The 72089-nt window shown below is 41.8% G+C and overlaps 1 protein-coding gene across 1 annotated transcript; it reads left to right on the top strand.

Annotated features, from left to right (window-relative positions):
* Nucleotides 1–35749: 35749 nt before the first annotated feature.
* On the top strand, nt 35750–53429 carry TXNRD3 (thioredoxin reductase 3). The gene is made up of 16 exons (XM_066326661.1): nt 35750–36178; nt 41659–41719; nt 43301–43410; nt 43591–43704; nt 45542–45614; nt 46449–46568; nt 46973–47115; nt 48487–48602; nt 48696–48921; nt 49144–49236; nt 49682–49758; nt 50308–50464; nt 50661–50768; nt 51650–51745; nt 51952–52086; nt 52218–53429. The coding sequence occupies exons 1-16, from the start codon at nt 36053–36055 to the stop codon at nt 52278–52280; spliced, it is 1818 nt and encodes a 605-aa protein (XP_066182758.1). The 5' UTR covers nt 35750–36052; the 3' UTR covers nt 52281–53429.
* The last annotated feature ends 18660 nt before the right edge of the window (nt 53430–72089 follow it).

Genomic DNA, 72089 nt, shown 5'->3' with positions numbered 1-72089 from the left:
TGACCTACCTTCAGCAGCCATGAAGGGGATGAGGTTTTTCCTTTAGATCTGCAGACCAAATAAAAGGAGAGACTTGCAGTTTTCTTTCACTAAAGGGTTCTCATGTCTGACATTATTACAGTGACCACTGGCAGCCCTGGGCTGGATGAGGGGCTGCCAGTGGGGACATAGGTTTAAACAGCAGGCTGAGATGTCAGAATAAGGAAAGCTGTCCCATCCCAAACTTTGGACTCTGGGGCTCAGGCAAGTCTCACACACCCCATGGAGGAAATGAGGTGGAGACCACAGCTCAGAGCTGGCAGTCAGAAAGTCAGCCAGATTGTCCCAAGTCGCTGAACATCTCTATTGCTCACTCTCTCCATCCATAAAACAGGATTGTAACACTTGTCTCAGATGGGTGTGTGAGGATCTGTGGCTGCAGTAAACTTTGAAGCTGTTGGCTGGAATACACCATACCAACACTCACTGTTGTTACCAGGGAATAATTCTTTGCCTATGACCCAAACAAACTGAAAGGGATTTTAGAAGGTGGCTCTGTGCCATAGGAATTACAGTGATGCTGGCTCTGGATAAGTAAATGGTTTGAACAAGTCTATCCTCTACCAAAGGCTGGAACACAGAAAAAGCCCATTTGATTGTGTTTTAGTAGTGGGATGATTCTCAATTTTTTTTTTTTTTCATATGCTTTTGGCTCTGGGAGCAGGGAAAAAAAAAGCATTAGAAGTACTCAAAACACTGGAAAAGCAAAGAGAACAGCTAACATTAATCTGACCCTCAATAGAACAGTGCAAACGAAGGCCGCTTTCATCAGATTTGTACTATGTTCATGGGAGAACTGGGAGCAATTCTAGAAATAAAATCCAAAATATGGGATCTGTTGCAGATTGCATCTGCTGAAATACCTGCAGGAGTCAGCAACTCCTCCTGCAGACTGGAGTTTGTGGAAACAACTAAAACTTTCCAACAAGTAAAACTTTCCTGGCTTTGACTATGTTTAGGTCAAAATTTGGGGAATTACTGGAGTTTCCCCAGGCTAATAGCAAAAAGTCAAGGGATGTAAAACTTATACGAAACACAAATGCAAATAGGGTCATACTCTAACACAGATGTGTCTGATACTAGAAGAGAATCCAAGCCCAGCAAAACCACTGAATCTTTCCCTTCCCTTTACAATTCCTGTTTTGATTCAAGTCTCTCATGAGGCTAAAAGAGGAGAAATTTAAAATTAGGTGAGAGATCTGAACTTCCATTAGAGACACTGAGATTGCTGTAGTTGTTACCAGAATAAAGTCCTGAGCTGCAATCATTGCTTCCTCTGAGAAGAGCTGGGCCCCTGTGCTCCAGTAAGGATTCACTGCCCCAGGATGGCCATGGTATAAGGTTTAATCAGGTTAGCTGGGTTTTCTCTCTTGATTTCACAGCCTCCATTCAGCCCACCAGATTATAAACTTTCAACATGTAATTGAACCTGACTCAAGGAGCCAATTGTGTTACAGTGAGCTCTAAAAGGGGGAATGGCAAGGGCTAAAGTTTTCATTCAACGAATGCAATTTCTATGCACAGAAATCAATTCAATTGACATCAGTTGAGCTTTAATGCTGAATTAAAGAGCTGCCAGGTTTCCCCCATGGGGCTTTTACAGTCCGGGTTTTATGAATTCATTAAAATGCACACACAAACTTTTAGGGAAATAGCATTACACTGTAATAAGAGCTACAAATCGACCATATTCCTCTGAGAGAGAAGTCTAATTTGAGTTGCCTAGTTGGCAAAATTGTTTTCCTTCACTTTGCATTTATTAACAGAGGGTGTCATATTTTCCCTTGTTTCCATTTTGGTTTCTAGCTGTTTGCTTAGCAGGGCAAAGCATCATGTTTAGAAATATCAAGGGGAGATTAAGTCTTTCAAGAGCAGGTGCCCACTTGGAAAGGTGCAACTGAGGCAAACCATGCTTCAGGACAGCCAGGAGGGTTGGGCTGGAAATCTGAATGACTCAGCAGACACTTCTAGATTGATGGTGTCTGCCAAGGGAAGTTGGAGCCCTCAGTCTAGGATGGAGATCAGCAGGTTGTCCTCAAAGACATCTGTGCTGAAGGGGAAACCAGCTTCAACGAGAGATGAAAATCGATCTTGGGCCAGTGGAGGAATGAGAGACTCAGACATTTTAGAAGAATGTCTGGAGTTTCAGTGACCAGATAAAGTTCACTGAAATGAATCTCACCAAAAAGAAGTAGCTTTGCAGCAGCCCACAGCTCCCAGTTTTTCTGCATTAACTGCAGACACAATTAAACTCACAAATTTCACCTTCCTCTGATTTACTGACAATGGCTGGGAAGCTGCAGGGGCAGCCACAGAAATCATGCCCATGGAAAAGTCCTCTGAACAGGTCAGCATCACTGGGCTGCCTCTGTCTCCGTGTTGTTGCCCTTCTCCTGTGGCACATGCTGCAGCACTTGCTGATAATGAGCATTCACAGGGTTTCCTTAAGTACATCTCTAATTGGATTGATGACCCCGGTGATTGGAGGTCTTGACCTATCCATAAAACAAGTGGGACTTAGAAAGCACAATTTCCTCATCCTGCTGTTTTCCTAGCATGACTTGGCTCCAGCTTTTGATGGATGAAGGAGTCTCTAGGGCTAATTCAGCTCCTGCAGGGAAGGCACAGTTGATGTCATTTGGGATGGCGAATTTTGCAATAGGGACACACATGCCTGTGGAAGAAGACTCTAGAGACAAATCTGACAGGAAGCCAACCCTCTGTCGAGTGGTAATAGATAACAGCCACTGCCAACTCTCATTTCCAGGCTAACTTAGTGATGTGGAATGACTCCATATGCTCCAAAATAGATCTGATCTCCGACTCTCATGGGTCAGGAGTATCTAGAGATGCAAAGGAAAGGGGCACAGAGCCACCAAGGACAGGACTCTTTGCTCCCAAGTCTGAAGATATCACAGTGTTGGATACACACGTGGGACTCCCTCCAAGCAAACAAAACTAAATGGCACCTCTGGCCCTATCTCTGTGACAAATCATCCAGAGCAGCTGAAGGAGGCATGACACAGACCAGATTCATACAAAGTCAGTGCATCTGCTGGTTTCCTCTGCTCCATCCCCGAGATGCCAAAGTGGCCAAGAGATCACAGTTGTTACAGCTGTGGGATGTGCAGTGTACAAAGGAATTATCTGTGTTACTTCTTTGGTGTTTTGCACAGACTAAGCTTCTTGTCTGTGCATTCATGAAGGATTGTGAAGAGGAACCTACAAAAAGATTAATTCAAAGGTTGTATCTTTGAATATCTTTGAATTGATGGACAGCTATTACTTTTAAAGAGCAGACACCTTCCTTTTCTTCAAATCTATCGGGTTCTTTTCCCCCAACAGCGATTTGCATAAAACCAGGAAAAGGAATTCACTGCAGATTTGCTGATGAGCCAGCTAAGATACTAGAGGGGGAGGGAGAGGAGTCCTCTCCACCTCCTTTTTTTCTTTTCAGTGGATCATGCTGAGTCTTTCCAGACAAAAAGAAGGCTCTTTACACATAAAGAACTCACAGGAGAAAAGGGGGAACAAGAGGTAACTAGGCCAAGCAGTCTTACAATCAGCCCTGGTGATCTGCATACCAAGAAGAAAGTTTCCTTTACCCATATCCCCAAACACTGAATATCCAGGTGGAAAGTTCCACCCAAGCTGTCTGGAGACCCATCAACAGCAGGACTGAGACCCTCCTTTTTAACCTGTAAATTGACACAAATGGGCAAATTACAGACCCAGCAGGAGGGATTATGCCTGAGGCAGACAAGATGCAATTCATGCAGCAAAAACATCCAGAAAGGGAAAGCTCAATGCCTCCATTCCTTGCCCAATCCTTTTTCCCAGGTCAAGAAGCAAAGCTAGTTGGAAACCGTTGTTGCCTCAGCAGGACACAAATCCTGCTGCTGGCCAAGTCCTGCAGGCAGTGGCAGAAGCCACGTGCTGAATCAGCTTTCCTGAGGCCACCTGGTTCACATGCCCCAAGCTGCCAACTCCAAATGGAAGGCTTCCTAGCCTGGAAAATCTTAGACACTTGTCAGTGCGATTGTATATGCAGAAAATGTCTGTGACAGATAGACTGCTAGATAGATCTTAATAAGAATTGTTCTTAAAACCAAATGTTCCAAGAACCTGATCCAAAAGAGAAAAATCCTGTGAGTCTAAGAAAAATAAATCCTATTAAAAGAAATTTGGAAACAAACCCTAAACACAGTTGGAAATAGGCCAACTTTAATAGTGTAGGTTATTGCAAATCTCTATTTATTTTATCCCCCTCTCCTTCATACTCCCACAGATGCCTCTCTAGACCTGCACTGGACCGTGATAATTCATTCCCTGGGAGACTTTCTCTGGAAAGAGAAGGAACGGGCAGATCGGAAACTTCGTCTGCATCCCGGCTATCAAAAGAGCTGCGCGGACGGACGGAGATTCCCGACGAGCAGCACCAAGGTTTCTAGGTTTTTGTTCGGGAATGTAGCTGGGAGCCTTTCGCACGGCCTTTCCCCCGCCGTGGATGCTTCACTCGTGGGGTGCGAGTGACACCCTGTGGTCAGCGCTCCCGGCTCCTCCGGGCCCGCCGGAGCATCCCTCTCCTCCCGGCAGCCACAGAGCCATTCTTCCAGCCGGGAGCAGCGACAGGAGCCACCGTTTGACTTAAAGGGCAAATGGCTCTCTGAGCATCCCGGAGCTTCAGCCAAATCTGAGGCTTGGAGTGGAATCAGAGGTTTTCTGGCCCCATGCGGCTCACTGCTCTTAACCTGCTGCTCTCCCGCCCGTGGGTGTGTTTGCCCGGCACTGCAGAGCCCAGCAGTGAATGTGATGCCGGGATCATCCCACGGCTCTGGCTGGTGGGCTCGGTAGTGTTTGGGGTAATAGTTGGACATGAGAACCTTAGAGGTATTTTGCAACCTAAATGATCCTGTGATTCTAAGGATATCTTCGCCCACGAGATTGCCAATCGTGCTCAGTTTGGGCAAAAGCTGGAGAATCACCTAAGCAAATGCAAAATGCAGCAGAGAATCACTTTGCAGAGAATCACTCATCTTGAATCCAGATCCAGACTCTCAGAGCTGTTCGGGCACACGTACTGAAAGCAGCATGATGGAGATGCAGGACAATAAATTGCTCCCAGGCTCACCAATAGCCAGACTGGACACATTCAAGGTTTAAGTAGAGGTTTGCTTAGCTCAGACCCAAGTCTCACCTCTGCAAATGTTTCTTTTCATGGATAACTGCGTATTTTGATTGTTATGGTTTTTAATTTTTTACATGGCATGAAGAAATGAAGACATCTTGTTCCCAACAGATATATGGAATCACTCAATCCACCACTGCATAATTATGAGGGCGCAGAACATTCTGGTTTGCTGTTGAGAGAAGAAGGGAAAAGTATCTCTCACAGGAGGAATAAGAACCCCACACTGCAATCACATAGTTGCTGTATTACTTGTCTGGATCAAGTATTATTTTGTTCAAAATGTCAAATTCTGGATGTCTGTGTTTCGCAATCCAGATAGTAGTTAGCTTAAAAATCATCCTTCTGTCACTGAATTTCCAAATTACATGAGAAAAAAAGTGAGTGAAAGGAACTCTGTCATTAGGTTTGGCAACTCCTTCCAATTCAGAAACAGACCAACAGTTTTCATGTGAATTCACTGCCCCCAGAACAATTAGGTGCTTATGATTTTAGGTTTTCCTGCAGTAAGAGGGAGAAATGATTAATCTCTTTATTAGGGATGCATGGGAGGAGAGAGTTCAGTAAACATTTGATCTACTGAATCTCCAAACTTTGGGGTTCCTGCCCCTCCTGACTCTTTTACAGCATTCCTCTCAATTGGATAATTTTAGATCTTTGCATACCTGCTAATATCGTCTGCAAAAGAAGGTGGGGGGAAAGTAGATTGCAAATTTGTATGCATTTGCATACATTTGCATAAATTTCAGCACATTTCCTCAGAGGTAGATGCCCTCCTGCTAGGAAGTGATTGTCCACCAAACTCTAATGTGAAAGTGCTACTACCTTCCTGTGTTCATCCATGACCAGAGGCAAGATGGGAGAGTCACAAATACTTCTGGGTTAAATATTCCATTTCCACAGCTCAACATCTCAGAGATTGAGCAGATCAGCCTAGAACACAGATTATGAAATAATTTCATATCTCTTTACTCTTATCTGTCCCAAAACACATACCAAAGGCAAAGCCCTGCTGCAGGTTGTCCCACAAAAGCACTCACAATTTTGCCTCTACAGGATGTCTGTCCACAAACCCATCTGAAATTTATGGGGTGTTCACCAAACTACTGCAACTCTACTCCTCCTTCCACAGGTATGAAAACATGGAGAAAAAAGCTGCCGGGTTTGTAGGCTCCAGCAACCACATATAGGAACAGCCAGTCAAGAAATCCCAGAGGCTTTGGTTCTGCCAGGTATTTTTCATTACAATAGCCCAATTCAATCATTCTCCATCTTGAGAGAGATTATGATGAACTGTTTCCATGGTTCAATCTGTAGTTCAGTGGTGGTCCTGGAGGTTGGTGCATCAAGCTCCCAGGAATCAGAAGACTTGGCCTTCACTGGAAACTGAAATGCCCAGCCCACCCGCATCACCATCTTCTAACCCTTCACGTTGTGCAAATCATCTTCCTAATGCAAAGAGCTTTAGTAATCAGGATTGTTAAATATACAGTACAAAGAAATGTGCAGTTCATTATTTTTTCAATGAAAACATATTAAATTATGCTTTTTGATATCTCTTTTTGAAAAGTGGATTATCAAATTTTCATGTGCTTGGATGTGTGTGCAGACTCTGTCCATACATAGCAAATGTGCTTAAAATACTAACATTTCCTTGCAATAGCTTGATTGATGAGATTTTGCTTTAAAAAGAGGAGGAGATGGAAATCAGATAAAAGAAGCTGGCTTGGGGGATTTTAATAGGAATACTTGTAAATCATGATTCACCCAACTATCAAATGATCCAGGAAACGACTGAGCCTCTTCTGAGCAATCAAGAAATAAAATTGGTTGCTGTGGACCCTCACCCACTGCAAAGTGCAGTAATTTGCTGCTGCTTGAATGGAACCACTGCTTTACAGCAGGTGACCTTCTGTCCCCAAAATGCAGAAATAAAGGAAAACCCTTGTGCTTTGTCCCAGGTGGTGTGGTCACTCCTCCAGCAGCTCTGTCCCTGAGAGCACCAGGTCTCAGACTGAACATACACTGAGTTTTCACAAGTAATGAGCAGAGGAGATGGGACATCCACACAGGATGTTATTCTTCATAGAGAATCACTGTCCTTAGATAAAAACATACCACATCTGTCAGGTTTCTGTCTATTTGTAGAAAGGACCAGGTTCAGCCTTGGATATGAGAGGTCTCCTTTCTTAGAGTTGCCCTGGCTGCTAAAGAGATGGTGCATTTTGAAGGAACTGAAGCTCCAGTAATTCCCCTCAATGCTGCAGCCTCAGATCCATCATCCTTTAGCTTTTAACAGCCAGAGGGAGACAGGAATAACTGTGCTTCAGAACAGGGGCTGGAACATTAGTCAAGCCAACCCAAATATAAATCCAGCACCATCAGGTCTTTCCCTGCAGCTATGTACTGTCTTCCATGTGATTTTTAGGAAACATTTTCCAATCTACTTTCTGATGACACCATCCTCAAGTAGCACCCAGGACATTATCCCAGTATTAACACACACACACAAAATCCCTCTTCCTGCGGTCAAATATTTCCTTCCACCCTGAGAGCTACCAGGTTGTGGGCACATCTGTTGGCTTGTTTATACTTTAATGTCATCTGAATAATAAGAGCATCTGGAAAAAGAAAACAAAACACAGGAAACCCTCTAGTGGGGTTGGTGCTGCTGTGTGTACCTATGGTAACTACTGTGAGCATTAAGATGAAGCACTTCAATAATAAAAAAAATCTAGAGGATAGATTAAAGTACCACAGCACTTTGTAATAGTATTTGTAATGCAGATAAAGCATTTGTATTCTAATTTTCAGCACCACCAACAAAATAAGTAAGTGTGCTTGGATTGCATTTTTCTTTCAAAAATGGTTCGAAAATTATTCATATTGAAGGAAAACAACTTAAACTGGATTTAGAAACACAATGCAAGTGGGAAAGTTGCTCGCTGTTGTCAGCATGACAAGAGCAACCTGTTCCTTTGATAAATGGTGCTTGAAGAAAGATACAAAGCTCATCTGCTTTGTGTTTTAAGTTTAATTAAGTAGAGAATTAATGTTTGCAAAATGCTTTGAGATCCTTCATCAGACAGAGCGCATACAAGTGCAAAGTGCTTTCAGCATGAAACACATTTCCAGGAGTCATACTAACCTATTTGTGTCTTTCTGAAAGCCTGATCTGCAGCCTGAAGTGGTCAGGGATAAGATCCCTGCTGACTTCAAGGTGTAGCAGATCAAGCCTGCAGGATATGAGTCTTGATTTAGTAGGTAAGTCCCCCAGAAGAGAGCTGGAATACTTCCACACTTAGAGTCAGGATCGGATTTAAGTAGCTTGCTTTAGAGAGTATATTTTTATATGCATGCTATTCACTGAGTCCTAGAGCTCAGGGCCAGGGAAGGCCATTAGCACAGCTCAGACAACCTCCTGTTTATTTCAGGCCATTACATTTTACCCCATGTCCCTGTGCGAGTGCAACAACCTGTGTCTGCTGGAACAGATCTTCCAGAAAGTGCTTCCAGGCTCTCTTTAAGGCCAGGTGGATGTAAGGAATCTACCACTTTCTTTGGACTAGTGCCTAATCAACCTCACTGCTTAAAATGCGAACCTTATTTCCTTATGTCTCCTTTGAATTTATCTGGCTTCAAGTCCTGGCCATTAGTTCCTGGCTCTACCTTTCTGCCCTGGACAGAAGAGTCCTATAGCAGACAGAAATTTGCTGCAGAAACATTTGCTAAGTTAGCATTACAAAGGCTACCTTAATTAGAGAGGAAGATCATTGCTCAGGATAAGAAAGGAATTGAAAAAATTAACATTAGTTTACAGGATGGATGCAGAGATATCTGTGCTCCAAAGATGCCATAGCCTAAAAGGACAAAAGCAGTCAAACGAGGGAAAAGTAAGGAAAATGGCTGCCATTGGAAAAGCATCTTCTTAGCTCTGTTTCATTGCCCGTCACTTGAATTAAGAAGACTTGGAGGTATTACCAAAAATTACTGAAAAAACCAAACTCCTTAACAGCATCCTTAACAGAGGTATACAATAACCTCCTTTTCTTGACAGTTACAGCCTGTGTCTTGGCAACACTTGGTTCCCAGGAGGAGCAGCAGAACAAGGACTGATTCGCCGAAGCAAATCTGGAACTCAGCAGGGCTGAAATCCCACCATATTTCTATGACAGCATGTAAGTTCTGGGACATGTGTGTAGCTCTGGGCCCAGCTTCACAATATTGCTTGTGCTACAGGAACACATATTCAGAGTACACAGGAACTGCATTTGGCCCATCACTCTGGCAGGCAGACGAAGCACCGTGATGGGAACCTGCTGCAAGTTAGAAGCTGGATACCAGCTCAAACCTTTAAACCAAACACATTCGGAAAGCCATATGCCACCAGCCCAGGCAGTGAGGAGAAACCTTCTGTTTGCTCAGAGCCCAGTGCAACTCCCATGTGTGGCAACAGAGATGGAGCTGAATGGGGGCCCCTGGACAGCACCTCTTCTGCAGCCACTCGGTGCATTTCCTGGGGCCTTCACCCACCTTCCCTGGCTGGCTCTGGCACTGGCACTGCAGGAGAGGTACAATTCAGTGTCCTGGAACATGTCCTTCATCCAGTGGGTCCTTGTCTCGGCAGAAGCGTGAACAGTGGTGAGAAATAAAGGATGGACCTTGGTGGGGGACTTCAGCTGGGTTTTATTAATTCCATGGGACTTTGTTCCACCCAGGAGTCAGCCTGCCAAAGCCAACTGAACTCGCTGGTTTTCACCTTAAATATGGGGGTGGGGAGTGGGGAGGGTACAGCTTGGAACCAATCCAGAATGGGAAGGAAATGACCCTGAACCTAAATGACAACCCATAGAACAAATCAAGGAACAAAGGGGAGAGGAGAACCAGGACCCTGCCAATCCCTCGATGTTCCCACTAGAACCTTCCAGGCTTCTGGGCGAGGCTGTGGAGTGATGGACAAGACCCTTAATTGTGAGTGACATCTGACAATCACTGGGGTAGACCAAAAGGGGTTTAACATGGGGGTACAGGGAGAAACCGTTGTGAAACAGTATAAAACAAGGAGCAAATACAGAAAACAGGTAAACTCCCCAAACACACCACTATACTCTTCTTTCTTACTTTGGTATTATCTTTAGGCTCTCCTTATAAAACCCCCAGTGCATGCAGGCGAAGAATTTGTGAATAGACAGGGGACATTCACCCCTGCATAAACACAAGTCCGGATACCTGACTGCTCCATGTCTCCCTGCCAGCACTTTTGAGCTGCAGCAAGTGAATATCATTAGCAGCATGCCCCAGCATAAGAGCTTCCTTTGCTTTACTGTTGGCTTGGTAACAGCTGCTGTTGCTGTTTGAGGTGGCAGGAGGGCAAAAAAGTGCTTATTGCTTCAGAGCTCTTCAGGAAAACCTTGTAGCCTCCTTGGCAGGATTTAGCAGAGGCCAGGCACTCTCTGGAGCAATGGCCAGTGATGCTCTCAGGTAGTGCTCCTTGCTATTGTAGCGGTGTCCCCATTTCCTCCACACAAGGCCAGGGCAGGGGCAGAGCTCAGGGCTGGGCTGAGGTACCTGGAGCAGCAAAGGAGCAGCTGGGAGCAGCCACTGGACACAGTCCTGATATATTCCCTGTAAGTAACAGGACAATGTTGTGTAGCTCTGCCCCATCCTGACCCAGGAACACTGAAGGTTCAGGTAGTTCCTGAAGCAGAGACTCATGGCTTTTTCATATTCAGTGAGGCAGGTGATAGGAGACCCATCCAAAATGCCACTTGCCTCTTTCTCTCAGTGCATCAGCCAAGACAGACATCTGGAAGGAAAACTGGGGTCTGTGTTCAGATTTCACCAACAGCTCTGTGTAATGCAGCATGTAATGCAATTACCACCCACCTTTAATATGCTTTAATACAGCAGGCTGTGTGAAATCCATGCCTAGGTCCCATTTTTAGTACAGTTTGGGTTTCTCCTCAATGACAAGCAAATATGGATGCAAGAGCTGCCACTGAACATCACCTGTCTGTCCGTGGTGGCAGGAGATGAAGCTGTGGCTTCATCCTCAGCATAGAGCCTCGAACTTCAGCCTTGCAAAACCACATTAGATTCAGGTGACAAAAATGCTTTGGAGAGAGAGGAAGAGGTTTTTTTCTGGGTGATTTTTTGTTTTGCCCTTATTCTTTTGCTTCCATCTGATTACTACCAGGATATTGCCAAGTTTTCCAGACCACTATTTTTAATTCTCTCTCCCCTGCAACTCTCTGACTCCCTTGACCTGCTACCATAATGGGCTTGCAGGGAAAAGCAATTGTGGGAACTCTGGGCCTTTCTGCTTTGTGAAGGACAGGACTATCTCTGCGCTGCCATTCATCCCATCAGCCAGAGCCCAGGGAAAGCACAATTTGCTGCAAGCCGATAGCAGCACGCTGACACTTAGCAGGATGGGAACGTGCTCCAGCCTGACAAAGAACAGTCACACATCGCATTAAAGGAGAAAAGGGGACAGAGAGGGGAGAGGGAAAGAGGTAGAGAAGGGGAGAAAAATAAAAAAAAAGAAGGAATTGTTAGCTATTCAGAAAATGCCCTGCAATTTGGGTGTCAGTACTAAAATGTTAGGTCAGATGTTTTGATTGAATGTCAGTAGGAATTGTATGCTGGAGAGTCATGCTTCCCATTTTACTGACAGAGTAAACTAATGGGAGAATATTCCAAAGTGACTGATTTTTGTGCCAAGACTCTTTTACTGATATCTCAAAGTAGCACAGGAAATGCCACTGCATGAATAAAGACATTTTTCTCAAGTTATTTAAATAAATATATATATTTTAAAAATTGAAAGTAAACTCAAACTCAGCTGGAAGAACAGCTGAGTCCCTGCAGCCCACCAGCCAGAGCTGGCAAGTCCATAAAATAAGCAAATTATTTTTTATTCTTTTTCTTTTTTTTTTTTTTTTTAAGCTCTCCCAGTGAGATCAACTTGATGATCTTCCCTCTACAGCCCATGTCTCTTTGGAAGAACAGTGCTGTTAATTTGCTCTCTCATAAGACTGGATGTAATACACTTCCATAACCTTTTAACATTATGCTGCTTGCATGGCATACCTGTGTCTTACTTATTGCTCATCAAATTATGCAGGGAACTCAGAGCCCTGCTTAGATGTCTTAAATATATCTGCATCAAAAATATGATTCTGTAATCCAGGGAGCACAAAATCATTATCACAGCCTCATCTGCATATTAGGATTCATTCTCCCAGCACTGAAATAGCCAAGCATAAAAGAGATGGAGAATTTTCCTCAGGTGGTGCCTCATAAATCATTAGTTTCCTATTTACAGATTTTTTTTCCTTTGGATTTCCATCTATTTATTTATTTATCGCTTTCCAGAATACAGAGTAATTAATATTATCTTCTCTGCAGGGAGGAAAAAAGTAGGAAAGGAAAAAAGAATTTATGTTGCCTGAGCACATTTTCCAAGTCCTCTCCATTTGAGCTGGTGAGGATAGGCATGTTGTGGAGCAGAAAGAGAGTGGTTTAGGTTTTGGCCAAGAATTTCTGAGTACTGGACATAGCTCCTACCTCTGCTCCGTATGACCTGAGCAACCGTGAATAAATTCATCAAACCATCCACACAGCTCAAATGCCTCTGATTTTCAGTGGGACACACTCCTCAGTTTGGGTACTGGCTCCTAAATGCAGATGGCTGGTTTAGAAATCATTGTCTTCTATCTCACTGCGCTTTCCCCTCTAACCTTGAGACTGTGTAAGTGTGCTCTGGGCTTGGTGCTGTTCAGGGCACTGAGTGTGGGTAAGGTGCTGCAGAGGACAGGCTCTCCATGAGGACCAGCAGGCTTCACTGTATTCATAAAAGCAGGAGACATCACATCCTCAAGTGTTTCATAGCTGGAAACAAAAATAAATATTTCCCCAACTTGCTGGTGGTTTCCAGTGGCTCTGCTTATTGGCGTCCAGTGTGAAAAGTTAAGGTGACCTGATTTAGGGACAGTAGATTTTCAGCACTTTTGGTAAAGCTGAATGCCAAAAAATTTTCTACTGGTGATTGAAATTGTAAGCCAAAGCTTTTTACTTGCAAATCTCCAGTTCAGTTCTGGCTCAGGCAAGCAGGCACTGGGAGTTGTTCCTGTCTGACAGTTGCATCAGTGGCATCTGGAAAATGAGCTGCTAAGTTTCAGCTTAATTCCTAGTGAATACATTACTAAAAACCCATTCAGTGCATACATCCTGGTACCTACCAACCTCAATTGCCTATGAATCATCAGGGATGCGTTTGTACAAACGATGCTACCACAAACAAATGGTAGTGATTGCATCATTCTTGCCTCAGCACAGAAATCAGACACTAAATCATAAAACCCATTTTGTTTCCTGAGGCCAAGAGCACAGAAGGAGAGGAAACAGGCCCAGATTTTGGAGTCCAGAGCTAGATAGGTTTATCAATCCTATGAGCTTCACCTGAAATACTGCTGAGAAAAGCTTTGTGGACTCACAGAGGCAATGGCCTCAAGGGAAGGCAAGGAGAGCAAATTAATTATAATGTTGAAGTTAAACCAGAACAAAAGCAAGTGGAGGCAGAGCCAGCTGTGAGTCCTCTCTAAAGCAGACATTTTCTAGCAATTAATAGGGACTGTACCCTGATAAAGGTTACCTTGTCACTGCTAACACTATGTGATTTCCCCCCTATACCCATATCTATATTGTTTGTCAGGAATGAACTTTAATAAGATTATGCTGTCAGAACTCATCATCAGAGTGACCACACACATGGTACAGTAGATGCAGTGCAAAGATCTGCTTTGATTTTCTCCTCTGAGGTGCCAAACTAGTTTCAAATATGCATTAAAGCCACTGGCACCAAGACAAGTCACGCAACACCACGGCAGGACTCCCCTCAGGAGCCTTCACTCAGAACATGAAGGAGAGGTGCAAAGACAGGCTGGTAAGAGGTGAGATGCACAGATTCTGGTCCCAGCTCTGCTAACAGCTTTTGATTACTGTCAGGCCGGCTGGGTCATGATTTTTCCAGTAGTGCAGTTTTGTGTGTGAAAATGCCCACATAACTGGATCCTCAGCTTGGCCAGAAATTGTAGTGGTGGAGCATAGTGAGGTGGGGGATCCCTGTCAAACCTACACCTGCAGTGGGGTGAGCACCCCAGCTAAAAATTACACCTTACATTTGGAGTCATAAATGATTATGCGAATGGATGAATCTTGTACCTTTTATCCCCCTGAGTCTTCATGTCCTTTTCCATCTCCCTCTCCCTACACACATTTAGAGAATGGACAGGATTCTCAGCTACTTCACCAGATTACCTTTGAAAATGAATTAATGCTTGTAAAGAGCTCTGTGATTCTTGGATGGAAGGTGCCATAGGCACAGAGATTATAATTAAACTGCTAAACAGTGCAGCTGGATTTACTCACAGAGCTGCCAACAACTGTGTGCTGTGCTTTCAAGCAGAGCAAAACACACTTCCAACCAAAGGGACAGACATGACCCATATTTGTGCCCTCAAGGCTGTTTGGTAAAAGAGCAACTAGCAAACTTCATTAAGTTTAGAAGGCTGCTTAAGGAAACAGAAAACTACTTAGTAGTTTTTTGGGGCCATGAGAGCACTGAAAGCCACCTTCCATGACCCATCACAAAAATATTGGGTGGAGGTGAATATTGTTGTTTTATTCAGCACAGGAGACTGAACTGAATTCTCAGTGTGCTCTGTGATGGAAGAGAGCAGTGAGGCCATTTTAGCTTGTATCAGACGCTGGGTAGGCTGGCTCTCTTCTACCTTCCAGATATGATTTTTCATGAGGTCTCCTCCAGAAGGCTGGGTGAGAGGTGCCACTTGCAAGTCTTCAGAATTGCACCCTGACTCTCAGCCACCCAAAGTAATTTTGGCTGCTATGGGAAGGTGCAGTCACAAATGTTTGCAGCCTTGATCTACCATCCCCAAATAATAATACAAGGATGAGGTCAAGTGGCCACCAAAGGATTAAGCAAATCATCTTCCTGACGTTCTTTATACAGTTAGTTACCCATGATGTTGAGCACATTATTATGATCTGAATTAATCAGAGGTAAAGCCTGAAAGTGTGACCACTTTAACTCAAGGGAAGTTCATTACAGCCCAGCCTGCAACTGCCCAAGATGAAGAGAGTAATGTGAACAGCCACAGTGACAGTCATGGCATCGGCATGGCAAGCCTGCTCTGATGCTCACTCCTTCTCCTCTACTCTAACCATACTCCTAAGAAGTGCTCCCAGTTTTTCCTCCAGGTGTTCTTAGCTCCTACAGGGAGGAGAGGACCACTGTTGGTGCTCAGCACTTACTAGCACTGAGGCTTTAGATAAGTCAGGGATATAGATACAATAGGAGCCCCCAAAGCATTCAGGCATTGCAGTAGTAATACAGGATGGAGGAAGTGATAATATCTGTCAGACTCGTGTTTATTAACCATTTTATAATCACAACACATGCAATTACAGTTTGAAAAGACACTGCCTATGTGAACAACATCTGGAAGTGTACTGGGGTCTTCAGAATGAGTACAGTTTCGTTTCCATTATTTGCTTCTACTGAGAATAGCAGTAAACCGTAGTTAATAAGGGGAAGCCAGCTTTTATGGGCTAGGAAGACAGTAAATATATGCAAAATGGTTTGTTGAATCTAGCAGTGGGGTGCCATAAGAGGCTTCATAAAGCAGGGATAGAGTTTAGCATCATTCTTTTAGGGCTGGGAGTGATGCAGAATAAATCTCTCTTGAGTCTTCTTACTGACAGCCCCAGTTCAGATGGTGTATACACAGACAGTGCTTCTTTCTCTGCAGAGTTTCTGTTAATCACTGTTAATGCCAGTCATCAGATCACTAATCATTTGAAACAAGAAGCTGCAGATATTAAGACAGAGATTTGGAACAAGATAAATAGCACAGATCTCTCCAGGGGCAGGAAGAAGGTCTGAGCCCACTGATGCTGACTGGTACAGCGTGAAGGCTGTTTGCCTTCTTAATCTTTATTAGGATAGGAGCTACCCTACCCTGGCACAGACAAGGAGGCAGGAGGCTTGAGAAACCTTCCATGGCCTCATGGACCCAGGGGTGGATGTGGCCAGACTCTGACATCTGTCTGCAGAGGATGGGAAGAGAACAATAAACCTCCCCCATGGCCATGCCCTACCAGACCCAAAGTCCACGTGTTTTGCAGAAGTTTGGCTATTGAGGTGCAAATGCCCATAGCCACACATGGAATCAGCAGCCTCATAGGAAACCAGGATTTCCTAACTCCCACATCACTCTTCTGGCCCAACCTGATTCTTTCTGTTCACTACACAAACCCGAGAGCTTAAGCAACACCATTTTCTCTTGCCGCTGGGGAGAGTTTAAGAGCAGGTGCACGGGCAGAAACTGTGGTTCTTCTGATGGCAACTTGTGTCTCAGTTTATCATTGTGGTCCTGGAAACATGTCCTGAGTTGTCTGAAACAATTCATTTTTCTGCTCAGAGCAAAGGCAGTGAAAAGGTTATGCTACTGCGGTGCAAATTTTCCTTGTAAATCAGATTCCAAAGTCAGTGCCTGGCAGCCACCTCCTCTGACACTGTTAAAATCCTGAACCAAGGGCATGTCCCTGCAGATGTCAACATGTGGATTTACATGGCAGTTTGGGATGTGGGCCTCTGACTGAATTTGCGTGTACTACCAACGTCTGCTTCATCTCATCTGACGGTGGCATTTGGTGTCCTTGGCGTGAAGTGTTTTGTGGTACAGGCTCTGCCATTTAACACAGGCTCACCTCAGAGGGGTTAGAAGTAGGGAGACAGCAGCACAAATGCAGGACCCAGGGCCTCTCAAAGGCAGGACTTGACAAGGTAACAAGCAACAAAACTGGATGTGCAGGGGAGGAGGAGGGGAGGAGGCAGAATAGACTCATGGCTTGATCTTGCTTAGAGCTGATTTCAACAACCTCCATGGGAATCAGGACTATTCCATACTTCACAGTGGGAGTGCAGGTAATTGTGAGATTGAACCTTACAGGAGACCATGACTTGCCAAAGGGGAAGTCAAATAACATCAAAGCAATTCTTCAGGAATTACTGAATGAAATTCTATGGCTCAAAGAGGACCTTAGGCTAGATTAACTACAATTGGTAGATCTAAAATCTGCTCACAAGTAATGTCCATTTCTATTTTGTTCTTGCTCCCAAGATTTTGTCTTGAAATCCAGATCTGACTGAAGCAAAATGGGGAACAAAACAATGAGAAGGAGCAGTGGCACATGATGTCTTTAGAAGAAAGTCTGTCCAGAGACAGGCAGTGTGAATACCTTTGGAGCAGATGGGTGAGGGCAGAGTTCTGCTTGCCTTCAGTGAATAAATGGAAACAGAGCCAAGCAGGCTGGTGAGACGTCCCCACAAAGCCTGGATGTAAACAAGCCTAGAGATACCTGTATAAACAGATTCTGTATTGCTAAATTCCTTAGCACAGCCCAGAGACCCAACACAACCACCAGTGGGGCTGGTCCAGATCCATCTCTGCTGTACACCACAGAACAGACCAACATCACAGCCATTATCTCACCAACCACAGAACAACTGTGGCCCCCCCAGGACTCCCCATCAGATTATATCCCAAGCAGAAGGCAGTTGTGAAATCCTGCAGCTCTGCAAACACTCATTTAATGAGTGATGAAGGACAAGGTGTGCACATCAGCATTCCTTGGGCAAAAGCACAGTTCAGATCTTGCCTTCAAGACCACTTTTCAGCATAGCCCTGAACCTTTCAAGTCCTATCTGAGCTGAGGAATCTCCACTGTTATTCTGAGGATCTCTTTGGGGCTGTGCTGGTAAATGCTTCATTGGATTGGCAGTGATTCAATGAATTGTTTAATCTTTCTCAATCAATTCACAGAGAAAGGATAGAGAGAGTAATTTTTTTTTAATCTCCTTTTTCTCTTAGCTTCTTTAAGAGTGAATTCCCTCCTCTCTCCCCTCTTCCAGCACTCAGCTGCACTCACTCACCCTGGACCTCAACACCAGCATCCCTTGGTACAGACTGGGTGCTGTATCACTGCTGGCGGATAATATCTCTGAACAAAAATATCTGGGAGATGGTGACCCTTTCTAGAGAAAACAAGTGATTTGCTTTCATTTTGGGTAAAGTGCAAGCCAATGAGCTGCTATGTTAACTTTAGGAGCTCGAGTTCCTCCATATCTTCCCCAACTGCCTACCAAAAAAAACTTGCAAAGCATTTGTGCAATATCAAGGTTGCTTCTCCAGATGGCTACAGCAGTCCTGCATGTTTCTTTTTAAAAATTCCCAACTGTTGCTGTCCATTTCCTAACACCATGCTGCAGAACATGGTGTAAACCTCAGCTCCTCTGAAAATAAAAGTTTTGCTCTGTGTTGGGGGCAGTTTGTACAAACACTTGCAGAGTCCTAATGAAGTTAATCTCCACAGCTGGTATGTCTGCACCTTACCGGGAACATTCTCCTCCATTAAATCCCTATGCAGGCAAATAAGAAATCCTGCATTTCTCAATTTCAAAAGCAGAAGGTGAAGCAAGCCTCAAAGCCTTTTTCAGGAGCCTCATGAAGTGCTCGGACTTCCAGGAGGGGCAGAGTACCAGGCAACTCTGATGTAATATCAAGGGCTGGGAATCCCACAATTCTGCTGAAGCATGGTTTGTATTAGACCTACAGAGAGGTCTCTTCAGCCTGTCAGCACAATGGAGAAGCCAAGTTTGTACTCCAAGGCAGTGTAGAAATCTTCCATTTGCCAAAATTCAGTAGTATTGGATCCAGAGTTCAGGTTTAGCTTTATTCCAGAATACATGCACAAATGTAACATCAGTAGGTAAATAAAACAGCCTGATGAGAAAATACTCGTAATAATTTACCCTTCTAGGAGAGTAAAGAAATTTTCTTCACTCTGAGCTATTAGGAATTTGGCTTAATGCAACTACTAATTAAGCTAGTGTTTTTTCTCTGAATCATCAGCTACATTGTAATTTCTACCAGACAAAAGGGTCCCATGGTTCATCTGGTGAGGCCAGAGAAAGGATATTGAAAAAATATTGTTATTATTTTATGACAACCTCTATCCTCCATGCTGTTTCACCCCTTCTGAGTAGTTTCCCTGATTCTCCCCTGCATTCCTAAGTTTGGAAGTTATGGCATGGGTCCGGTCTTAAAGCTGTTTTCTAAATAGAAAAGATATATAAGTAAAATAAAACATCCAAAAATGAAGACCTCTTTTTACTAGAAGTATGAGATCCATCATTATAGATGTTATTCTCTTCTACTTACACTATATATGTCCTCCTAATAGTCTCCCTCAGGTGAACTAACAATGATTCCTTAAGTCCCCTCCTGGAGACATACAGGATATTTATGATGAATGAGCTTCCAAGAGCTCAGATATTTAATTTGCAGCTACCATGGTTAGTGATGATTAAGATCCCTTTGTTTTTACAGTGTTTCTTAAATAAAGTGCAAACACATCCTGTCCAACTCCATTAAAGAGTGAGACACATGGGAATGCTAGTGGAATTGCTAAGAAAGGTACTGAAACTGGCCAGGCACAGAGTAAATACACATGATCACAGAGATATACACCTATGCATGTGTTTGTGCATGTACAAACAATGCAGCCTTACCCAGATATAGATGTTTAGGCAGTTATTTGTACTCCTGTCTGGCCTTGACTGCAAGTTGTCTTAATGTCTGGGGATTTCCACTAAAATACCAGTTTGATTTCCCACCAGAAAACAAGGGAAAATTTAATCAACCTGTCTGGGTACTCAATGAATATAATTCCCTATTCACAACTGATGAATCAAACAGATAGGCCTAAGCAAACAGTACCTGCTGGGAAGTCACACGAGAGCAGGAAGAGGAACTGAATAATTGGCAAGAAGAAAGCCCAGCTCACAAATAGTCCCCTCCCAGCATAACACCCTCTGATGGACCAGCTAGGTTTGTTCCTCCTGTGATTGCACCACACAGAACTTCACTGAGTTATATGGGGGCTTTAGGGAAGATTATTGCACTGCAGCTTGAGGCAAAAGAAAATTTCACATTCATACATGGGAATCCAGATGCTCACCTCCTCAGATACTCCTTTTAGCTCCTTTCCCCCACTTCTATTCCTCTAGGATCCTATAACAATGCCTATCAGAAGGTTATTCAAAGCTCTGTTTTTCCTCACTCTTTGGCTCACCACTTCTGTTCTCGGTCTGCAAGCTGCAGATCACATGAAGATTCCCCAGGCTTTTCATAACACAATTCTATATTCTGTATTTCCTTGACTGTATAATATAGCTGACTTTAGCAGAAATTGCCCCAAAATGTTGCAAACCATGAAATGTGAATTTTCCCTGTGAAGTGACCATCTATTCAATCTCCTCACTTCTCATCAGATATCAAGGCAATACTTTTATCCTTCTTGTTTTCTGCTCCTCAGGTGCTCTCCAGATGCAGCTCATGTTTTCTCCTAAGCTTCAGTCCACCAGGCAAAAATCCATATACATTACACACATCTATACATCTATACGCAACTGTAAGAATTAGCAAATAGCTAAATAAACACACAGAAAAACCTGTTACACTCTACAACTGCTTCATGAATTTATAACATATGGCGGCAAAGCACAATAAAAACTGTAAACTACAAAGAGGGTTACACAGTCCCATTCATTTATCATGTTACAATGAGTAATTTGTGCACCAGGCAGGATAGAGAAAACCCACACTGCTGGAGTGTGCATATGTATTTCTGAGGCTCACACTAGAGAGCCTTTTATAAAACACACACATGATTTGAATTCCAAAGCAAAAGCACTGAGAGGCAGTGCATGGGCTAATATTGTCATAATGGTGTATTCAGAGCTTGGGAAGAATGGGCACTAGCTGACCTCCTTTACTGATAAGAGTATTCCCCAATACTCTACATTTCTGCACAGTTCAGAGTCGGTACATTTAGAAGTTGAGCTCCAGCCTATAGCTATAAAATTTCTCCTTGCTGTTGTTACAGAAAAGGCAAGATGATGCTCAAATAAAAAAATCATGGCTGGGTGCTCCTTCTGCTGATTCTGATCAAGTTCCACTCTTTTTTGCCTCCCTTCACATGTCTGGTAGGGGTTATGTTGAACCACATTCCCAGCTGGGCCCATGTACTCATGGTCCAAGCTGTGTTTTATACTCAAACCCACATATTCTGTACTGACAAAACAAGAGTGGTGAAGTTAAGTGCTGCATTTCCCTAGAGGGCTTCTGACCACTGCAGTGTCCCACAATAAATCCCCTAGATTTTCCAGATAGCACAGAGCCCCGTAATTCACATCTACCTGCTCCTGATCTGACATTTCATATTTCTCATTTCCAGCTGGCAAAGAGCTTTTATGAAACACATAACACATGCCACATGCTCTGTCCTGGAAATGGATTTGTTTTCCCAGTGGGGCCAGCAAATGATGTAGGCTGTGTCCCAGTTGTCATGTCCCAGTGCAAATGGTTAAGATCTTCTTTTTATCTCAGCAAATGCCCCATGGAAGCTTGAGCTGGGTTTGGGCCCTTGGGTCATTGCTAAGCAGTTTCTCTTTCATCCTTTTTAGCACCAGCAGACACAGCTTGAAACATGTATACAAGATGCAGCTTTACAGCATCCCTTATTCACCGGTACCTTGGAGACTCCGGTTCATTGAAAGTAATAAAACCAGATCATCAAAAAGAATTCTTTTGAACAGGCTTTGGGCTCTGCTGTGCTACTTGGTTACGGATATTCATCTTCCTGGAAACTGTGCTGTTTGATACAGCACCGGCAGGAAAGCCTCAGCTGCCTCCCTGGTGCATTAACCCCTCGAGTGTTGAAATCACAGTCCTTGAATAGCAAAATAGTTATCACTTATAATTGCTTGAGGGAAGAAGCAGATTTTATTCTCCCAGATGCACCAAGGGTGCACAGTGGGGTCAGAGGGTTTCCCGAGCCTCATCCTGCTCCAGTGATGCAATGGGCTGTGCATAAAAAGGAAGAGGGAGCAAAAAGAAGCAGCTTTTGCTGGTTACGGCTACAGGCAGGCTGTAAGATGACTCCTGTAGCAAAGGGTGCCTTAGCACTTAATCCAAACTGAAAACAGAGATGTGCTGAAAACACAGGCATTCTGATACTTGGGGCTTTAACTTTCTGTTAACCTTACATATCTTGTGATCCTGTGTGTCTTACAGAGCCCTGACGTCAAGGCTTTAACCCAAACTCCTTTGATTTGGCAGGGGGAGCACTGTCACTGTTGTCACAGTTGCCAGAATTCTGGTGCTTTTGATTGCATCCAAACCCTCTCTTCTTTCATTTTTCTCAGCTAGAAAGAAGAGAAGGTCAACACAGGCACCGTGAGCATAGATGTACAGCCCCCAAATTTAATTTCTCTAAGTGTGGAAAGAGCAAGGATGGTGCCGCTGTGCTAATTCTGTCCGAGTGATGGGCAGACTAAACTGCAGATTATTTGCATCTGTGCTTGCAGCTCCAGGAGGACCAAAGTCTGAACTGCTGCCTGGTCCCTCTTGGGCTCTGTGTTCTTCTGCCCTGAGACCTATTTGTTGAGCTCCATCTTCACCTTGGGGCAGCAAACCCAGCTTGTTTGCAAAATTCCTACAGTAGAACATATGCTGGGTTCCAAGACTGTCCCTTGAACTGCAGCTTGTCAGCTGCTGGGGAAGAGCTGCAGAAGAGACCACTCTATCCATTTTGCCTCTTTCTTATTTTCTTTTTCCATACTCCACCAATATCCTCCATTACTGGTCATCCTCCATTACTCCAGGAATATGGGTTAGATGGTTATTTGATACCCCTTGTGCTCTGGCTGTCATATTGCACTGGTGAAACTCCAGTACTGAAGATGAATGGAAAGAGCTTCACTTTCCTAACTTCCTCCTTATGTCATACTATTTCCCTTGTGAGCCCTCATGTCAGGAAAACATACGGTTCCTTTTTGTTAGTGGTTTCCAAATAGATGCAAAAAAAGAGAACGTTTAAATGCCCCCTTTGAGCCTCCCTCTCATGGCCCTGCCTGAAGCTGAGCCACGTCTGCTCTGCTGCACTCTTGGCACCAGAGAGACTGTTTGAGGCTTCAGATCTAGATCACACACCAGAGGTTGCCATCAGAGCATCCTTTTTTTCCCAGAACAGGCTCTGCCAGGGACAGTGTTGGAAGGAAAATGGCTGAAGTTTCAGATCAGCTGAGAATAAATCAATGCAGGATCCTCAGGAGGTCTTTTTTACACAATCGCTTTGTACTGGAAGAGCAAGTGGAGGAGCAGGAGACTAGTAACTGGAATTGATCACACCTGATTACTTATTAAAGTTTGTAAGGAAAGATGTTGGAGAAAGAACAGCAGGAGCACCTTTTATGACTAGTCTTAGAAGAGGTTGGAGGAAAGGGTGAGGAAAATAGCTTAAAATGGACAATGTTCTATTACATTATGACCCCATATTTTTTTTCTCTAGATTTCATCACTAGTTCATGTATCCTGGGGCAAAGGTGAAACCAAACACTTGTGAGGGATCTGAGACCAGTCAGGATGCAGACAATAATGCATGCACAACTACTACATGAAAAAATATTATAAAGAGGCCTCAACTGAACTGCATGTATTAGCTGTTTCTGCACTTCTCTGTAGAGACACATGCCTGTGAGGATCTACAGCTCCCTCTCTGCATGTACGAGCATGTGTTTGCACATATACATAAATCTGACATTGGAAGATAAAGATCTTTTTCCATGTGGCAGGGGCAGTGCATGTCATGCATGTCTGAACACAGCCCCCCCAGAAGTGCTGGGTTTTTTGCAGAGAGCCTAAAGCAAGTAGGTCCTAAGCAGGACAGCTCCTAAGCTACTGCAGTGTTAGTTAAGAAAGCAACATCTCTTCATAAAACTTAAAATAAGCCCTACATCAAAAACAGTACAAAACAACTCTAAACCCTCAGGCTACTGCAGGATTACACTGTTGTGAAATACATTATCCAGCCTTTAAAGTCATCTTTGACTATTTGCCTGGGGTCATCCAGACAGCCCAGACTCTTCAGCTACTTAATACCAAAAAACAGTTGAGCTTGCAGATGTTCCCAGGAAGGCAGTACGTCAAGGTCCAAGCTCTTCCTGCAGGGAGAGACCAATGGGATTATATTTGAATTTTTTGTTTTCTATAATAATGGCTCAGCAGAGAAATAGCCCCCAACACAACCTGCTGTTGGAGGGAGATCTACTGTTTTGGGGGGCAGGAATAAAAAAACAAAGAGTTACTGGACTCCTGTGAGTGAGTCATAGCATCAGAGGCCTGGAAGCAGATAGGCTACTCCTTAGCAATAAAGAACCGAGACACAGTAATTTCCAAAAGATGGATTTGCAGGAAGAGTTTTCTATTTTATCCACAGCAGGCACACCAACTTCAGCTTCCAGCTGCTGTTTCTGGTTAGCCAGTCAAGCTTCTAATTGGATCTCCTGTTGGACATTATCTGTGGGACACACCAGGGTGGGAGCAGGGGGCCAGGCTGCTGCCTTTGCCAACACAGCCAAGCCCTGGCAGCACCCTGCAGTGAAATCCAGGCACACAAGGACTACGTGCAAAAATTCAGCCAATGCACCACAGAGTCCCTAGTCCACAAGGAGTTGCTTATCCCTCCATCCCAGGGCAGCAACACACCCAGCCAGCCTTGCATGACCCTCCCATATTGGCCAGTCCATTCTGGTTTTACACATGGGCACTCTGGACTGTCCATCCTCAGTCCAACCTCATTTGTGCTTCTAAACAAGGCCAGGAGAGAGCTGGGATCTCCAGGGAAGATGAAGTGGTGTGAATTAGCTTGTCAGAAGCTTAATCAAAAGACAAGCCAAACCAATGCTGTCGGCACAGCTAAATCCAGCTTCACTTCAAGAGGCAGCTGGACACTTTAATTGCAAGAAGGTAAGTGTCCTGGGCAGCTCTGCAACACTTCTTTGCTTGACATTAGGAATTCTCAGACAGGAAGTCCATGTGTTGTGGACCTCAAACTCATGGGATGAAGGTGTGTTGAGCTGTCCCCAGCATCCAGACGGGATCTTCCAGGAAGCAAGAGGAAGTGTGAGATGAGGAAAGGGTGTTTTTTCTGTGGAAAAAAATGAGAAGTGTAGTGGATTTTACTGTTCACTCCAATGACTGAGATGGCACTTTTTTATTCCTGCTGACTCTAAAGCACATTTGGCCACTCCTTTCCTTGCTTACCAGTTGCTGCAATGGTGCATTTTGAAATTCTTACTGGGGAAAACTGGCATAACTTTTATTTTCTACATAAGAACAGTAAACACTAAAAGAAGTTCAAAATGAAATTTCCATTAAAGCTAAGGCCACCTCAGGATCAGACACGTGGTTCCGCTCCTGTGTAACAGGCCAGTGCCAGAATGTCTCATCCAGTCAGTCCTGACAGGAGTTTCCCAGCAATCTCTCCTTGGCCTGGCATCACTACTAACCTGAAGACAGATTTCTGTAGTGTAGAAAATAAGGAGTGCAACTGCTTCTTAAGAAGTGATGAAGTCCCTGGCCATGTACAACAAGTCACTGCTGTTCCTTACAGGGTACATCTGTGAAAGTGCTTGCACTCAATTTATCCTTCTGTTGCTGGAGATTTACAGGGAAAAAAAAGCACAGTCTGTGCTTACCAAGGTGCAGTGGGGGTTGTCCTGTGAACTGTGTGCTCCTAGAGTTGCAGACACTTGTGTCCCCATGCCTGTGCCTGTGTGTGCAGCTGGTCACTACAGAGCCCCTGTGTCATGACCTTGGGTTCAGTCTAACCAATGAGGCAGCTAATCAGTTTGTGTTAATGTAAACAGAGGCAGTGGCAGTCAGAAAAGACATCAGAAATCAAACCTGAGGAATTAGGGGGAAAAAATTCATTAATTACCTCTTTGCAATGACAAATGCTTTCCACTCATTCTTTTCAAATGACATTTTACCTGCTATTAGTTTACTGTAAGTATCTCTGGTGCTGCCTTCCCTCACCGCAGCTGATTCCCTCAAGAACAAAATTAAATCTAAGCTACTAAAGTTGGACCTTTCTAAAGTAAAAAGAATCTTTAAAAATGGATTTTTTAAAGGTCATTTTGAACTTTATCTGAGCACACATGGACACGCAGGCCATTCAGCTAAATAATGCCACCTGACCACCTCCTGTCACCATTACTAGAATAAGAATATCATTTATGTGATGGAGAGAGTGGAAGGCTTTCTGCTCATTCCTTTTATTCCTCTTCTAATTTTTGGAGGTGTTAATGCTGTTCATTTTTATAGCTGCTTCTTCACTTTCCACTTTCTTTAATAACCCATATGAAAGTCATAAACTTACACTGAAGTAAGACATCCTGATTTTGACCCAAAGCAAGATACACTGCACTTTCTGCTCTCATGGTATCAAGCTGCATTCTCTATGGCTCCATCTGCTCCTCACCCTTAGCATGTCCTGCCACACTGGACGGTGTCAGAGTAGTCCATCCTTCTCCCTGATATCCTTCCCTCTTCCAGAAATCCAGCTATACAAATTAAATAAATATAACCCATTACTATGTTTCTAAACACGTGCTTAACTTCAAGCACCAGAACAATCATGAGCTTCTTTTGTGAATTTATGCTTCACTGTGCCACTTTGGTCTGTGGCACCAAAGCCCTGTTCCAGAGAGAGCTCAGGGATGTACAGTGTTTATCCCAGCAGCGTCCCTATCTGCCAGAGAAACCTTCACTACTGACCTAAGGATCCAGAAATAATTAGCTTCACATTATCTTCAACATTATCTTGACAGCAAAGGCTGGCACAGAGAGGTGGCTTTGCACTGCCAGGCTCCAGTCTGAACAAACACAGACTCTTTAAAGCATGCATTTCATTTCCAGACGTGTTAGATCCACCTCCCTACTGTCAGCTGAAGGTAAGGGGGGTTGGGCACAGCTTGCTGTGTGATGAGCCCTGCGGCAGTGCTCTGAAAACACTGCATGTTATTTACTGTACCCAGTTCTCTCCAATCATGGCTCAAACGAGGCCATATTTATTGAAGAGACACTTGAAAATGTCCCATGGCATGCTCTGTGTGAATGGGGACTTCCCTTAAATGGAATTTCAGCACTCCACCTCTTCCTGCAGTGGCATTGGTGTCCCACTTCACAGCTGCCTGGTCTCTTTGAACAGGCTTCCCTTTAACAACGTTCAAATATTTAATTTGCCAAGTGCTGTGGGAATCCCAAAGGTTTGGAAGAACTATCTATTATAAATGACAAAACATGACATTATTATAGGTAGCCTGCCTACTCGATGTCATCTGTGTTCTATGCTGCTCCTTTAATGAGGCTGTCTTTCAAATCTTGAACAAAACAGAAAAAAGATCCTGATGCCAGCAATTCCCAGGTACTCTAAAAATTAAAACAGCCAAGTCCTTTTCAATATAAAAAAGCCTGCTTTCTAAACCCTAAAACCCTCATGTTCAGAGGAATTGCTTTTAATATTCTGTTATTTAGTTGTACAGGCATTCAGGAGGAGGTTGCTTCCAGCCACTCAATGCAATTCAGTAAGTGTTCCCCTGAAACCTAACCACACAGTGCCCTCTGCTGCAGTTTTCTCTGACGTATTAAAAGAAGAAAAAGAATGAAACAAGAAAAAAACAAAAAAACAAAACAAAACAAAAAAAAAAAAAAAAAAAAACAAACCTCCCCCAAAACCCCAACAACAACAACAACAAAAAAAACAAACCAGAAAAACAACAACAACAAAAAACCCCAGCCATGCTTTGCAGTCTATCCTCTGGCTCAAATTGAGATAAGCAGATGGTTTGTTAGCACTTATCAATGACTCAGTAACATCCAAAGTACTACATAAAACACTTTAGCCAGAGAAAAGTCAAAATAACAAAATGAATTCCATACAAGAGAGAGTGAAAGCAACTGAAAAATCAGGCAGGGAATGCAGCAGTGCTAGCAGCTCCCTGCCTTAGCCTGGCTGGTCCTACTCTCCAAGCAGAACCCCAAATCCAGTGATTTAGGCTGAATAACTAGCTTCTATACTCTCATTGCTTTGTTCTTCCCACCATCCTCAACCCCATTCATCACACCCTCCAAAGCTCACAAGAGCCACGTGGACAAGCCAAGGACATGGGAGATGTGAGGACAAAGCCCATGCTGCCTTCACAGTCCTGATGCTGGGTAACCTGCACCACATGGAGCTGGCTCAGCTCCTGCTGAGCTGGCTTCTCTCCTGCTTCTCAGGAGAGAAGGATGGGCTGGGAATAAGCCATTTCTGACATCTTATTCTTGATTTTGACAGCAGTGCTAGCAGTTGACATTCCAGGGGACAGGGATCTTTGAGGAATGCCACAGAAAAGAAGGACAAACACAAAACAGCCTTGGGAAACTCAAGGCCAACAAGGCACTTCAGCAATTCTTACTTTGAGCTACTATCACTTCAGGCTCAGTTAATTAAAATCAATGACTGCTATTTGTTTTGGTTTGGAGTTTAGGCCCTCACTGAACAGTACTAAGGCTTTTGTCCACAGATTCACCAATTATAAAGTCAATAATTTTAAATTAGCTACACATACTGTGAATATTGTCTTGGCAATGTAAGGCACCTCTGAACACAGGGATTCAGGGAATGCACAGGCATTAGGATTTTAAAGCAGCACCTTGCTAGTGCTGTGCATGAAGAACAAAAACACTTCAGAAACTCCATAAGACTATGTTCAGACCTTGTCACAGACCCAAACACCAGAATGAAACATTTCATTCTGATTTCGGGGTTAACCTAGTAAAAGAACAGGGTCCACCTGCAAACTGTATCAAGATTCAATGAGATGAAAAACTCTAAACACCAGAGGGTTGAATCTTGCCACCAAAGCCTAGAAAACTCAACTGAGAGTACTATTAAATGTTGAGTTTATGGCACAGTTGGCCTGATACTCAAGAATGTCAGATCCGTTTTTCCAAACTATTGTTTGCACAAGGAGCTTAAAAAGATGATAAAGTTTCTCTTCCCATCACTCTCTTTGGCAAAATACAAAAATTGAGAGACTTTGAAAATCATGAGATTTGACACCAGTCTGGCTTTGTGCCCAAGATGCGCTGTTGTTCAGCAAGGCCAAGAAATTTATTTGAGAACAAATAAATGTTTATTTGAACCTTCCCTGAAATTTGAGCTTCATCCATCTCTAAACCTTTAGAAAACACCAGTCTGTTAAGTCTCCTTTCCACAACACCTTCTCCTGTGGTTCCTGCATCTTCCTGGGTCTCAGCCAGGCCTGGAAGCACCAAATAACCACAAGGAAGATTATTCTGGGAGATCACCACCCAGGAGCAGAAAAACATTGTGAGCTGCTTGGGCGGGCCTGTTTTTCTGAAGGAACCACCTCACTGAGCAGATGTGAGACCTTGAATGGATCCAGAAATTCAGCCAACAGCTTATCAGTACCAGTTACTATGAAAATCAACTAATTCCACTGAGGCAGAAAAGTCCTAAAAGGACTTCTTTTGACACATGGAATCAGCAACATTATTCTGATCAGCAGGGAGCGGAACATGTGTGACCCAAAATGCACAAAGGGCAGAGTTCTTAACTCCAAAGATTCAAAGATATCCAGCCAGCTTGTCCACAGAATGGAAGACAAAACTGAGGGGGAGACTACAAACTGTGTGGGAATCTACATATAGAGAAAGATCTCTCTGACATAGCTACCCTTTCATAGGGTGAAAAGCTGGGAGAATCTCTGTTCAGCACAGTATTTAATTACCTAAAGGAAAAAGCATGTAAATAGACTTTAAGAGACACACTTGATAATAAATCTATGACAAAAGGCAATGTAGAAATCTGTGCTTTTGGATTTATTACCTAACCTTCCTGCTGAGCACTCCCATGCAGCTGCAGGATAAAATAAATTGCACTAGCTAAAGAAACTGTAGGAAACACCTGAATCTTCCTTGTTCTGAAATATTAACCTGTGATAGTTTTGACCGTCTCTCAAGTGGAGAATGGCAGAGTGGACAGATGAAGACACTAGGAATGTCACTGGAAGAGAAGACTGCAAAAGGGAGTAGACTTCAGCTGAGACCCCTGCATTGGAAGTGCAAGAGTTGTCTTGCTAAAACAAATTAGAACTAAAAAACCCAAACCACAAAACAACCTTCATTAAAATACTCTTCTGGGAAATGAACAGCATATGACTACTTAAAGGAACAGGTTTTGCTTAGAAATACAGCCAAGTTTCCATATTTCTGAAAGATTAAGGATGTTTTTGATCCTTTATGTCTGCATTCCTTTTCTTTTCCTTTCTCCTTTAAAAAGCCTTCATAAGAATACCAGAAAGGAAAGGTGACTTCAGAGCACGACAGATGGACACCATGCTGTTCATTAAAGCAGATAAATAAAGGGTTTATCCTGTAAAGCAGCTGAGTACCAGAACTTTTTCTATCAGCTGTAGAAAAGCTTCTGGCTTGCAGCACTTAACACAGCTAAATTGTGGAGGCCATTATTCCACAGGTTTCCATCCAGCCTGAGTCTCTCTCACTTCATTAATGCTTCAATGGGGCGCAAAGGGAGACCCTGGTCTACATAAACCCTTGGAGCCTCCTCACTGCTGTCCCTCACACTGTAGTCACTTGAGGAAGAAGGCCAGGCACTCTCTAAAGTACTATTTATTGTAAAATAACATCTTGTTGATGATGTTCCATCTCTGTGCCCTATGCCTATAGGAGGACACATTCTCTGTGTTGGAAATCTAATTAAGCCACTTCAGAAAAACTCATGCTCACCTCAAAACTTCATCATAATGATACAACACAGAAACTAAAACACTCTTCAAAGGACACTAACCATAAATTTTAGACTAAAAGTATGACAGGTAAGATTAGTTGAGACACATTCAGCAGACCACCAGAGCCAAATTTTGAAACAGAGGACTACCAGCATCACATTTGCAGAAAAGCAGATACGGTCATATCTCACTTGCAGGCACCAACTAGCAGATGGTTTGCAAAACCAGGAAAGTGAACTTGAAGCACCCCCTCTGTCTTTGACAACTTCACAAGCATGAGTTTTGCATGGAAAAATTGCATGTGTACATCTTTAGCAGACGCAGGTCCTAACTCTACCACTTTGATTATTTCCTTTTAACTGCCTAGTTTCTGGTACCTTTTAAAAAGGAGCACAACAGCTTCTCACTATTCATTCAAGATCCTGAGGAAAAATTGTTCCTGGTGGGTCTTGAGCTCCCCCCATTGACTTCTCACTAGCTGCTAATATCCAGGCCTCATTCCAACACTCGGCTACTGTCCAGACAAGCTTTTCAGGGAGGGACGTCGAATTTTTACAACAATGAAGATGTGATTGCCCTCTGCTGTGTGTACGCTCACTGTATTTTAGTTGTACCTCTGCTAACAGAAGTTATTGCTCTGGCTGGCCCTTACTGGAGAGTCCTGCTACTCAGCTGAAGAGATTATTTTCCTCTTTCTTTCAATTTTTTCCTAAGATCTTCCCCTTTTCTCCCTGGCCAAAGTCTTGTGTGATCTGAGACACTTTCCTTATCTCAGGCTGGAGCCCAGGGTTATTACACGCTCTGGATTATGTTCACCATCAGCACTCCAACGAGCTGACTTAACGCACTTAATGGTGCCAGAATTTCTGAACGTGCCAGAAGACTTTTGATACCATTTGCCACAAACACTAATCCATGAAGTCTGAGCTTCAGGCCATCCACATATCACCCAAAAGGCTGGCAAACAAATCAGGTTGTCAACAGCCTCCAGCATGGCTCAGGCTCCACTGACTCTCCATTGTTGGTGTTGACAAAGGGCGTAGCCATGCTCGTGGCTAAGGACTTTGGCTGTCTCCTGGCTTATGACCAATGTCTACAGTAATCCAATGAGAGACACTTGTTATTTTTTTTCTGAATAAATAACCAGCATCTCTTTTCTTCCTTCTACCAATGAAATACGTACAGCTTTGGGGAGATCTGGAGCTCCTTCTCCAAAACAGGAAATGCAGTTCTAAAATGCAACACCCTTATTTGTCTCCTGATGCAGAGAGGTGAAGTTCTCAGAAGACCAGTGAAGGCACTGGAATAATGTGAGAAAGACTGAGGCCACAGTTTAGGCCTTTTGTTACCTTCTTGGTCTTTAAGGAACATTCTCTACACTTTCTTACCTGTGTTATGCATTCTGGATAAATAAAAGAGGGCAGGAGAAACCTTAGAGGATATCACTTCATAGACAGATCCTCAAAATGGAATATAAAGATGGAGATAGGCCATGCTCTTTCTTTTCCTGGCCTGTGACATGAGGTTGTGTCAGGGAACAAAGAGATATGGCTGGAGAAAGCTGTCTGATTATTCTTCACTGTTAAATTGACTGCCTTCAGCAGCATCAAGGCTCATGGTTATCTGACTGCACATGAGGAATGGGAGCAAGCCCAGATGAGAAGTTAACTTGGGTTTAGACAAAAGAATGGCTAAAGATTTTTACAGTTATGTTTAACACACTTCCCTGGTTCTTTTGTATGAGCCATTTGCTCTTTCCTCCAAATACTTCTTGCAAACAACTTCATTTAAAAATGCTGTCAGCATCTGTCTGCATGGACTTGTCTTTTGCAGAATTTCCTTAATGGCAAAGATTGTATTACTCCATGTTTTTCAGAATGGTGTGTAGCTTTATTCTTTCAAATATGAGATCAGACCTTTATAATGCCAAGAGCCCTCTAGTCCTGTGCAAGAGCTGTGCAAATTATGCATATTCTATATATCCTATTCTATGCTATTCTTTTCATAAACCTCCCCTACCAGTTTCTACCTCAATGCCTTCCCACAGCACACAATGCTACATTATTATGAATTATTTTTTGTGGTTGGTTTATTACTAATCCTCAGACTAAGCTGAGTAATGCCTAGGAGACAACTGTCATAATGAGACAGTTTATATTACAGAAAGCATACCAAGGCTTTTCATGTGGAAGGTGAGGAAGCTTATCATCATCCTGTAAGCACTTGGTACAGCTGCTGACTGGCCTGCAGGGACCCATAGTTCAAGTAAGCATGTTTAAACCTTTATTAAACAAGTCTCTCACACTTCTATCCTTAAAACAATTTCCTGATCCCTTCCACAAGTCACTTGCCCCTTGTTCAAAATCTTTTTGCAAACCACTTCATTTATAAATGTTACACTTCTTCTGTTTCAAATAATTTGACATAATCTCTTAGTGAGTGGAATGGTTGCCCAAAAAGATGTAGAATCTCTTACATCTCTCCCCAGCACACCTGAAGACTAAGATCCTGAGAGCTGAGTATGATCTGGCATTCTGTGGGAGAAAAAAACTCTCAGAACAGAAGACAGATTTAGGGCGTCATCTGTTAACAATAATCAGAGCCATTACTGGGGTACAGAGACAGAACGTTAATGTGGCAGTCCATTCATCTCTAGAACTAAGCAATATTTTCTTTCTTTTTCTCCAGAGTTCAATCCTTTCCTTTCCTGTCAACCTACAGTAACTGAAAGCAAATCTAAGTAAGAAATTGCCATCATAGTGCTTCCAGACTACTCTTTTGTGTTGCAAGTCGACATTGTCCTCCTCATCCTTTCTCCACAGAATCATATAGTTACAGAATGGTTTAGGTTAGGGACCTTTAAAGATTATCTACTCCAACCCCCTGCAATGAGCAGGGACATTTTTAATTTTTTAACTAGGTCACATTGATCAGAGATCCATCCAACTTGGACTGGAATGTTTTCAGGGATGGGGCATCTACCACTTCTCTGGGCAACCTGGTCTAATGTTTTGCCACCCTCATTATAAAAAAATTCTTCCTTATATCTAATCTGAATCTACCCTCCTTTAGTTTAAAACCATTACCCCATTCTTGCTCTAAGGCAATAGTGGTAATAACAACCAACAGCAGAGGGTGCAGAGCAGAAAATAAACCCTCAAGTGACTTAATTTGCCTTGGACATTTATTCCTCATGGGACTTAGCACATAGCCATCAGTGTTGAGCGTGCCGACAGAAAAAGATCTTTTGAGTATTTATTCCTTTCTTAGACCTTTCTAGAGATGATGGATGTTTATACTGAAGAAAACAGAAAAGTTTAATATGAAAGCCTACCAACCTTCAGACAATGGCACAAACCTTTGAGCTTGGGATATTAATTCCTGTAACAATAGTAAAGGCAGCATTGTTTCTCACAAGGTAAAATGAATTTGAGAAGGAGAGAGAACAACTAGCCAAAGCTAGGAACCCAATAAGCCATAACCATAGTTCAAGTTTTGTTTGAACTATGAACAAAATACAGTGGGTAGCTCTGGTCCATGCATGTTATGTCAAACCTCAGCAGCTGCAGGTACTGTATCCACTTTCCTACCTGCTGATAATGAAATAAAAGGCTGCAAAACTTAGATTTGTTCTTTTCTTTGGGGAGTGTAGAAAGTGTTAGTCAAAAACTCCTTCATTGCTAACATTCAAATAAATGCAATATACATTTTTTCAAGCTCACTGGGCAGTGAACATCACAGGGACATGTGATCCAAAAAGGAATTAAGCAAGTTAATTTAGTTGTCTCCCACCAGCCCCATTTTCATCACTGGTGACATTACAGCTATTATACGCGGTTATTTTTAGCATTAGTAAATAGCAGTAGGACAGGTCTGTAGCAGGTGTGGGAGGGAGCAATAGACTTCATTACCTGCGCTGTTAAAAACTCCTTATTGAATCTTACGAAATCACTCCGTGCTTTCCTCACCTACACAAAGTAACTCCTGTCACTCAGAAGCTCGCAGGATTTGATTTAGCGACGTTCTTAGATGTTAAACCGGGACAGCCCTTGCGATGGCTCTGAGAGAGCTGTGGCTGCAGCAGCACGCCGCGGGCCGCCTCCACAGTGCCCGAGGCACTGACCCGGGCTCTTTGGGCTCCCGGCCCTCACACGGGCTCTTCCCGTGCCTCTGCCCACCACATCGGCCCCTTCCACCGCTCAGCCCCGGCAGCTACTAGCGCTCGTAATAGAGTAGTCCAGCTCATCAGAGATGTAATAAGCAGGACCAGGTGCTTCAGCATGCCCTTTCTTTAACCCCGGAATGTGTAAGGAAAGTTTTTCTGCTCTTTTGGCTAATAATCCATTTTATTATAGGAGACGCTCCACTTGTACCCATTCTCCTCCCCGCGCAGGAGCCCCAAGGGGCAGGTGAAGGCAGACGGGGAAGCAGCTTTCCCCCCATACTTCGCCCTAACTTAGAGGGCACCGAGGCAGGTCAAACCCGGCCGCCACGGGACATGGGCAGATCACTCCAGGCCAGGACAATCGCCGCCGGCTAGGAGCCGGACAACCCGTGACGGGGCAAAGAATTACCCCCCCTCCAGCCGCCCTGCCGGGCACTATCCGCCCTCCCAGCCCCGGCCGGGCGGGCCCTGAGGCGGCACCGCCCGGCACCGCCCGCGCCCCGCCCGGCACCGCCCTCCCGCCGCTCATGCGCGCTCTGCCGGCCTCCTGTTGGCTCACTTCACGCCCCCTCGCAGAGGGGAGAAAAGCTTAAACAGCGCAAGTTTTTTCTTCTTTACTTACCCTTTAGGCAAATAGTGGTGCTTTCTCCTGTGGCATAAAACGTTTATTATTACTCTACAACGATTCGTAGCGCTCGTAGCTGAAGTGCAGGACGGAGAGCCCTCCTTTGGCAAGTTGTCCCCCCCTCTCCGTCCGAATACGTCGGCCCAGCTCGTCACGCTGTCCGCTGCGGAAGGGGCGGGCGCGGCCGGGGGTCAGCGCGGCCGCCGCGGGGAGGGCTCGGGTCCCGCCATGGCGCCTCCGCCGGGGCAGACCCGGCTCCCAGACTGGGACGGGCTGAAGCTCCGCGTGCGGACCCTCATCGCCTCCCACCGCGTCATGATCTTCAGCAAGAGCTACTGCCCGTACTGTAACAAGGTGAGGCGGCGGCGGTGTGAGCCCGCTCGGCGCCGTCCCCGCGGGCCCTCCCCTCGGGGGGTACGTGGGCCCTGGAGGCGCCGCTCGGCCCGGGCAGGCCGCAGGGAAGCGGGGCTCAGGGAGAGCGCTGTGGGGAGGCGGCGGCCGCTGTCGGCGTTTGGAGCGTGCACAAGCGGCTCTGTATCCATCCCGCTCCAGCACCACGTGCCAGCCATGGAAAACCACTTCGCAGGCTTGAAACCAGGCGAAGATCCGTGGCGTTCGTGGTAGTTCTTTCCCTTTGATACGCTGAGAGATGTGTGGCTAGGTCTGCACACTGTATTTGTTCCTGTCCTCTGCAACTGCTCGGAGCTCGGGGTGCTGGCTGCGTTCCTTTCTGGGAATTTGGTACCATGTTGGTGTTCAGCTTGGGCAGAGATGCTCCCCGCGGGAGGGATGAGTTCAGTTTTCTGCCCTTTCTAAATCTGAGGAAGGTTGACTCTGTAGAAAGTGCATATGTTCTAAATTCTGGTCGCAGTGTGTGTTAAAAGAAGAGAAAAGCACTCTTGGTGAATTGTGATGTTTGGAGAAGAATATCTTTTTGTCCCTGATTGTGTATCAGTGTCACAGGCTGGCTATAACTAGTAAGCTAAATGCGTTAAGAAACTCAAGGTCTTCATTAGAATTTTATGTTGCCAACACACTGGTCATAGTCCACACAGGATCTGAGGGTTCGTAGGTCTTGGGTTTCCTGGATATATACAAAAAGTATGTTATGAAATTTTATTTAAACTTCACACTACCATATTTGATATGGCCGTGGTGGAAGAAAGTAATTGGAACTGTTGGATCAAGTCCTGTTGTTCCTCAGTAGAACTGATAACCAGGAAAATACTCAGAAGCCTCTCTCCCACGTCTGGGCTAGGTTTAGTCCTGGGAACTCTGGGAAGGGAAGAGGTATTATGACCCTCTTGCAGAAAACTTAACTGAATATATCCTATCTCACTTGCAACTTAATTGAGGTTTTGAGAAAGGAAACTTCTGTGTTAGGGAGGATCAACCAAACCAATGTCTTCTAAGAACCTTTGGTGAATAGTAGAGCATAGTACGTAGCTCAAATCCTTCTTAACAACCTACTTGAAGTTTCAGTAAATGAAGACTTGGAGTCTTGCTCCAGTCTAGTCCAGTTGATAAAAGTGTTATCTTCTGCTGAGGAGAAATAATTTCTTGCGGACTTCAGAGTTGCCCATTGAGAAATGCTTAGTCATGCCTGTCAGCATTGCCCTGTGTGCTTTTAGTGCTTGTGGTTGTAAATGCTGATGCTCACGGCACTAGTTTGGTGGGTTTGAGATCACATGATGGCACGGTAACTTTTTAAACCTTGTGCCTTTTTCCTTCATCTGTTCGTGGTATTGCAGAGGCTCTAGACTAAGACAAGAAGGGGAGCAAAGACTTGATTTTAGTCCAGTAATTAAATTCCAGATTTTTCTTTCCTGCATTAGTTCATAGCTTCTCCATGAGGCAAATTGCTTGCTTTAGGGAAGCAATCGGATATGAGGAATATTATCCCTACTGTCTTGCCAAGGGGAAGAACGAATACAGGGAATAGGAGGGCCCTCTGTCATGGCCCTTTCTGGGACAGGGAGTTTAAAAATGCTTCACAAAAATGATTTTTTGCGAAGAAACAGGTCATAAATAGGGCTGAGGAAAGAAGGGCTGACTGCCCTGGTAGGCAGATTTCCTTGGCTTATTTTCCTGCTTGGAACAGAAAGATAATATAACAAAGAAAATGGAGAGAAGGGGTATAGGTTGCAGACAGAGAGTTAGAGGAAGAAAGTTTATGGGAGAAGGAAGCCTCATGTGTGACATGAAGTGATAAAACAGAGGAATATCTGCAACACTATTAGCAATCCCTCCTACCAAAGACTTCGAAATTAGTAAAAGGAATTGGAAAATAATGCAGGATTCTTGTTAGCTGAGCAAGTTGATAGAATTAATGAAGTGGATATAGTTTGAAAGTGTAGTTATGGCTTGAGTACTTAGACTGTAATCACATAGTTCTGAGCTCTTAGACAGATATGAATAGTGTGCATTGTATTGTCTTTTACTGTGGATGGCTGTTAGTAACGTGCTTTTGGTAGGGTTAATTAAAAAACTAAAGATATTTAGTGCTCATGCCATGAAAGGACCCAATTTAGGGGTGGAAAGAATTCTCTATTTCAAGTGGAGGTATCCACGCTAGAAGAAAATTGAAGTTGCACTTTTCTTCAGGAACAGAACTGCAAATAACTGCCTTAAGTGAATTAAGTAGGTGATTGTATTCAGGTTAGCTAATAGCATGACTTGGCAATTGTGCTGTTGTTACTCTGCAAATGCAGTTTGTTGTTCGACTGCTTTAACAGGGCAGTGCTGGAGAGGGGGTGGTGGTAGAATTACGTCCCTGCCATAACTTAAGTTGGCCATTTCTTCAATTTCTTAGCATCCAGAAAAGATAATTAAGATAGAAATGCATAAAGAAAACGTAGTTTTTTAGCATGAAAAAAGGGCAAAGCTGAACACTATGGTATGTTAAAATTTTAAAAGCAACAGCTGTGATTGCATAGAAGTTACTGGTTACTTTAGTTATATTGTATGCTATTGCAGGTTATGTTCTCTATCCTCAGGGGGTTCTGGCCCATTCAGCTGTAGCTATTATGGAGTGTTAGCTGATACTTGGAAAAGCAGACCTAGGACATACCATTATTTCTTTTTCGTTATGAAGCTTATTTCAAACCTGCTTAGCTACCCTAGTGACAGGAAGCGTCTCTGGGAAGAATTTCCTAAAGTTAGACCAATTTCTTGGTTTCAGATGAATTCTCTATTGTTTAATAATATACAGAAGTGTTTCTAGTCCATCACTTTTTTGTGAAAAGTGAGAGTTTAGTAGGTAACTGAGGCCATTGCATTAGTGAGATGGGAAGTAAATGGTTTTATCAGCAGCTCTGAGGCCTTATATCCCATCCCAGACATTTGGAGAAATTACAGTTTTGGCTTTGGGCTATAAGGAAGAAATTCTCCCAGTGCACCGCTGAAGTTTCCAGTGGTGTCTGTGTGACACAGGAATTTCTTGACCTGAGTCTGTATTATTTTATTATCTGTATTATTGTTTAATGATCTGTAATATTTATTATCTGTATTAGTTTTATTGAGTACAAAGTTTTCATTGGATCTTCTTTTTCATTTGTTGGTCTAATAACTCCTTTGATATCATTTTAATTTTGGCTTTTACAATGCCAGATAGCAGTAAGCTTTCTGGTTGTGTTCCCTAGGGAGGTTTACTTCCTTTTCATTTCAGAATTGTTTTCTGGTAAATGCAGTTGTTGCTAAGTGCTCCAGTGAGTATTTCTGAGAAATCATTTCCTGTTGAGCTTATCTAGATGTTACTCATGATTAGTGTGTTATCTTCCTACTCCTCCTAATAATTTCCTTCCCCAAACTGAAGTAATCTATTATCTCTTGCCTGCATTGAAGGTTTTGTAACTGCTCATGCGCTTCCTGTGATCTTTCTTTCATTTTCATTAGCACAACACAAGTATGATTAGTTCATAAGTGTAAAGTGCAATAGCTACTTCTAATAAGGACCATGACATTTGTCTGATTTTTTTTGTTCTCTCTACTGAGTATCTTCAGTGGAGAATAAAGGTGGTCTAAATGCCTTAAATATGTCCTTTCTTTGAGTGTAAACTTTCTTGGTGTAGTGATGTTCTGTCCTGTTCTCTCTCCTGCCAGCTGCTGTTGCAATGTTTTGGCAGAGTTTTTTAAAAAAGAAAACAAAAACTAAGGAACACTTGCCTGTTGCCAGTAACAGACTGCTCTAAACCAGCAGCCAAGCAGCTAATTTTGATTTGCCTCTGCATTCTTAACACTTCTTACTAGCAATCACTTTAAGCTTTGGCTTTTAGATCTTGTGTGGCATTTAGCAGATGCAGAGCAGGAGGTCCGGAGTGGTTCCATTGCTGTTTCCCTTTCATTCTGCCTGTAGCCATAATCATTCCAGGAAGCAAACCTGAAGGTAATGGTGAGCTTAGGACAAAAAATGTCAAGGATCCTCTAGATGCTTCGAGGACTGGAGTATCACGCACACTGAATGTGTGAAGGAGGAGCTCAGTTTGTTGAGCCTTGATAAGGCTGACCAGGGGTTTTAGTTGCTGCCTTCAGCTGACAAGTGGGAGGACAATCAGACTGTTATTTGAGTTGCAGAGTGAAAGAAGAACCAACAAACATAAGTTGCAAAAACAGACACTCCAGTGGGATAAAATGTAAGTTCTTTATTGTGAGGATGGTCAAACATTGAGCCAGCCCAGGGAAGTTTTTGTGTCTCTGTCCTTGTGGATGTTTCAAATGAGAGGGCAGCGCTTGAGCAGTGCCATCAGCCTTCACATTTGGCTCTGCTTTGAGCAGGGAATTCATGCAGATGGCCTGAAAAGGTCCCTTAGAACTTCCACTATTCTAAAACTGTAGAACCAATATAATCAATTACAGAGGCAAAGGTCTTTTTTTTGTAATATTATGGCTGATATATGATGTGGTAAGAAACTTAATTTGTAGTTGGTACAGAGTAAAAAACCTTCTTGCTGAAAAAAGCTGAAACTTTATCAGAAAACATTCAGTATTCAACGTGGTAACAGTGTGAATTACAGCAGTATTAAAAACATTTTATTCCTCCTGTGTTAGATATCTTTAAACTTCTTAGATGTGTGATTCAACATACTCTTCGTGAAGCTCTGTCAATAAATTTGAGGTTCCTCAGAAACCTGGCTGAAAAATGTTCAGACTTCATGTTAGCAAGTGGGTCTGTCTCTTAGGCATTCAGTGATTCTTGCTAGAGCTGTTTTCACATGCCAGTTTAAAAAAAACTGTTACTGTAGAAATCTTGTTTCTAAAAGGCTGCCTGATTTGAATCAGGTAATGGTACACTTTGCCCATCCAGAGCTGAGGTTAAAAAAACACCCAGCTGAGTGGTGAGTACATTTGGAAATTTACTTCCTTCTGCAGCCTTTTATAATGGCCTTTTTTATTATTATTTCCTGGTCAGTGTTTTGTTTTGCATACTGTCCTCTGCTCCCTTTTATCTTTTTTTTTTTTTTTTTTTCCTTCATCTTACGAAAGAATCTTGCTGCTGCTTTATTCTCTTCTTTGTGTTTTTATTCTCTTCTTTGTGTTTTATATGGCTGTCATTTCCATTGCTTTTGGAATGTCACAGGTGGAGAAGTCAGCAGCTAAGCTCATTGTATCTAGAAGCTTTTTCTTAAGTCACTGGGACTCTTATTGGAAGGTTAAATGCTCTGGCTTTAAGTGAGGAACACAGAAAACATAGAAGTGCCAAACTACCAAAGCTGTGTGCAGCATGTGCCTCAGAGCACAGTAACTGAGCTTTAGAGGTCACCTGTGTGTGTCCAGCTGTGAAGTTTTACCCTGACCTGAGAAACCTTTGCACTGCCGTGGTTCTCTTCTTGTTGCAGGTGAAGGAACTCTTCAACTCCATGCATGTGGAGTTCAATGCTCTGGAGCTGGATGTAACTGGTGAGTAGGAGAAAAAGAAATATATCACATCCTGCTGCTTAATGTAACTAAAAAAATGAGTGATTCTGCATGATTCTTTAAGCTGTCTTGAACTAGGTGGGGGATATGTGAAAAAAGTAAAATACATTTTAATATATGCAGAGATAAAAGCAATTAGGCTTCAATGTGGATTTTATACAGGATGTGTTTTTAAGATAACTGAAGGCTTTGACTCTGTGAAAATCATCAGGTGATAGAGAATGTGAGATCTGATTTACCTCCAAGGAGCTATGACTTCTGGGGAAAAAGCCTGTGATTTTTTCCTACTCCTGGTTCTCTTGTTGCTTCAGATGAATTGTTAATGTTTGACTTGGTATATTGGGTGACCTTCTTTGGGAAAGGCGCTGAGTCACTGGAAGAAAGGGTAAATTCCAGTAAGTTGGCTGCTGCTAGTTTCAAGTTGTTTTTTTCTTAAAGTCCAAGCTGCTTTAGTTTTGGGACATGTGCAACGTCTTATGTGTATATAAACATAATGCCTGTAGCTTTTAATGCATTTTTAGGAACAAATAGTTTCTTATATGGCTCTTACCAAGCTTTTAAATGCACTTCTGCGAAGCTGTTCAGTTGTCTATTACTAATTTTTTTCTGTACAAAACTGAAGTTTCCAATGCTATTTTTAAAGTTCTAATGCCTTTTTGAATTTTTTTTTCCTTTTTGCCTAAGCAATGTTTGGGAGAAATGTAGCCATTTATTCATCTCTTCTTAGTTACTTTTGCTTCTTATTTGTCATACTATGAATTAATTATAGCCCAAGATATATAAAGTACAATGCACAGCCTTTTTTTCCTGAAATTACTTCTAATTAATAATATATTTCCCTTGCAGTTGCTCTGATTACTGATGCTAAATAGATACAATCTTGGAATAAAAAATTTTAGTCAAAGTGATTACTGCAAATTCCCATTTCCACATTTACTGCTGAGAGATCCAAATTGAGCCTGTATGTAGGTGCTGATGAGTCAGATGACAGATCAGGTCAAGCAATGATAATTTTAAAACTAGAAAGTTTCTGACAGTGTGGTGGGTAGAAAAAGTAGGAAGGTAGCTTTAAGGTAAGTAGAAAAGCATGTTCATACTTCCCTCACCCGTCATCTCATAATACAAAGTTGCTGGGCAAAATAATGTGCCTATGCACAGAACATACTCCAAAATAAGAGAGTTCACATGAAAGAAAAGGTGTCTGTGTGATGATCTGTGACAGCGTGAAGAATTTTTGTGTAGTACCAAATGTGATCCTGTCAAAGACAGATGAAAATCCTTGAAATACAAGAGCTCAACTCTTACTGCTTCAGTATTACTCCATTCTGTAAAATTGTGGCTTGAAATATAGATTTAATTTCTGTATTTAAGCCTGCTCCTTTGAGAAGTAGTTTCTGAAGACTTGCTTATGTCCAGAAAACATGCAAATTAAATGTTTATAATAAAATTGTTGTCTTGGCAGGCCTACAGTGTATCACAGTCCAAACCTTTAATGCTTCAGGTTGTTCTAAAAGCTCTCCTCCTGAAATGTGTTTATAATGTACACATTTCTTTTATTCGTAGATGATGGAGCCAGTATTCAACAAGTATTGGTAGAGCTGACCAACCAGAGGACAGTGCCTAATGTTTTTGTGAATGGAACTCACATTGGTGGCTGTGATGCAACGTATCAGGTAACTTGGCTTTAAAAATCAGCTGGATGTAGACAAGACTGAGTGAATTTGCTGTTTGATTGTAGTTACATTTTGTGTGACACAGTAGACTGGGTCATGTAGGTCAGAGGAGGCAATGTTATTAGTTGTTTGCTCAGAAATGTGTGCTGATTTGATTATTTTTTTCTTTTTCTCTCCCAGGCTTATCAGGATGGATCACTACAGAAACTCCTTGGGGACAACCAAATTTCAGAACCCTATGAATATGATCTCATTATTATTGGTGGTGGCTCAGGTGGACTTGCATGTTCTAAGGTATGATGTGAAAATGGCATTAAAGAGCAGGTGGTATGTAAAACTTCTTCAAAAGTTAATCTCTCTATTAATTATGTTAGTATAAAACATTCTATATTTTGATGAGTATTACTATTCAGCTTATTAATTAATGAGCCAGTAGTGATCTGTTGGGTCTAGTGATGTGCTCACTCAAGGGATAATTGTTTAAGGGACCAGTTTCTAAGCCAATGTCTATTCAGCTCTTGATCGTAATAGCAGGTTTTGGTTTTCTGGCTAAGGGTGAAACCAAATGTTTTTTAACTATCTCTCCTGCATGTGTAATACACAGGCACTTCCAAACAGTAATCCAGAAAACCTGAGGGCTGCTCTTGAAGCCTTTTGACAGTTTAGGATTCAGTATCACCAGTCTTCTAAAATTAAGTGCTTCCAGCAGTTCCCTTCAAAGAGCTGCTTCACTCTTTAGCTCCCTTTTCAGCTGTTTTCTCAGAAAGGATAACTTTCTGAGAAAGTTATCAGGCCTTACACAATTAGATGGTGTTCAAAGTGCCTCAGGACCTAAGGTCTGGTTTCAGTTTTCTCTGCTCCCCAAGGGATTTGGACACACACTGCCATCTCTCAGCTAGGTATCCTAAACTGTCAGTTTATGTTTTGGGCAGGGTGAGACTGTTCTTGGCAGCCTTGGCAATTGCTGAACAATACAGCCAAGCATGCAACCTTCATTAGAAAATACAAAGCAGGTAGGAGAAGCTGACAGTGGAATTCTTCAGTTGGCCAATTGTGTATTTTCAGAATGTTCAGATCTTTCCTCACATTACCTTCTAGGACATCCGTTGTAAACTTGGTGCTAATTGCCAAATTGTTCAAAGTGATATCACAGAATACAAGACAGCCAGCTAAACCTTGTTTGAGCCAGGATTGCAGTTGATATGCAGGAGTTCTTAAACAGATTTGAGGCATCTAAAGGTTTGATCAAAGTGCTTGAAAAATCAAACAGTGTGTACCTGGTAATTCCTTGGATAGAAGAATAGGCTTATTCAGGTCAGAGTGGACATCTGATGTAAGCTCCTTGCCCCAGGCAAGATCAACTGTGAGGTCACACAGGATTATACAGGAACTCATTCATTTGGCTTTTGAAATAAGCTAGAATGGCACAGCCTTGCTGGGAAACCTGTTTGATTGTCCTCATGGTGTGAAAGTTCCTTATATCCAGTCTGAGTCTCTTGTTTCAGCTTAGAACTACAACTGTCTTCTGTTATTTGCTACTTGGCCAATGTAAAGAGCCTGGCACAGTCATCTTAACGTACTTTTCATGGGTACTGGGAAGTTGCTCTTGGGTCCCCTCCAAATTCAGTTGTTCTCCAGGTTGAATGTGTCAAATTCCCTTGGCCTTCTCACAGAGGGTGTGCTCCAGCCCCCTGAACATCATGATGCTGCTCAATTGAAATGTCTCCAGTTTGTCACCTTCTTTTCTGTCCATGAACATGCCAAGTAAGTTCTGTCCTTCTGAAAGAATGGAGAGCTAACAGCATAAATATTTCTTTAGGTGAGGTTGAAGAGAATCATAGGCTGCTAAGCCCATCTCATACCTTTTCAGATCATTGCTTTTGACAGCATAGGATGAGCTGGATGCAGCATTGAACATGCAAGGAGCCATTTAAAGTTTGGAAAAAGTCAATTCTTGAGGGATTTCAATTTTTTGTCTAGGAAAGGAGATACAGGAGCCATGTATGATAATGACTAACTAATGAAGGTAGTAAAGAAGCCTTCTAGTAGTGCTAAGTGTATCCTGACTTTAAATGAGTGGACAAGCTTGCTTGGTTTAGTAGTGCTGACTGGTCTTCTCCATCTTTTATAGGAAGCTGCTGCCTTGGGAAAGAAAGTAATGGTATTAGATTATGTTGTTCCAACACCTCTTGGAACCTCATGGGGTAAGGGGTTTTTACCTTGTATTTGATATTTGGCTACCAGTGATACATAGTGACATGTTACATATTATGGATTTATCTTAGGAATTGAGGCTGAATTCTTGTAATTCTGGTAGCAGATAAGAAGTGTTATTTTCCTGGCATGCTTCCTGCTTTTCTGAGTGGTTATTTCTGTTTTGGGCATTGCTAACTCTGTTCTTTGTCAAGAGTTTTTCTAGCTTTGATCACTTTCAAACCATGTCTGGGTAGTGTGTGTGTGTGTGTGTGTGTTCACATGTTTTTGGGGATATTTTGCCTTTTAGTTCATCCAGTTCTATTCTGTAGACAACTGATAGGCTCCCTTTAGAACAGTGACTCCATGGCTATGTCTCACCTTTCCCTAATTAAGGACAGCTGCTGGCAGCTGAGAATGAGTAAAAACTTCAATGAAACTTCAAGGAATGAATGTACTCTTGTAGATAGTATTTTAAACACAGCCATATTTCAAATTCCACATAATAGATGATACTAAATTATAGGAACTCTGGGTTTTTGCCTTGCTTACTTGACAACCTTTACGTTACTGACTAAAATCTGAAGCCTTGTGGAGTAGGTAACTGAGGTCTGTGTTTGACATGCTGTGCCTGTCTTGGGTCAGTGAGTCTAATAACATCTTAAACCAAATACAAGCTTAGTGTGTGCATTGTATTTTAGAATGTCCCTTGCAGCAGAAATTTCATGTTACTGGTGTGATTATAGCAAACCTCCCTGAGTGATATGAGTGATTATACCAAGTACATGATAGGGAAAACAGAAATCCTGTTCATGGGAGCAATAATATGATTCTTTCCATCTTAGGACTCGGTGGCACGTGTGTAAATGTAGGTTGCATTCCTAAGAAGCTGATGCATCAAGCAGCACTTCTGGGTCAGGCACTCCAAGATTCAAGGAAGTATGGGTGGCAGTATGAAGAACAAGGTTGGTAAGAACACAGAGGGCAGAGCAAGACTGTACAGGGGAGGTGCTGAACTCAGGACTGTTCTTGTGCTTTGGACTTAATAAATGAGAGGGACAGTTCAGTACTTTTCTTGGGTGAATCAGAAGGTGTCCTCCTTCTTGAGTCATAGAAATCTTTGGGGTTGAAAGTTAATTGTGTTTTGTTCCCTGCTTTAACTGAAATAAAAGACAGCTTCTAGAATGGGCTTAGTTCAGACAGTAACAAGTCACATAAATATTAACATAATAGAACAAGACCTCAATATGTATCCTCATTACTGGTGATGATTGTTTTTAGCATGATGTACAATGAATAAGTTAAGTTTTTCTTAAGGGGCACATTGCACTTTTATTTCCTTAAATATGAAATTAGTGTCTTGTTTCAGTTAAACACAACTGGGAGATCATGGTAGAAGCAATTCAGAACTACATTGGTTCTTTAAACTGGGGCTATCGAGTGTCCTTGAGAGAGAAGTCTGTGACATACCTCAATTCTTATGGAGAATTCGTGGAACCACACAAAATTAAGGTATACTCTGCATTTAAAATATTTAGTTGGGAGGGGAAGACTCATGTTCTAGAGCTGCCTTATAAAATTCAACACCAGAAACACTTCTTAACATTGCCAAGTCAGGTCAGCTGAAGTTAATAACTCATTTGTAATGTTACTGATTAAAATAATTATTGTACTTTAGTACCTGCCACAGTGTTTGCAAACCTAGTTATGTAAGAATGATATGGATATGCGTAAACCTGTCTTGTATGAATAGTGGAAGATGGTCTCAATGTCTACCTTCATGCCTGATTTCAGCAGCCTGAGTTGGGGGTGAGGGAAGAAAGGAAACTCTAGCTGTATGATTTTGCAACTTGAAAAATCCTCATATTAAAGCATAAAAACGATTGAAATGAAATTTAGATTAAGCGCTTGCATAAGAGCTCTGCCAGAACCTTGTGCTGTATCAGCATACAAATTAAAGTGTCAGTTTTGCAAGACAAAGCTTGATCTGGCAATCTTGCTGTAAGTGATCATACTGAAGCAAGGTTAACCTAGAAGTGCATATTGAAGGCAACTGTTGCACTCAGTGGATGTAATTGTCTGCTTTCAATATCAAGGCTGAACTACTTATGTTTTAAACCAAGAGCCCTGCACTGAAAGATAACAGTAAATTCAATTTACCTCGTGTACCACCTGCTCAAGTGTCCCGGCCACATAAGTGTCCCGAATCAATAAATGAAGTAGAATTGAGAGACTTCCCAGCAGGAGGCTGGACTAGGTGACCTCCTGAGATCCCTTCCAACCTGAATTACATGTTGACTCCGTGGGGAGAGTTTCCCTTCATCTGTGCTGGAAATCTAACAAAAAGCAAGAATGAAGGTCAGATTTTAGGAGGTATGCACTGGCATGAAATTTCCAATGACCAAGGCTTTCTAGAGGTCAAATTAGTAAGAATTCACAAAAGATTGGTTCTTAGGCCCTCTGAACTGAAATCATGTAACTAGTTACTTTTTTCAATTTTTTATTTTTACATTAGCCTATAGTAATGCATGTTATACTGTCCCTTGCATTGTGTTGGCCTTTTATTGGGGGAATAAGGGGGTTGTCTTCATTTGTTGTGGCTTTTTATAAGTCGTTATGAATAATCCCATCTAAATTAGTAGTTAAAATGGACGAGATTCAAAGAGTAAGTGATTATAAGTGCTCTAATGAGAGAAAAACCTTATAGTCTGTTGTTTAAACCTGTAGCTCTTCAGTGACCTGTATGGCATCTCTAAATGCATTAGTTCTTGTTTCTGACTGCTTACTGATTTTTAAACATATCTACAATAATTAATGAAAGGATTACATAATTTTTATCTTAAAGCATATAAAAACATCTCTCAACTGTGTCTTCATCAACAGGCAACTAACAGAAAGGGACAAGTAACCTATCACACAGCACAGACTTTTGTCCTGGCAACAGGAGAAAGGCCAAGATATCTGGGTATCCCTGGAGATAAAGAATTCTGCATTACAAGGTGACATGAAAAGACTTGTCTGCTCTAGCATTGGCCAAGGCAAACAAGCTGGTGTTGGAAGAACCTTGTAACTTCGACTACTTCTCTTTTCAGTGATGACCTCTTCTCCCTGCCTTACTGCCCTGGCAAGACTCTGGTTGTGGGTGCTTCCTACGTGGCTCTGGAGTGTGCAGGGTTTATGGCTGGCCTGGGTCTGGACGTCACGGTGATGGTGCGTTCCATTCTTCTGCGGGGTTTTGACCAAGAAATGGCGGAAAGAGTCGGTGCCTACATGGAGACACACGGCGTGAAGTTCATCAGGAAGTTTGTGCCTGTTCAGGCAAGTGCTGCCTTCAGCTTTCTTCTCTTAACACATCATTACTTTGAACAGCACATGTAAAATGCAGGTGTTGTCCGGGAAGGCTTTGGCTCCGTGCAGACATAAATGTTTTATGAGACTGAGTTTTTTTACTGGATGATAGATTAGTAGGTCAAGGCTTGAATGACAGTGGAAGTGAGCTCTGCTGCTTTGGGTCATTCTAAGCTTACAAAATTTGCACAGGTTGAGCAGCTGGAGCAAGGAATGCCAGGAAGACTGAAAGTGACAGCGAAGTCTACTGAGGGACCAGAAATCCTTGAAGAAGAATATAACACTGTAAGCATTTCTGGATTTAAAATAAATGGCTATAGATGCACATGAAAAGTACTGAAATAGATTTTTTTAACAACTTGAAGGGAACTCTTCCTTAAAAAGTTGTTCATGTAAATTACTGATGAGAAAAAAAAAAAAGTGACAATTCAGTATTTGTCTTGACAGTTGAACCCTGTCAGCAGAATGGGTGGAATTTTATGTGCCTGGAATTTAGTTCATTCAACAGTGTTGTTGCTTCTGTTTTTGTTTTGGTTTTTCTGTTTGTTGCATCTCTAAAACAAGTTGTACATGGAAGAGAGTCGTTGGTGGCTCTTCTAAATTTTGGAAAAAACAATTTTGAAGTAATTTTATTAATATGCTTCCATTTTTTCACTAAAAGACGAAGAGAAATCTTTGTTATACTTCTCTTGCATAAAGTTATTGCATTTAATTTTGGGGTTTTTTTTAGGTTTTGATAGCTATTGGTCGTGATGCATGTACCAGGAATATTGGTTTACAGACCATCGGTGTCAAAATCAATGAGAAGTGAGTATTGTTGAACTCCCTAAAACTACTGAATGGAAGGAATTTTTTTTAGCTTTGTGAAAATAACTCATGATACTGGTATTTTTTTAATTCCCACTCTTATATATGGCAGTTATATGAACCTTTGGAACCTTTTTTGTCCTGGATTTGAGTACAGTTGTCCATTAACTGTGTTAACTTAATTTCTTTAGTATGTACTTTGTAAAACAGCTATTCTGAGTGAAAATGTACTAGTTGGTCATTTTGCTGAAAGCATAGGAGCTGTATAATAATCAGGTGAAAGATTGAGTCCAAAGATGTCTGAGTAGCTTGACTGTCATCAGCCAGGCACTGTTCATGTCAGAACTGGCCCACTGAATACAGACTTCAGCCATGTGTCAGAGTTGGAGGTGGTTGATGCCCTGAAGAGTTTGCAGTTGAAGTAAAGAAGGCATAAGTATATTTAATGAAACAAGCTCAGTACTTAGAGGAGAGTTTCTCCCCTGTTTTTTGTAGGGATCTGAGGAAAGTTGTAATGATGAATTCTGTGGTCTTCTGTTTGTTTTAAAGGAATGGGAAAGTCCCTGTAAATGATGAAGAACAAACCAATGTGCCTTATGTTTATGCAATTGGGGATATCTTGGATGGAAAACTTGAACTTACTCCTGTTGCCATTCAGGCAGGGAGACTGCTGGCCCAAAGGCTGTATGGGGGTAGTACCAGAAAGGTAAAGCTATATACAACTTTAACTTACTTCTATGCTTTTTGCCTCAAAACTGCAGTAACATGAGTTAATTTATCCACTTGTCCGTGGGCTCTGCAAGTGTTTTGTAAAAAAGAAGAAAAGTTCTTATATAACTTTTTTGTTATGTACTGTATAGAGCTTGCATAGTCTAAATACGATTTTTTATTTTTATTTTTAGTGTGACTATATCAATGTACCAACAACAGTGTTTACCCCTTTAGAGTATGGCAGCTGTGGGTATCCTGAAGAAAGAGCCATAGAAGAATATGGAAAACAAAACTTGGAGGTAAGAACACCCAAGAGTCAATTAACTTGTAGCTTGAGGTTGTTTTTCTTGGGCCTTGCTGCTTTATTCTCAAGGCATAGTGTGAACAAGATGAGAAGTTTAGATGGGTGGAACTGTTGTGGCTGTGTTTTCATCTGGCCAGCAAGATAGTGGACTCACAGAAACCCAGACTGGACTTAATGCCATTAGAATTGCACATAATTATTTACAGGTGGCTGAGAAGCATTTGACTTCAGGAGGTAAGACCTGGGCTGCAGAGCTGTAGGAGTATTTTTTGTTGTCATGAATTAAAGGCTTTTATTGCTGAAGTGTACCAATTCTTGGGATGAACTACTTTCTGCTGGTTCAGTGTACTTGAATCGTGAATTTATCTTTTGCTGACCTTAACATATGTCTGTAGGAGTACTGGGGATAACTTCCCTATTTTATGGTAATTTCTGGCTTCTGCATGTCTCTGGGGAGTTATGTTGAAGCTGTTTGCATGCCTTGTGTTTAATTCCTTACGTCTTTCAAAATCATTTGGCATTGAGCTTCTGCTGTTACCTGTTTTGCATAATAGGTTTCAACTTACAGTAACTGGATATTAATTTTACACTTCTCTTTCTGAAAGTTTGATTTGCAACTACTGCATATTGTAGCTGTTGCTGTTTTTAGCAAGTATTTAAATCAGAGCTATATGGTTTGAGTCAAGTCTTCCTCTGCTGAGTTTTGGAGGATGGGCTCTGCGGGCTGAGTAGAAAAATATTACTCTTGTCTAGTTTGTTATGGACAAGAATATAGTGCATTAAATGTGAAACTATTTATAAAGATATTAAAAAGTAGAATTGTGCCTGACTGAATCAATGAAATTCTAATGCTTTTTTTTCTTGTTTTCCTCCCAGGTTTATCACACTTTGTTCTGGCCACTTGAATGGACAGTGCCAGGCAGAGATAACAATACCTGTTACGCAAAGATTATCTGCAATAAACAGGACAATGTAAGTAGCAAGGCAGAATGGATATGCTGAGGGTATGCTTGAAATGGAAAAAACTGCAGAGCTACTTTATTTGAAGTAGTTAATTTTTTCTTAAAGACTCTGCTACTGACCTGCTTGCATGACATTTTAGTGTAGTGGGAGTTACATACTAGAGCTTTTGTCAAATTTTGGTACCAACTCGTGTTTTTCTCTTATTTGTTTTAAAGAATCGTGTGATAGGACTGCATGTTCTTGGACCCAATGCTGGTGAAGTTACCCAAGGTTTTGCTGCTGCAATCAAATGTGGTCTCACCAAAGAATTACTTGATGAAACAATTGGTATTCATCCTACTTGTGCAGAGGTAAGAAAGCGGGAAGGCACAGCCTGATTTAAAACCTGCTCTTGAAGGCAGTTTTACCTAGAGGAGATCAGTAGCGATGTGGATGATGATGCAGGGAGCAGTAAATAAGCTCTTCTTTTGGTCTCTTACAGGTGTTCACTACAATGAATATTACCAAATCTTCTGGACAGGACATCACTCAGAAGGGTTGCTGAGGTTAAACCTGCTGTTTTACATGTTTCCATGTTCTGCACTCTTGGACCTGTGGAAGCTCTAATACATCCAACTGCTTTGTAATAAAGTAAATGTTCGCATCAGTACCACTGCATGTGCTGCAGCTGGGAGTGGTGCCTTGGAGAGGCTTCCTCAGTGTGAGTTGTGTTGCACATGGGAACAGTAATGCAGCAGGGAAATCTCGGACTGTAAATCCTGACTTTGCTTGGAATTAGCACCACGGTGCTTTTGTGACGTTGTGGCTCGGAACCTTCTCACGAGGTGAGCGACGACTGATGGCTGCCAGGCAAGGCTGGGAGGTTCTTGTCTATGACTGAACTCCTCCTGAAGGAAATTCTTAAGTTGCACAAATTTAAGCTAATGCTTCTAGTTCCAGTGTCTCGTACAAATGCTTGAAATAGAAGACGAATACATAATTGAGTGATTCTTGCCAACAGTTTACAGTTGACTGATTTGTCTTTTTGATGCATTTTGTTATACTTAATTGTACGTTCAGTTGAGGAAAGATGGCATAAATAGGATGCAGTGTTGAGCAGTGCAGTTCAAGCACTAGTCTCCCATCCCAACCAGTCTAGAACTCAGAGTAAGTAACCTAAGACACCACTGTTGTTAACATTCACAGTGTTTTGACCTCAGGTGACATCATGTCTTTAAAATAAAAGTTTGAGTTGTAGGCATCTTGTGTGTCAAGGCTAAAGAGCGTGAGTACAAGACCATGTCAGTTTGCCTAAATCTGGTTTCAGCTCTGTAATTTAAAACCTCACAGAACCCAGAATTATGTCTGTGCTGTTATGTGGAATGCTGAAGCCCCAGAGAAGCAGACTCTGTGACACTAACACAGTAGGTAGGTGCCTGCCCATGGAGGCAGAAGGTGTTGCTGAATCATGTGGCAGCCCAGAGCAGTGACCTGCTGTGCTTTGTGTAGTGTTGTGTACTGTCAGTAGTTTGAAGCTCTCTTCCACCCCTAGCATTCTGTCCTGGGGGAATTGTGCTTGAAACTGGCTCTTAGTTTTGTCCAAAGAGCTGTTTTGAAAGACTGCTCTGAACATTGTATGATAGTAACCAGTTTTTAACTATTTAATCTGTGACCTACTGTGGAATTTGAAGTTCAATAAACAATGCATACAACACTCTATGGTGTCTGACCTCATGGTTTATATTGGCTGAGATTTTATTGGGCTTCAGTTATGTTGTGTATCCCATACAGTACTAAAACCTCTATGAACTTGTGCATATTGTAGTCTTTCAAATGGAGAAGCAAGTTATCTTGTCACCCCTGGGGGCTTGCTCAAGATATGAAATGTGCTTTTGTTGAGGTATACAGAATTGAATTTAGGTGAATTCAAACTTGAAAGAACAGTTTTATACTATTTCTGTATATTCTGTAAGATTCTGAATACTTTAAGGTTGTATTGTTTAACTGCAACACAGCTCAAAGATGCTCAGTAGAATCTAGTTAGAGTGTCAGCAGCAAATCTTGCTGGTGTTCAAGCTTAGTAACTCTTGGAGACTTTGGAGTTTTGCTCAGTAGCACTGCAAAATACCTTCAAGGTGCTTGCTGAGCTGCAGGTGCTGCTTTGCTACAGAGCTCTGGGGAGTTACTTTTGGTCTCATAGAAATGATGACAAATTGACTGGGAATAGCAAAGTTTACCTGGTGTAACCCTGTTGAAGAGGAAGTGAAGGAAGAAGCCAAGTCAATGAGTGCAAATTCCTGAATTATCTATTAGTAAGCACTAATTGAGTTTTATTTCAAATTGAGATTTGATTTGCAGATTGATGTTAATTGATCGATAATTGCCACTTGCATATCTGTAACAGTGTCCTAATTTGCAGATGTTCCTTATGTCACACTTGCCCTGGCTGTCAGCTCTAGGTGCCACATAAAGCTGGTGGCACTCAGAACTTTTATACAGTTATTCTTTAAGCTTTCAACTCCCCAGTTAAAATACACAGTAAGTAGCTTATAGCTGGAGGAAGTGAACATGTCACTTGTGTTTCAGTAGGCTCACATGTAAAATAAAACGTGCTGTGATAACAAGACACAGACCAAAGCCAAAATTTTAAGCTTGACAGTGGATGTTAGAGAAGAAGGTAAGGTCTGAGAAGTGCAGCCTGTAGCAACAAAATAAATACCCTGAATTTGGGTAGTAATGACACTCCAGCAGTGGTATTAACAGCAAATTGGTGTTTACATTTCTTTTGTCATAAATGTTGTTCAGTAAGTTCTGAAGACCTGTTCTGTGTTCTTAAAACACTCTGGTATTTATTCATGCTCTAATACCGGGAACCTTTTTTAAGCTGTAGTTGAAAATGCTCAGTTGTGACTGAATCTCTGCTTGGCTGCTTGTCTAGATTCTCTGATAATTATGGCACTCTGTATCTCAATTGGAGCTCTTGAAACAGTGGATGAACACAGCAAAGCTGTGTGGTTTTTTAACTTACTGGTGAAATTTATCCATTTCAGGTCCAGAAGTAGTTATGATTATAGTTATAAACATGTAAGACAATCATCAAATTAGTAGATGGCTTTCCACATAGTGTAAGTTTTAATTAAATCTTGGGCATTGTAATTTGTCTTGAGTAACACAAGCAGCTAAAGTTGGCCTGTGCAAGAACTATGGGGGCAAGGAAGAGACAGAAAGGGGAGGTGAATATTCTGTTATAAGCCATGAAATGCCAAAATTAGACACAGAAGACTTTTCCTGGGTAACTGAACTGTTTAAAGCTTCTGATTCTCACAATTCCCCTTAGAGCTGCCTTTGACAAAGACTTGAAGTGTTTACCCTTTTTCAATGCATCTCATACTGGCAGAAAATTGAAAAATAGGGTTGTTTTGGTTTTTTTCCTTAGCTCTAAACTGAAGTTAAAAGTACATGTTTAAATCCTGTGCTTGTCAAGCCCTTCTCTGAATATTGGCAAGGGAAAAATTCCTGGATGTGCCTTAGAAGAGTTGGGAACAACAGAGGAAGGAAGGATCAAGCATTTTAACTAAAAATAGTAGTGGATCTATTGAATGTCATGTGCTTTGTGGTTTTGCTCTGCAAGGGGAGAAATACTCAAATTACCAAAATTTGTAAAGTAAAGTTGTAAAGTTGTCCACAGCAAATGGGAATGAATAGAAAAGAAGTGATTCTTATCTAGGGGTTCAAGTAAAGATAGCCAAGTTTGGAGGTTTTTTGACCTGTAGGTATTTTTACTAGCTTTTGAAATAATTTGCCATTCTTACAATGTGTACAGTTCAAAAGTTATAGTGGTGAAAATCTAAAGACTTCTAGCTTATACATAGAAAAAGATGTCTTAAAAAAAGAAGACTTTTTGGAAGATTTATTTGTAGGGTTTGCAGCCATTAAGCAGCTTTGTGGTTTTGACCACTGAGAGGACAGAATTGTTATTTCTTTACTTAATGGTTAAAAATTACAACTTCACTCTTACCTGAAATACAAGAGTTGGAAGGTTCTGTGTCCCATGGCATGTGAGGAATTTGGGTTGTCCCCCTTTCCCTCTACACCCTGCTGGGATGGATTTGCCCTGTTTGTGCTGCTGCTCTGTGTCTGTCATGCAGGTGCCCTTAAGCTGCAACTGAGTGGGCTGAGGATGCAGTGAACCTGAGAGTCTGGACAAGAAACTCCCTTTAAGCAGTACTTCACTGCTGTTTGCTTTTTACAGAGGCTGATGGCTGTGGGTAGATGCTGGCAGGGTTCTCCACCACTTTGTCTTGTAAAAATGTGACTCTTGGCAGGCTGGCACTGACTGCCTTATGTAATCTTCCCTTGGACGTGCTCTGACTTGGGGCTTGCATGGTGTGTGGGCGAGGGCAGTTTGGAGCAGGGATGGGGTCTGGGCTATGGAAGCTGTGATGGAGTGGAAGTCATGGGGCTGGAGTTGGGAGGGCAGGGGGCCCACTCTGGCACAGGTTGGACAGAAGAGGAAAAAACTGGAAGGAGGAGGATTGGTTTCATCTGGGATTTTTCACTCACCTTTTCCTCGCTCGCCTCAGTCTGGGTGAAAACTCGTGGTAGAGCCTATAGCAGCCTGTGGTAAAAATGCTTTGCTGGGACTGTATCAGCCAGGTTTGTTGCCTGGTGATGAGTCTGTGTGTTCCATCTTTTCTGGGCATAGGTCGAGTCCAGTGAGCAGACTGGGAAACAGACTTTATTAAGCAAAGTTCCATTCCTTTTCAGGAAAATCTTCCCTCAGCTTGATTAATTCTGTTCCTCTACTCACCTGTCCCCCATGACAAGATTATTGCCTCCCCTGTGGGATATGAGATCTTCCTACTCCCTTCCCCAGAAAGAGACCCCACACTTTCCCTGGAGCACCCTTTGTTTTAATTCTCTTCCCTTTCTTCTGTCACTTTTCCAGGCTTTCAATTACAGCCCAATTGCATTTCTATTGCTCTTGAGTGTTAATTTTATTGACCTTTGCCAATCCCTGCCCTCCTCCCAGCTAAGGGAGAAGCTTGAAAAGGATTATTCCTCTCGAGGGTGATGGAAAATGCTCCTTGATTGCCAGATTCGCATCTCCAAAACATTCAAGGTCTCTGCTGGGCCAGGGAGGTGGAGGAAACCTTGGGAACCAGGCCAGCTGCTTCCCACGTCGGATGAAGCATCATTAAACAGCCCCTTCCCTTCAGGCTCCAGGTTCTCTCTCCCTCTTATTAAAGGAACTGAGTTTCTAAATTAAGAAGCCTCAGATTCTGCTGTTGCGATGTTCACATTTAATTTATCTTGCACTCTACAGGGGCTGAAGTTCATCTCGCTGATCGTGACCTCAATCAGCAGGAAATTCAGACTTTCTAAATGCGTTTGTGCCTTGTACTCAGGTTTGCTAATGTGGGCTGTGACAGCAAAGGTTAAAGCTTTGCTTTGTCTTGCATCTGTGGTGTGACTGGGTTGGTTACTTAACGAAGGTGAGCTTATATTGCATGAGTGAGGATTAGTTGGTGTTTGCACAGAGCTTTAGAGTTCTGAAGTGAGATGTATTAATGGCAATGTCACCAGCTGTTTCTGGCTGAGGGCCTGCAGTTGTGTCAGGTCTTGTTGGGGGCTCTGAGGAGCTGAATTCCTGGGCTTCCCTATGCAAATTCTTTAAGCAAGGTGAGGTGGTTAACCTTGGATGGCATCAGGTGCCCACCAAGCTGCTCTCTCATTCTGCCTTCTCTGGACAGGGAAGAAAACTAAAAGAAAAAGAGAAAGCTTTTGGGTAGAGACGAGGACAGAAACCACTCACTAGTTACTGTCCTGGGAAAAACAGACCCAACTTTAAAAATTATTTAGCTTACTGCGAATCAATACTGGAGTAAGACAGTGAGAAATAAAAACTAAACCAACCTTCTTGTCTGTTTCAGCTCATCTTCACTCCCAGCTCTTCCACCTCCTCCCCAGGAGCACGGGGAGATGGCGGATGGAGGGGTGTGGTCACGTCATAACACTTCTGTCGCTGTTAGGGACACAAAAGAACAAGCAGGCAGCAGAAAGGTCAGCAGGAAATTCTGTTCTTTATTTTTCTGACTCCATCTTACATACACTTTGATGAGAAGGCAAAAGATTGGCTACACAGGTAGCCACCTCTTTGATCTCATTGGTGAACATCACCATCAATCATCTTTCTCCTCCCAGAGGAGAAAGATGTAAACAAAATAGGTAATTTCTAAAAATATACATAGTTTTCTTGAAGCTGCGTGAGAATAAAGTACAAACAATGAAAAGCAGGCAAACTGGGGTGACACGCTTCCTCTCCACTGCTCCTTCCCCATACCGTGCCCCTGCTCCAGTTTGGGCTCATTCCTGAGGAAAACAGTCCACAAACTTCCCCATGTGTCTTTCCCACAGACACAGGTTTACATCACTGCCTTCAATCCCTTTTATAATATCGAGGACAAATAAGTAGTTAATGCTTTTGGGATGGGAATTTACGACTTGGCACTTCTCCTGTGGTCCTTCTGCTGTTCACAAAATGCCATGAATAGGGCAGAGCTGTTGTGTTTAGTATCACACCATCTGTGCATTGCTCCAGTATTCCAAGAGTCTGTACTTGTAATCAAGGATTACACTATCTTTGCAATCCATCCTAGTGGCATATGATAGCAAGCAGAGATTGCTCCTAAATATTGCAGAAGATTTTTGAGCCTTGAGTTACTTTCTTCCAGCATGGTAGGAAAGACACATGTATTTGTCAGACATTGAAAAAGTAATACATCTCAAAATTCAGAAAGTTCTAAAGATGAGTTCCTGAGACAAGTTTGGGCACATTTTCCTTACATGGGTATTTTCTTCTGTTCTAAAGGAAAAAAAAAATAAAAGATTGATTTTAGCACATGTGATTACTAATTTTTTTTTAGTGCTTTTTATATATAATAAAATACAAGATAAACATTTTATTCTCTATCAATCTAACATAAACAAATGAGATTAGCTATTTACAATTTTGGATCCCTTTATAAGTATCTGCTACACTTTTTCACTTGTGGACTTGGGGGACGTGTTTGTTTTTAAGGTTGTTTTGGGTTTTTTAGATTTAATAGCTCAAGGAAATGGAAACATAGAGGGGAAATCATGATGTTTCTAAATGTAACTGTCCCCCAAAATCTTTTGATTTGTGTCAAGAAGGGTGAATACAATTTGCAGTAGAGATGGGATATGTTCATTGGTGACATTGGCCGAGTCTGTGGCCTTTTTCATGTTTTACAGGAGTCATTACTGCTTATTCTGGCAGAGGTGACCTGGTGGGCTACACTGTGGAGAGCTCACCTTGCTGCTTTTTCATTGCTTCTGTGCTGTAAGCAGGTGGTTAATACCTGGAAGATCAAAATAATTTTTCTAGCTAGTCTTAAAAATAGTAGTATGCATTTAAAAAAGTAATGATTTAAAAAGTGAAATATAAAAATTTCAGGGTACTTATTACACTAAATTTTTAGTTTGTGGTTTTCTAAGTCATCCTTTACTAGAATGATGGTACTTTAAATGTATTTTTAATTATTACAATGGGAAAGGTTTTAGCCTTTAGTTTGAGGAATACTTACCTACTGTGAAGGAAACTAAGTGGTAATCTAATAGTCTTCATCATTGATTTCTGTTGCATTAAAATCAGGATGCCAGTAGCTGGAGCAAGGATACAATATTGTATGGCTGCTTTTTCAGCCTCAGTTGCTGCTTTGTTGCTTAGGTGGTGGTTTTCTTAGGTGAGCTCAAGTAGCCAGCTTGCAAAATTGCTGTTTCCAAAGAACATCCAGGATTCGTTTTCAGGGACAGCAGCAGGTGGCAAAGCTCAGGCAGTGCCTGCTCACCAAACTGAACTCTAACCCAGATGCGTTTGTGTTTTTCAATTATCTTCTCAACTGCTCGTAAAAGAGGTGTCAGTGTTTTTAATTGCCTGTCATCCCCCAAGAACCTCTCCCTTAAACTTGTGCCCTTAAACTTCTGAGGGAAGTGCTCAGGATAAACTTGTTCTTAGGCTGGCCCTGACTTTGCATTTGCTAATAAGCAGGAACATCTGTTTGCTGCTGTCAAAGCTAATGGTAAACACTGGGAAAATGTCAAGGCTATATAATTTTGTAGTGAAGTTTATCAGGAAAAAGGGTCTTGGGCACTTTTAAAGCTTCTTTAGAGGTTTAAAAAGCCCTCTGGCAAAAAGCCAACCTCAAGTGATTGGTTTTTTGTTTGGTTTTTTTTTTAATTTATTTATTTGTTTGTTTGTTTTTTGGTTTTGTTGTCATTACAAAAAATATTTTTCCTTTATCCTGTTTTCTAGTAGTATTATCAGGAAAACAATTGGATGAAATGATTTTTTATCTTGCTGGAAATTAATCTTGTGTGATCAGATAGTTTTTATTAAAAACAGCAGAATGCTGGAGTAAAAAGGGCTGTTTGCATATGTCACAGACATACCTAGGCTGTCACAAATCTCCTTGTCCACTCAGATACTACTTCTTTTTTTTTTTTTTTTTTTTAATCTTTGAATTTTTGGATGAAGCAATGAGATTGTTTCAGTGACACAAAAAAAAGCAGAGGTTTTGCAAGTATTGGTGAGTGATGAAACATTTGGTTGAATTTCAAGTGACAGAAGGTCTCCCATGAAGGAAGAATATCTATATAAAAACTTGTGAATTTCAGCATTAAAGGCAGATTTTTGAGGTGCCATGTACCCCCTGTTCACTAGAGGTTAAAAATGCCAACATGAGATCCCCTGTTCAACTCCTACAGTCAGGCTTGGGAACAGCCTCTGCTGCATCCTCAGCTCACAAGATAAACATCATCTGGACATTTCTTCTGCTTTTAATTCTCAGGGGTTTTTTTATTAGATTCTGACCCCGTCAGTGCTGGGTGTTGTGCTGCCAGCAGGGTCTGCTGCCCTTCATGAAGGATTTTACTGAGCTTGAGCCTTTCTCCTGACTGGTGTGCTTTTTCTGTCAGTGTGCTCTGGTCTGGGAGTCTCTCTCTTTTCTGAAGCAGAAGGAAAGAACCCTACCTTGACCAAATAAAACTGAAGTTTTCAGTAAAACTGCTCCTCTTTCAAATCTGGGTAAGAAAAATATCTTTATGTAGACAAATAGAGCTTTTTTTCTTGAAGTATCATCAGAGCAAAACAGTGTTGGGTAAACAGAGATTGAGGAAAGAACTCTGAATGTTTCCTATGACATGCACAGTTAGACTCTGCAGTCTTGCAAGATTAATTCAGTATCCTGCTACATGGCAAAGACTCAAGGCTTCTCCCACCCATGGATTCTGGCAGAAATGTTCTTTGGTGGGAGTAGGCAACAATGCCAAAACTCCTGTCCATCATTTAATCATTGCTACTGCTTTATTTACATGAAGGTTCAGCATGAAAAGGATCCTCTCCCATTAAAAGACCTCTCCAGTGATGTGTCACTGTTTGTGCTGAAAGCCAGATATGCAATGGACTTTTAATTCACAGCAGCAATGAAAAAATGAAGTAGGGGCTTGTATCTTATTTGCAGTGTATCTTCCTGCCAGGAAAAAAAAATATCTTCCTTTCTGAAGCATATGTAACTCATAATATCTGAAAATTGCTTTGAAGCATTGGCCTTGTACAGAGCTACACTGTATAATTGGCTTTTTCAAGAAACCTCTGCATCATATGCTTTAAGGTATGTACTAAGTGATTTAATGGGGTATGTCATTTTTAATTACTGTGGGAGAGTATTCATAAGTATAAAAATGCAAGTCATGTCCTCTTGGCATTACTGCTTCTAAAAGCATTTTTATGTAACCCGCAGGAACCAGCACAGTATTTTCTTTATCCTCTAAGTACATGATAGTTTTACATTTTTTGTGATCTGCAGGATGAGTTCAGCAGATGATTCGTGGTAAATTAGCCTTAACTGAGCTCTCAGAAAAACTGCTGCCAATACCTGAGTTTAAATGGTCTAAAATTAGCTCATCCAGCTTTACAATACATCACTGCCTTAGAAGCATTCCAGATTTCTCCACCCTCTCAATGCCATCTAATGCAGCATAAACTCTACTAACACGAGGGAAAAAGCCAAGTCATTGTGATTGCCCCATCCATGCCACAGCTGCATCAGAGTCCAGTGGCCATCTTTGGAAAATAATTGATTTTTTTCTTTTTTCTCTTGATATTGAGTTCTCAGCAAATCATTAGAATTTAAAAATGACATAAAACCTCTTTATAAGAGAAGGTGATTTGCTTTGAGAAAGTGTCATGTGCAATTTAACCTGCAGTGTATTGTAATTGATGTTGGCTGCCTCTGACAGTTATTTCATGATTTTCTCCTTGTGCCTGTGCTCTTGCCCTGCATGCTGAAAGGAAGCTGATGCCTGACAAAGGAGAAGCTGCTGTGCTGTTCTCATTGCAGTCTCCAAGCATTTGAATGGTTCTACCCATTTCTGAGTTTCTAAGGAATCCATCCCCAAAAATGCAGTGAGAAATCCAGCAGAGCAGTGGTGCTGGCAGCTTACAGCAGCCTTGTGGATTCCGTGGAAATGGCAAAACACTCAGAGATTGTATTCCAGAAAGGACCTGAACACAGCAGCGGCTGGGTGAAACTCTGAAGTTTTGGATGAGTAACAGATTTGTCAAAGAATTGAAATGTGTGGGAAAGGTCCCAACCAACAAGGTAACTTTTAGCACTTGCAAGTGGAAGTACATCTTCCATCGAGGTTGGAGCTGGACATCTCCAACTAGACTTGGTCTTTCATCATCTGCAACACTTCTAACAAAATTTGAAAATTTCCAACATGTCCTAGTGTTTAAAATGTATGAAGTATATGCTGCCACCCATTTCATTGTATCAGCGGGGGACAAATTTTAGCATAAAATGAAACTGGGAACACTCTTAGAAGCAACAAGGCCTGTTCCTCAGAGGACTAGTTGAATGGAAGCTCTTTAGCATTGAGTTAGATAATCCTTTTCCTTTAATAAAAATTTAGCTTTAATTTATATTTTCCCCTCGTTATTTATTTTTTTTTCTTTTCCTTGACTAAGATTAAAGTGCTCCTTCTGCACCCAGACAAGATGGGATAGCTCTGTGTGTGTCCTTGCTCCAGCCAGCCATGAACCTGCTGTCCAAACACCCCAGTGGAACAATTTACCTCTGGGGGACATCAGACCCTGTGCAGCAAAGTCCTGGCTTTACTTTTGCCCTTTTCCTTGCTCGAAATGCTGCTTGTCCCAACTTCTGCCCTTGGTTGCTGAGGAGTCCTGTCCTATCTTTCTTACTTTCTTGGCAGAGGAAATATTACAAATAGAGTTTTCTAGCTGAAATCAGATGAGATGATGGTGAGGGGGTGTGTATATATGAATATAGATAACAAGATATATCTATATTGGTGCCTTACATATTTCAGTGGCTTCTGGTTGCAATGTCAATATTGGCTGTCTTCCTTCTACAGAAATAAACATTAGAGAAGCCACAGAAAACAAAACAGAAAGAGACTCTGAAGTTCATTCAAAGTATTTGCTTCACTTGAAGCAGACACAAGTCTCCTGAAAATGATCTTGCTTGAGCTGTGGTAAGCCTTGAAATGCCCCTGCTTCTGTTGTTGTTTGTGTTTACACGTGTATTATGGGAAAGAGGATAGAAAACACTGCTAACGAGAAGGAGCAGGAAGTTTGAAGCCATACAAGCAGCGTGTGGTAAAACTGGAGACAGGATTGCACTGCCCTTGGTATTTGATGGGAGCCTGTAAAGTCTGCATTAGACACACAACAACCACTTCATCTTCCCTGGGCTGAGGAGTATGAAGAGGGTGAATGAGTCCTTAAACAGGTAAGAGTTGTTGGTTCTCTGCTGCTTTTGCTTTTTCTGCAAGCCCTGGTTACCTGACCCTGTTTATGGTAAATGATGTATTGAGAGTCTCAAATTAACCAAATGCTTTCACATCCCTTGTTTATGAACCTCACACCATGGAAATTGTTATTCTGCAAAAGCTGTAACATGGTTAAAAAGAAAGCTATGCTGATGTAACCTGATGTTTCCCTTCCTAATACTATTAAAAATACCCCGTTTTTATGCCTTAATGTAAGCTTTCACCTTATTAATACAGCTTATTCTCCTGGACTGAATAGGAAGCTACAAATGCTGAATTGTAACCTCACTGAAGATGAGAGAAACTGAGGAAAAAATTTTGATAAAAGAATAGGAGTCAGAAAATTCACTTCCTTTTTAATGGGATTTTAGTTGTGTTGTGAATATGCTTCAAGTTTAAATCCAGCACTTATAAAGCTCATATAACAAATGGGTGAATTTTCAGTGAAGGAATATGTGTGTTGTCTCCTGAAGCACCCAGTGTGCTGCAAGCAGAGAGGACTGAGTGTGCAATTGTTTATTTACAGAGGTGTCTGTGGGATTTAGAATGGTCACAATATGTTCAGAGCTCATTTCTATTATAGACAGTTCTTTAGGCTTATGTGAAGGCACATTAGATTAAGAAAACTAAAAGAACCTATGGGGATGCTGCTGATCAGGGAGCTGAATTTACATGAGCTGTAGTCACAGCCATCCAGTGGTCTTATCTGCTGCAAACAATCAAGCAAACTCATTAGTTTTATTTCCTTTTTACCTCCAGGCTATATATTTATAATTTCTCCCACAATGAAGTCATAAGAAAGAAAGAGAGAGAGCTTAAGTTTTTGCTAAAAAAAAAAAAAAAAACAAGAAAAAGAAAAAGTAATACTTATTTCTCTTCAGTCCCCATTCAAATATTGTCTCTCCTAAATAACAAAAAAATACTAATTCAGATAATCACTGAATTTTAAAAGAGGTAGTATCTCCAAATACTCTGTTTTACTGTCTAATAAAATAATTCTAATCTTGCTGAATTGTTTCCTGTGTAATATAATAGTGACTCTTGTGTACTCTCATTGGCTTTGCAGTGGAGCTGATTAAAAAAGGCTGTTCTAATGTGTTTCTAGGAAATCACCAAGTGACCCAGAGCAAAAATTCTATTACCTCCTGTGTATCTCAAACAGGAAAAAATACAAAAAGGAACATGTTTAAGACAGAGACTATAGACCAAATTGTTACAAAACTCTCAATATGGGCCACTGTTTCTGCTGTCTCTTTCTGTCACAAAATACATCCTCATGCCCCTTTCCAACAGCAAAGCTGCTGCATTCCTGCTCTCCTTCAGGCCAGGAGAGAAACTGCTGCTGCTCAGTGAGTTGCAAAATTTCAGTCAAAAGATCAGCCCAACAGTTAATAGGTGCCATTCATCCCTAATGCCCAGGATTAAGTTGGATTAGTCCTCACTGAGTTTTTCTCTGGTGAGGGTGCCCTGGGCAGCCAGGTGCAAAGAGTTCAAGCAGACAGGAGGACTGGGGATGGTGAAGTGACCTTCTCTGGTGCTTGTCCCTGCACCCATGTGTGGCATCTCCCCCTTTTTTTACAGTATCAGATTTATAGATCAAGAGCTGGAGCACTGAGATTGAGGCTGTATTTCCCAGACCAAGTTTTATTTCACCGAGCTGTGGTTATTCTGGTCCTTTGGTGAGGCTTATTCAGGAGTGTTGTGGAGCAGGTGGAAAAGAAGTTAATATGTTATGGATTATGTGATACATTCAGCTGCATCTTTCATTCCCAAGGAACAAAAGTCATTTCACAAGTACAGAAACTTCTTTTAATTAACCATCAGAGGTAAAGAAACCTCCACCTCCTCCCCAGGAGCTAAGTTGTCAAATCAAACCAGGGCTGGATGATCTTCTCTCTCTGGTTCTGACAGTTCTGTTGTCGTGGTTCTGGTACAGATCTGTGGGTGGTGGAATCAGAGTCCAGCCCCTTCTCCATTGATTCAAAGCAGAGATTGGAACCAGGAACTTGCAGAACAAAACCTTCATCACTGCATTTCACACTAATGTGGGGCATAGATTTCTCTGTCTCTAGGTAGAATTCTCTCTCTTTTCTACTTTTCTGTGCCTTTCATTTTCTACTTGATTGCAGGATACTCGCATAGCTATCATACCAAAATTAATGAAATGGCTTTTAAGATGGACATCAAGAATTAGGAAGCCTGACTCCATTCTTGGCTAGATTTATAATATTACTCTTTCCATTTGTATTTTAAAAAAATTCTGAAAAAAGCCCCTAACAAAATGCAAGTGTGTTGTCTCAGGGCAAATATCATATTGAAGCCTGTTTATGTGGCCATCCCAAATCCTTGCAGCATATTGGACCTGTGGCTAAGGGACACAAAGGATTTAAACTGAAAGAGAGCAGGGTTAAGTTAGATGTTATGAAGAAATTCTTCCTTGTGAGGGTCATGAGGCTCTGGAGCAGATTTCTCAGAGAAGTTGTGGATGTCCCATCCCTGGAAGTGTTCAAGGCCATGCTGGACAAGGCTCTGGGCAACCTGGTCTAGTGGCAGATGTCTCTGCCCATGGCAGAGGTGCTGGAACTAAATGGTCTTTAATTCCCTTCTAACCAAAACCACTCTGTGATTCTATGGTGATTTCAGTGAAATATAGGCAGGAGAGGGTGAGCCACATGGAGTTCTGTGGCCTGTGTGTCTTTCCTGAATATTAGTAAACTACCATTTTTTGTGGTTAAGGTATCAAAATCTAATGTGACTCTAGGGGAATTCTAAGGAAGAAAAAATAATGCAGCTTCTCAAATAAAATAAATCCAAGATAAAAACTGATAGCTTTGCCTTAGGAATACAGTAGGTAAAATCTGGTTTTGAATAGCATTTTGGAGGTTGTTTCATTTCTCAAACTTCTTTGGTAAATTAGTGAAGTGCTGTTAGCACGTGGCTCTGTTATGGCGTGCCATTAGTGAGATGTGTGTTTACCTTTCAGTAACTACTATACCTGCTAGATTTATTAATAAAATGTCATCCACACAGTTAGGGCTTATTCAATCTGACCAGGACAGCTTGGAGTGCATTGAGCACTAAGGGAAAATCTGGCTAAACAGATTCCAGGGCAGTTCTCACTGCAATTTGTACTCTGCCCTCAGCAAGAATTTGGCAACACCTGAAGTCTCAGAGGGTGTGTGCAGATGTATCAGAGAGCAGTGGAGATCAGCTCTGCATCTGAAAGCTGCTTACGGGTTGTATTGACGGGATGTGAGAAATTACAAAATACCAACTGGATTCTCTCGGAGCTGCAATGCTCTTTGTAAGAGAATGTTATTAAATTATCTGTTTTCACTAAAGCGAGCATGTAGAAGTGAATTGCAAGTGCAGATCTATATGATTGCTTGTCATTGCTTTTAAGCAGTGGTTAATTTCAAAATGCACTGCACAAGCCCCTGCCTGTGGATTTAATCTTCAGACACACCACTGATTTAAATATTTTCTCCCAGAAAATGGTGAGATCCACCTATGTAGCAATAGGAAAAAAACAATCCTCCTTCCTTCTTATACCCACTCACACAACACTCATACGGCCAAAGGTGCAATAATCCCTATTTAGCTGCCAGTGCTGGAGGGAGAGTAGTGGTGGCCCCAGGCAGAGATTAAGGGGCAAGTACTGGGAATGACTCCTTGTGTTATCTAACACAGCTTTGGGGGGGCTTCATGGAGCCCTAAGTAATTGTTTTCTGACCCTTTCCTTTGCTGGAGTCAGCTTTAAATCCCCAATCAATAAAAGGAAGTTGCACCATGGCTTTGAATGAATAATGCAGCGATTTTGCAGCACAGTGTAGCTACTGAAAGGCAGCAGTTTATGATTCAGGGGTGATCAGAGTCTCACACTGCTCTCGCAGGCCTGGGTACGTGCACTGCTGAAGTTCACAGAAGTTTACTACATCTTCATGACGAGCTGAATGTGGGGAAGGTTATTATTCTGCTGACTTATCCGTGGCTCTGGATGAACGGGTGTGTCCCTGCTGGGATGGTGAAGGGACTGGGTGTCACGTTGTGTTGTGCAACCTGTGGGATCATTGCATGTGGAAAAGCTTTTTACAGTACTCAGTCCAAGAACAGAGAGTGAACAGGGCTGATCTCTCCAGGCAGCTTTCTTGTCCTGAGCACTCCTGAGCTTTATTGCAGTTCCAATCTGAGATGTGAAGATGAAGACAGGAGCTACAGTCACAGTTACAGAGCTCCATTTCCTGGAAAAGTTTATGGAGAGGGAAAATCACAGCATCATACAACATTATGGGTATGCAAGATAGGAAGTGACTGCCCCAAAGGTACAGTGGTGGCAGAGTAAAAAATTAAAACACTGGGGTAGAACTAAGAAGACTTTCACTAGAGCAAGGTGCACATTTTGCACTAGGTTAGCAGTAAAAGATGTGGCCTTGTCAAAACTTCAGTGTTTCCTAGAAGCACACCAGCTAGGTTGAAATTAGTGTTAGAAAAGATCCTAAAGACTAGGATGATTTTTTATTATTATTTTGTCCTGAGCAAGAAACTGTTCAAGTGGCCAAGATTTAATCTAGGAGCTGTAGAGTGTGAATTCACATTTTTGCTTTTTCACATTCAGTCTGAGTGCTTGCATCTGTGTTTCTCTCATCCCAAACAGCTGGGAATTTTGGTCTTTCACTGTTTCCAGATTCTGGCTTCATCAGCATTCTTTATTAAATGGACATGGAAGTATCATTGGAGTCATTAGAGTTTAAAAGGGTGAAAATCCCTACTTTAACATTTTAAATCCTGTATGTACGTAAATAGATGAGTTGAATTGTGTGTGCTGCTTTTACTAGGAGAAAAATACTTACGTTTTGAAGGTTAAAAGACATCTGTAATTAAGGATAAATAAGTCATGGCCAGTCTATTAGACTTGCTGTTTTTTGTGAGTTAATTGTCTTTTAGATTTTCTTTCCTCTCTCTGGTGTGGTGATCCTGGCATTGCTGTGATATATTGCTATTAATGGCAATAATATATGACAACACCCCCCACACATGGCGTGAGAAAACAGCAGTGTGAAACCAGAAAAACACATCAAGCCTAAGTGTTTCAGGTATTTCCCCAGCCCTTTGTTGCTGTTCTGTGTATTCCTTTGTGCTGTTGGGTTTTGGTTTTGGTTCTAAGGCACTGAGTGTGCCAGGGCTTGCAGCTTCTCTGCTGGGCCCGTTCCTGATACAGCACCCAATAGACTGAGTGGTGATTTATGTTGGGAAAAACAACTAACATAATGATAGATCACTGAATCCCACCATTTGTGACTTACCTTGTATCTCTGGAAATGTACAGACTGTGGCCTTCCCTAATGAGTAAAGCATGAGAATATCTTTTTCCTGAGATGACATTTCATTCAAAAACAATCACAAATATTACACTTAGATTACAAGCAAAATGGAAAGCTTTAAGTTGTTTGACAACCTCATCCTTTAGAACTGACCTAAAGGACTCTCTGGAAGGTTTTGCTGCACGTCCAGCTCACCAGATGATCAGCAGCCATGTATAAAGAGGGAGAAATTGTAGCACCAGCTTTCTGGGGTTTTAGCTGTCAGAAGAAGTAAAGAAATACTTTTGCTGCAGTGGAAGTAAATGAAAATCCAGGAATCTGAGGAGACTATTTCAGTAATGTTCCTGTACTCACATGGGCTTGAAAAGCCCAAGTTTCCTGGGCAGCTGCCAAGTGCAGGTAATGAAAGGTTGTTTAGCATTGGGAAGTATACAAAGCAAATGCTAAACACCAGTTACATTCTTCTGTCCAAGTCACAAGACTGCCTGGAGAACAGCTGAAGATAAATGTGCACAATTATGGTATAGAAATACCATCAGGAATTCAGGGTGGAACAAGGCAGGGCCACCTGGACTAATTACATGGACTCAAGGAGAGGAGAAACTTCCTTGAGAGAGAAGTTTTGAAACAAACACATTTCACCAGAGAATTGCTGACTGTGTTGTAAGAAATACTTTCATATAAGCCTGCAGCAGGGCAAATTTACCAATTCCAGCTTGGAAAGTGTGCTGGATCATTCACAGAGCCACTGAATCTGAGGGCCAAATGTGCTGCTTCTGACTGGGAACTAAAGCCACTTCTCACTGATGTTTTAGCTCTCTGCAGTACTTTGCTTAAGTCACTTAAGCATCTGCAAGAAGTTTAGTGGTGCATGAGATGAGGAAAGGTTCAATATGTAGGAATAGGTCCAGCTGTGCTTCCAAGCCAGAATTTTCCATGCATAACAGCACCAAAAGTTGAGCAACAGCCAAAAAGTTACATTAAGTTCTTTTATTTGTCCTCCTTATTGTTTTATTAGCAATTCCAGGATAATCTGTTGTTTCAGACTAATTTTAGTCCCATTTTGCAGGATTAGTGAAAGAATCACTGTAACAATCAGCTAAGGACACTGAAACACTTGAGGTCTGATCTCCATTTGCACCTGGGGAGTGAATGTACAGAAACTGCACAGGCTGTAGATAAAATATAGCAACATCTGAACAGAAGGCATCCCTTATCTTCATGAGTTCCCTTAATTAGCCTGGTGTAGAGTTAAACTGCCTTCCCTGCAGAATGAAAGTTTCTGCTCATTTATTCTTTGTTTTCTGAATACTGCTGAAGTCTTACCATTTATATAAATGTAGAGTTTCTTTCCCCAAAAAGTCTTGAAATGTTTAAGCTTAATGTGGGATGAGAGACAGGTCAATGAGTTAGGAGACTATTCCTGGGGAGAGGGAAGAACTTTTTAAGCTGTGACAACACAAAATCTGTAGAGTATTCTGTAAGAAAGCAGAAAAGCTAAAGAAGAAGCTGAGGGATGATTAAAGAGAGGTGTGAATGAAGGAATCACAATTAGAAGAGAAGGAGGACCAAGGTGATACATGAAGCCACAGAAACAAGGTGCAGGAGCTAAATCTGGACTGGTAAAAAGGAAGCCAGGCCCACAAATTTATCTCCTTGCCAGGACAGTAAATTGGACACTGTCATGTTGGTATAACAGAGCAGCTCTACATTCTCACAGGCAGGATTAGAGCAGAGAAATGACCAAAGCAGGGGCTGCTGCTGAGGGTGGAAAACCACAGCACCTGCAGAGGAAAAGACAGAACTTGTGTTCAAATGGTCATATTCATGTTAGCAATTAAATTACTTATCTCTTATGAAGTCACTTCAGAGCCACCTGTAAATTCTTTGAAGATGATTGACAATTATGGTGGCTATTTGCTTTTCCTTCTTGGGGATTGTGAAACTTTAATCAAAATTACCTCAGTATAATGAGTTTGCAAAAGCTGAATTCCTAATGTTTTTTTCCCCAACGCTTTTACAATCTGATCAATCTTTAATAATGAGACTGAGCTGAAAAAAAAAATCACAATTTTCTACCCAGACAATGCAATTTCATCAGAAATGAATCATCTTAAGTGAATACATTGATTTAGATTAAATTTGATGGGAAAATATCAAAAATGAATAATTTTACCTTATTTCTTTTTTGCAATGTTGAAATATTTTATATTGGCATTTTATTAATTTAATTTCAACTTCTATGATATTTACATGATTTTTATATTCCTACACTATTGCATATAAGAGTTTCAGTGATTCAAATCCTGTATGTTTATTATTTGCACTGAAAATAAATGTCAAAATGTTGGAATTTCCCATGGGATCAGAATTCCACTTTCTATTTACAATAAAATGTGTAAAGAAATACAGTACTCCGGAGTAAGTCTGACCTTAGTAATTCTGAGTTCTGGAATGCCAGGCAATCTAATATATGGATCAGGATCGTGTAATAAGATTTCTGAATGATTTATGCCAATCACATTTTCATTATTTCCTCACCAATACTGGCAGAGGTAGTTCCTTGTACACTAATGCATCTTTTCCATCCAGCTAAATACAACTTATGTAAAATAAACTGCCAGGGGTCTCCTTGGAATGTGGCTCCCAGCTTTAAGGGTTGTTCAGGTATTTCATCTTTTTTGCTGAATTAGGTCCAATGCTGGTCAATTTGTGATTTCAATCCCCAGTATTATGGCTGATACTTATTTTACAAAATGTTCTGCAGTGCTGATGAGTTTCAATCCATGCAGAGATAGTGGCAACTGTGCTTGCTCTGAAAGCGATCCATGAGATGGTAAAACTTTCTTTAAAACACTAGAATGGTACTTTAAAAGATTAGAGGGTTTTGGTTTTTTAATTAAGCACACAACCAATTTTATGTAAAGCAAGATGGCTTCAGCTTGTGTTGAGGAAGTAATTAATACATCAGGTGAAAGTTCACCTCTGCAAATGTTGTTCCTGAAGGTGACAAGAATACATTTTAAGTTTCTTCATCTGAAATATACTTGTATGAAAATTGATTGATTTGTTACTTTCCTGAAACAATTACGGTTCCCATTTCCTTGCATTGCATAAACTATTTCATCAGCTTTTCTGCTGGAGAAAAAACTTATACAAACCCTATGCAGAACCCACTC

This window comes from Sylvia atricapilla, chromosome 11, assembly GCF_009819655.1.
Source record: "Sylvia atricapilla isolate bSylAtr1 chromosome 11, bSylAtr1.pri, whole genome shotgun sequence".
Taxonomy (NCBI): Eukaryota; Metazoa; Chordata; class Aves; order Passeriformes; family Sylviidae; genus Sylvia; species Sylvia atricapilla.
Note: the sequence above shows the minus strand (reverse complement) of the source record. Positions and strands in the feature narration are given on the sequence as shown.

Bases quoted from the DNA above. Each gene is read 5' to 3' on its own strand.
- TXNRD3 (XM_066326661.1), top strand. From the start codon at position 36,053: ATGGCGCCTCCGCCGGGGCAGACCCGGCTCCCAGACTGGGACGGGCTG. The intron at 47,116-48,486 runs GTATACTCTGCA...CTTCATCAACAG, and splicing joins TGGAACCACACAAAATTAAG to GCAACTAACAGAAAGGGACA. The intron at 51,746-51,951 runs GTAAGTAGCAAG...TTTGTTTTAAAG, and splicing joins TCTGCAATAAACAGGACAAT to AATCGTGTGATAGGACTGCA.